Raw genomic sequence first — 58,557 nt, 5'->3', positions numbered from 1 at the left:
TGGACATTATTTCAGCACCACCAGACTTAAAAGCCAATGCCGAAAAATAATACCAATCCCTGACCTGAACCCAACTAAACACCTTTGGCATTACCTTGAGTTCCGATGAGAGCAAGAGACCCTCCAGTTTTAAACCTGCATGAACTAACCCAGGTACAGCACCAAAAATGGCAGCCGATCCCAATGTTGAAAATCAGACGTCTGATTAGCAGCATTTGGAGACTGCTCGTGAGTGAGTGAGTGAGTGAGCGAGCGAGTTTTTTTAGAACGCCGCTTTTAGCAATATTCCAGCAATATCACGGCGGGGGAAGGTCGGGTAGCCTAGTGGTTAAAAGCGTTCTCTCGTCACGCCGACGACCCGGGTTCGATTCCCGACATGGGTACAATGTGTGAAGCCCATTTCTGGTGTCCCCAGAATTTTAATTTAATACTTAATTTTGATGGCTGTACAATAGTAGGTTTGTGATTAGATGACATCAGACAAACAAAGATTCCAGTGACGGATTTACAAAGTATTTAGGATCAATGTATCGATATCTTAAATCATTAAAAACAGGGCATACAAGTGCAAAGTTATATGCATTTTCCACTAGACTAATATTCAATCGAAGACAATATCTACACAAGCGTCATGCCCATTTCGATCATCAACTGGGACAGCCACATCTACATCTTGACAGAGCTTGTTTCAATAGTGTAGATTCGACTTGTGTAAGATACACTTCGATCTGAAAAACTCATTTATAGGTTGAATTTGCCATTAGCTTTGGATTTGATGATATTGATGAATGTCATAGTTGGATGTTGTAATCGGATACACGTTGCTTAAACTGAGATATAAAAAAGATAAACATTTCCAACAACTTGCATAATCCAGGCCATCTTCCCGAGGCAAGAGAGTTAACTGACTTTAAAAGTCCAGTTTCCACCCTTGCCAAACTAGGCTGATATTATGGGTTACATTTTGGCTGGACTAACGAGTATATGCATAGTCCAATCAAAATCGCGCACCGAAATCGAAATCCGGTTGGTAAACTGTCAAGCAGATTTCGGTCGACTGCAGGATTTTCAAAACATGTGCACCGCTAACTCGTTGTCAACAGATATTTTCTAAATCTTTTCATGTTTTTAATCAAGGTGCTCACTTGATTTGATGCATTTCGCGATGTAAGACACGTTTTATTACACTATAGATCTTGATTATCGATCAGATCGTCTTGACTGGGCGCCGCCGTTTTGTTTGAAACAAATGCAAGTGATACGAGAGGTGGAATCTGATTGGTCCATAGGAGAGGCATAGAAGCCACATAACTCGTAATAGCCAGTGGTGGCGCTCCGATCGTGCCCAGGAATTCCAGCCTAGTTCAGGAAGGGTGGAAACTGAACTTTTATCGTTAGTTAACTCTCTTGCCTCGGGAAGATGAGTCCAGGCGTAACCAAAGCCAAACTGGAATAAGATATGTTCTATTCTAGTTGCCCATGAAGTTCTGTTTACGCAATCCAATCTATACAGCATCAGATACGTTTGCTTCGGTAGTCGGTAATTATTCATAGTGACTAGTTTAGCCCAATATGTTACACATTTTGTTACAAAGGTGAGAAATGATAGAGGTCGACCACTCTCTCCAGGAACAGCATCACTACAAGCATTCAGAGGCAGAGGCAGAAATCTTTTTATATACTCAGTCTGAACTCTCTCAATTTGATTCACGACTTCGAATTCGTATCCCTTAGTCTGAACTCTCTCAATTTGATCCACGACTTCGTATCCCTCAGTCTGAACTCTCTCAATTTGATCCACGACTTCGTATCCCTTAGTCTGAACTCTCTCAATTTGTAAGGATGGACAGAACCATGCTATCGAAAATCTTTAGTGCATTCGTAATTGGTAAGCCACCACACATAGAGTGCAATCTGTATATGAGTAATCATACTTCAACACCTGTTTCGATCTCGTCCAAACCAGTTTCGGGGAAAAATAAAGACCAAGATATTTATAAAAGGAGACGGTTTCGACCTGAGAGCCCCTGTAATACCATTCTTCATACTGCCGTAGATATCCACCATTTCGGAATACAACAATCTTCGACTTTTGTGTATGTATATTCATATCCCATTTTTCACAGAAGTTGCTGACGCAGATTATTTGTTCTTGGAGTTTGCCTGCGGAATCTGCAGAGTTAGCGGCATCATCAGCATAAAGAAGGGAATACATATTAGGATAATCTTCGGATATAAAAATTCCTTTACAGTTTGAAGAAGTCATCTTAGTAACCAATTCGTTGATGTGAAATGAAAGTAACAGAGGAATGGCCATACATCCTTGGCGAGTTCCAACCCAGCACTGAAACCTGCATGATCTGTCCGTACACAAGTTTGTAGTTTTGAATACATATTTCTTAAAACAGTTACAATATTTCCATTTATTCCATAACTAAGAAGTCGATGCCAAAGTAAAGTGTGATTTACGCAATTAAAGGCTTTTGAGAAGTCTATAAAGAAAACCTACAATCTGCCACCTGTTGATTTAGAGGGGTATTTTCTAATCATCCCATAAAGAGAAAACATGCTATCCGCCGTCGAATTACCTTTCATGAATCCAGCTTCATTTTCATAAACAACATCATTTTCATGAGACAAATGCTGGAGTCTCTGGTTTAATATTTTGGTGAAAACCTTTCCAATCACTGGTAACAGAGAGATTCATCTGTACCTGTTTGGATCAGATAAAGTCCCTTTTTATGAAGAGGGCATATGATATCCTTGCACCAATCAATCGGGAAATTCCCAGTTTTCATGATTTCATTGAACAAATTCTTTAGTATCGGATATATCTAAATTGTAGAATGTGTAAGTAATTCCGATGGAATTCCATCACAACCTGCAGGTTTATGACATTTAAGATAACGGGTTGTCTCTGGAACCTCCAGAAGGGTTATGTCTCTATTAAGTTGATCAGGTAGTCCTTCATTGCAATTGTTACAATGTGAACCATGCTCGAATAAATGTTGATTAACTTTTTCTATATTTTTTAACATAGTTTGACCTGTAATCAGTAACTGTTTAAAGTAGGTATGCCATTCAGTGCCACTTACTTTGCTACCTGTAGAAGACGATTTGGTCTTTTTTAATAATTTAATAGATTTCCACAGTTCATCAGGGTTGTGACGAATACTATAAAGTTGGTCTCTGATTCCTTGCCGAAAAGACGATTTACTTTCATGACCCACTGATTTAAATATTCGCTTCTTTTGTTTTTTTGTTGTAAATTTGCAAATCAAGTGAAGCGTCAGTCAATCTAAATTTGTCCAAGGCCCGATACTTCTCACGCTTGGTTGTCTCACACTGCATGTTCCAACACGCGGGCTGTCGGGCGTGACAGTTATTGTCAACATCATCATAACGAAAACTGCAGCCGCACAAAGTGTCACACTCAAAGTCGGGATTCAAAATTTCACCTCCAGTTTTCTGGGCGAAATAGTTCCAATTTTCACTCTCCATGTGACAATGTCCACTCCAGTACCGCTTTTAGTGAGTTAAAATGTCTTCTTTCATGTCTTTACAAAACAACTATTGATGAGCTCGTTGTTGCACGTAACAATCAGGGGAGGTCACTCTATCAATTTCAGGTGACTGCAAGTGGTATATATATTTAGCAGTGAACTTTGTCGTGCTGGTAATGAACGTTAGCTGTGCATAGCCGCTTGTTATAAACATCACTGGAGTAGGCCGCCTCCGTGGTCTTGTGGTAAAGCGTCCGCCCGGAGAGCGGAAGGCCCGGGATTCAATCCCCGGCCGCGTCATACCAACAGACGTTAAAAGATGGTACTTTTTGTTAACCTGTCTGGCGCTCGGCATTAAAGGGCTAAAATAAGGACTGGTCGGCGCGGAGTCAGTATACTGTGTCTGAGTGGGATATTCATGTTAAACTGCGGCATGGTATCTCAGTGAGCTAGCACTATAAATCGGCATCAGACCGGGCTAGTACAAGCAGCAAGAAACACACACACACACACACACACACGTGCATGCGCGTCGCTATATAAGTGCAATAATCTTGGACGCGACGTTAAACGCAATTTCACCCCACCTCACCTCATTTGAGTAGACACTAGAACCTGGATAATCGCGGTGTCTAATGTATAATATAATATAATATAACATAACAAAGTCTTATCTAATAACGGAATGGTATTGTACTGTTTATGTGCATCGAAACAATTTACTAACATTATCAATTTACTCGTACTACTGATATTTTCGTTAGACAATGCGGACCATAGTCACGCATGTGGGAATATCGTTTTATAGCGCATATTCACTGAAGCCTGGTACGTCCTTGATGTGGTGCTGTATTGGTTGTTGTTCAGCAATAAAGCGGGTCACGAAACCTACACGATAAAGTAGATCGTATTCAAGGGGAACAATAGAAATGAGGATTTCCTGGAGCGGCTAATGACAATCAGCTCTCTTCATAGTAGTCACTAGTATTAATTCTATGTCATTATTCAAGCCACTATGGTAACATGCCAGAGTATATATAGAGCATAACATGATTTTATTTCTCTGCTATGAACACTCACTGCATGTTGTCAACGCTCTAGGTATGTATAATAATACTTATATTTTTCATGTAATGTGAAGGCCTCTCTGTAGAATAAGGCTAACGGTTAAAAACGGAAAATGGCCGTTGGGGACATCTACGTGTTAATTTGAAAATATATAAGATGAGATACTTTCAGAGTCTACAAACAAACATGGCGTCACCCTTGTCCATAGTCGAGTGACAATTGACCTATCGCGGTTCTGAAGAAATTACTGGAATCAAAATTACAGTCTAAAAAGGTCAGCATCTAACAAGAACGTCACTGGTGCTTTTTGCAAGTGTAGACAGCTTTGGAAACGGAAATTACGAGTTTAGCTAAAACGTTTGCGGGATCCGTAGCCGTTTTCCATACATGTGGTTGTAAGCCTCGACTACTTGGCGTCTTTTCTTGAATTTAAAACAGTTGCATTTGGACGAAATGGGTTACCTAGCTTGTTTCATTTGGTCGCTGGGAGAGACACCTGACCTTTTTTCGTAACGTTATGACAGGCCAGGCAGCCACGAAACATACGGGTCGTTTCACAGGCTAGCGTAACTTCCCTGTGGCAAAGGGCAATTGTCGTTAAGCCTGTATGTGGTTACGTCACTGTCTTAACAACAAGGTACAGTTGGAACTATATTTGTTGATCGACTGACTAATCACTGACCTTGTGACGTAATATATTTATGCGCACACTCCAGGAAACTTTTGCAGTGTTTAGGTATCGTTTGGAAGAGACGAGGATACCCTTTTCGATGATAGAATTTAACAATGAACATTATATCATTGCGACGTTGTCAGGACTGTGCTTTTTTGGATGGTAAACATCTTGTATTAGTCATTAGCACTTAATTAGGTCGCCAAGGCTCGGTATACACACCGTTTACCAACCCCAAACACATTAGCCTGATAGGCTACACTCACACTTTCTAGCCGTCTAAGGGCCCGCAATTCGCTGTGTATAGCTGCATCCCTTTGAGAAAAAAACAGAAAGCTGTAATTGTGGGTTCGAATCCCGGTTCGACATAATTATGTTTCTAGGTTTGTCAGCACAAAGTGGTAAACGTCTGAGACCTGGCTCACTTCGGATTTCCTCCCACATTAAGCTGTCATGATCAGCCTGTGATCTTACTCAAATACTGTTAAAAGCGGCGTTCAACCCACCACACTTACTCCCAATCACGACGGAAAACAAACTGAAATCGATTTCATTCGGAAAATATCGTAAATGTCCGGAGAATGGCGTCTGACAAGATTAATTCGAGATTAATTGGAAATAATACAATGGGTCTCAATCAATACATATTATTATATTTATCATGTACACACATACAAATCGCGTTAGACTATTCGCGCTAGAAATATATTCATATTTAGGAAGGTTCTATACAGGCAGCCAGATGCAGAAACGTTTGTGGGACAACATGTTACATGACCGCAATACAAAAACATATTCAAGTATACTGTATCAACTATTTTTACATGAATTACTGCTTTGATCTCGCGATGACCTTGATGATGTAACTGACAACCCCAACATCATATGAAGTAATGCGTTCTGCACATAAAATCATAAGTCGTTGACAAAACCAAGTTACATGCTTTGGTGTCGATCTGACGCAGATATTTTCTAAATTGAATGCACTCCACAGTCACTGCACATTTTACTCCAGACTGAATGAAAAATAGATTCACTGATGCTATTATTTAACTGTAAAACTGTTTCGCTAGCCTTGTTGGCGCATATATTCCTCATACAACAGTAAACGCTCTTAGGCCTATTTTTGTACCGTATAGTCAGCGTTCACATGCAAAACAATGTGCTGGAGCAATAGCATGCACGACCTCTGTCCTACATTCAGGTGAAAGCGGGTCAAAGATTTGGAGCATTCATATGTGTGGCAGGGGAAGAGAACTGATTGACGGACGAATCTCCGTGAAGCTACATTGATGCCTCTGCGTCCGCCTGTCAGAACGGAATAACATGTCTTGCTGTGAGGGAGGCCGACGACGGTGCGAGGGAGGGTGGCTGGTTGTGTTGGGTGAGTCATACGTTCTTTATCAACATACGTGAAGTACACGGATAACATGTAAACCTGATGAACGTTTGGAGAACCGTTTGCTATTCGATAGTTAGACTGTTGAAAGAAAAGGAAATTGTCTGCTACAAAAATGACATTGATGCAAGGTTAATTTCTTCAAAACAATATTCAGGCGCACAGGTTTAATTAAAAAAAAATTATCTGTAGCTGCAAATATATCGCCAAACAAAACTCTGGGGGACAAAATATCAACTGGGAGAAGGGATGGGGTGGGTGGGGGTGCTATTCTGTTATGTTACGATTTTGAAACCTAACTGCGCACACACACATTCAAGTCATTAATTCTGCCATCAGCACTATTCCAGTTGTAAGTCAGCAGCCTGCCTGTCGACTTAGGTTTCAGGAGGGGAGGCGAGGAGAAATTGAGATGGGTTATAGTTGGGAGGAAAAAGGTAAGAGTTCGAGGAGATCGGCTGAGAAAAGGGAAGGAGGAGGTTGGATGGAGATCGGCTGAGAAAAGGGAAGGAGGAGGTTGGATGGAGATCGTTTATAGCGGGAAAAGAAAGCGAGGAAGTGATATGATTATCGGTTGAGGTGTGCAAAGTAACATGTATATGGGTAGACTAACATATAGTCTCTGAAATGAAAATATTTAAAGAAAAAAAACCTGTTGTTAAATTCTAGCTATAAAATATAATATAAAGGAGCCAAGAGACTTTCTCCATTTCAGAGGCTAAACAAATCCGCAGAGCTATTAATGTTATCACCGATCATAGACATGCTACTGAAAATGTGTGTGACAGGAATATTATTACTGCTTCTAATACCTCTCCCCAAACACACCAACCCACGAACCCACTGCCAGGGGTGACAGTTTAGAGGGCTGTAAGTGTCGAATGTCCAGAAATCTAGCTATTTTGAGGGCCAGTTTGGGGATACCAGCTAAAGGGCTGCATTTAGTGTGATTCTAGTATTTCATACAGACCCTGAAACAAATAGATCCAATACAGCCCATGCAAGTCTATAATATTTGGCAAGTCTATATTACTGGCAAACTAGCCTTATGGTATACTAGCCCAAGGTCCCTTAGACTGAGAAAGAAAATTTCAAACTTCGAAAAAATACAAGGTACTTGACCTAAGGAGTATCTCGACTCACAATCATCAAAAAAGAAATTGAGCAAAACGGTGACTTGACTCCTGATCGTAAATAGGTCTTTGACCTAAACTATCAATCACGGGAAAGTTAGTTATGCATGGATTACTCGAAAAGGAGAATGTGAAAAACCTTAGCTAATTACGTTAAGCTCAATACAACCAGAGAAGGTCAGTACCAGATTAATACCGCAGCGTAATTAGTTATGAACGAAACCCAGCAGCCATACCACCCGTAAGCGGCCTGGCGATCTCTGACAGTAAAGACACATGGTTTTGCCAAAGGGCTTAGCAAGACCGTGATTAGACTGGTTGTACGACCCGGTGACAAGGTTAAGGTGGGGAGAGTAGGGGAGGAGCTGATATGGACCTAGGTTGAGTTGAGGAAAGTAAGGGAGGCGATGTGGAGTAGATCGTTTGAAGTGGGAAAGTAAGTGAGGAAGTGGTATGAATATAGGTTGAGTTTGGGAATGTAACAGAGGAGATGGGAAGGAGATCGGTTGAGGTGGGAAAAGGAAGGGAGGATTTGGGAAGGAGGAGGAGATGGAGACAGTGGAGAAAGAGGTGGGTGGGTGATAGATTGAGATGGGGAAATTAAGAGGAGAGGTGGGTGGGTGATAGTTTGAGATGGGTAAATTAAGAGGAGAGGCGGGTGGTGATAGGTTGAGATGGGTAAATTAAGAGGAGAGGCGGGTGGTGATAGGTTGAGATGGGTAAATTAAGAGGAGAGGTGGGTGGGTGATAGTTTGAGATGGGTAAATTAAGAGGAGAGGCGGGTGGTGATAGGTTGAGATGGGTAAATTAAGAAGAGAGGTGGGTGGGTGATAGGTTGAGATGGGTAAATTAAGACGAGTGGGGAAGGAGAGGATATGGGCGGAGGAGTAGATATTGTCAGAGGAGCAGTGAAGATGGGCGGGGAGGAGTGGAGATTGGTGGAAGATTGGAGATGGAGTGGATATAGTGGACGATTGAGCAGAGATGAATGAAGAATGATTGCGATTTGAAAAGGTGTATTGGAAATGCACTAAAAGACATTGGGTGTGTGGTGAAATGATGTAGAGCTGGTTTTCGACAACTGAGTGGGTAGTATGAATGAGTTGAGTGAAACAGCATTTCAGTAATATCACAATTTTTCATGAGGAGGAGCTGAGATGGGGGGAGGAGGGGTGGAGATGGGCGGAGGAGGGGTGGAGATGGGCGGAAGAGAAGTGGAGATGGAGCGGAGGAGGAATGGAGATGGGCGGAGGAGGAGTGGAGATGGGCGGAGGAGGAGTGGAGATAGGCGGAGGGCGGAGGAGGAGTGGAGATGGAGCGGAGGAGGAGTGGAGATGGGCGGAGGAGGAGAGGAAATTGGCGGAGGAGGAGAGGAGACGGGGGAGGAGGAGTGGAGATGGAGCGGAGGAGGAGTGGAGATTGGCGGAGGAGGAGAGGAGATGGGCGGAGGAGGAGTGGAGATGGAGCGGAGGAGGAGTGGAGATGGAGCGGAGGAGGAGTGGAGATGGGCGGAGGAGGAGGGGAGATGGAGCGGAGGAGGAGTGGAGATGGGCGGAGGAGGAGTGGAGATGGAGCGGAGGAGGAGGGGAGATGGGCGGGGGAGGAGTGGAGATGGAGCGGAGGAGGAGAGGAGATGGGCGGAGGAGGAGTGGAGATGGAGCAGAGGAGGAGTGGAGATGGGCGGAGGAGGAGTGGAGATGGGCGGAGGAGGAGTGGAAATGGGCGGAGGAGGAGTGGGAGCGGAAATGTATTGGAGATGGGTGGAAGAGTGGAGATGGAGTGGATATGGGCGGAAGAGTGGATATTGGCAGAGGAGCAGTGCAGATTGGCGGAGGAGTGGAGATGGGTGGAGGAGGAGTGGAGATGGGCGGAGGAGGAGTGGAGATGGGCGGAGGAAGAATGGAGGTGGGCGAAGGAGGAGTGGAGATGGGCCGAGGAGGAGTTGGGATGGGCGGAGATGGAGTGGAGATGGGTGGAAGAGTGGAGATGGAGAAAAGGAGATGGGAAGATGTTGATGGGGGAAAACAGATTTGTAAATGGATGCATATGTGGTTGGGTTCACATAACAATGTAAGCTATCAAGTAGACATTCGTTTTCTTTCAGCTTGTTTCGGAGTGAACACGTTAATGATGGGATACATCAAATGCTTTGGAATCCTCTTCGTGGAATTTATACACGAGTACAATGCATCTGCATCCATGACATCACTGGTCATGGGCCTGACGTCAGCATCAACCAGTATAATGTGTAAGTATGGGCGAGGAGCTGCTCGTGCAGCCGGCTAATGCAGTAACGATGGATACACAATGCCATTTAGAAAGTGGTCAAATGTAACAAATGTTATATTTGGGATAACACTTTCTTAGTAAAGTACAGATTCTCGTATATTGTTTTCTTTACATACCATGTACCGTGACACTATAAAGTGGTATATAGGTAGATATAACACTAATCTATAGATGTAAACACATTTGAAGATACATCTGTGTGTTTAAGGTTGATTTTGAGAGCCCGGGCCAAGTCGGACCCAACAAAAGCCAAACACTTCTGATAGAGACTATGTTGAGAATGTAAAGGGAAAAGGGCTTCACTTTGAGCACTTGTTTTCTTTAATTACAGCGATCTGAGACACTATAAAGTGGTATTTAGGTGGATATAATACTAATGTGAATCCATTTGATGATACATCTGTGAGGTTTAAGTTGATTTTGAGAGCCCGGGCCAAGTCGGACCGAACACTTCTGACATACATTTTCTTAAGAAAATACAGTAGAAATGCTTGACTTTGAGCACCTTGTTTTCTTTAAATACGATGTACTGTGACATTATAAAGTTGTATGTAGGTAGATATAACACTAATCTATAGAAGTAAACACATTTGAAGATACGTCTGTGTGTTTAAGGTTGATTTTGAGAGCCCGGGCCAAGTCGGACCCAACACAAGCCAAACACTTCTGATAGAGACTATGTTGAGAATGTAAAGAGAAAAGGGCTTTATTCGGAGCCCCTTGTTTTCTTTTAATACGATGTACCGTGACATCATAAAGTGGTATATAGGTAGATATAACTCTAATCTATAGATGTGAATCCATTTGATGATACATCTGTGAGGTTTAAGTTGATTTTGTGAGCCCGGGTCAAGTCGGACCGAACACTTCTGACATACATTTTCTTAAGAAAATACAGTAGAAATGCTTGACTTTGACTTACTTACTTACTTTGGAGATTTAACGTGCGCTTTCCGACTGATGCGTATTTCGCACACGGGCCCGGCCAGGCCATTTAATGTGTTTCCGAAAGGGGCGAAAGTGGTGTGTGCAACCCAAGAGGGGGCTTTAGGGGTTGCTTATATAGAATTTGGGAATTTTGAGATTTGGAATAGATGCCGATGGGGTAAGGGAGGAGAACTAAGGGAGCTGGGTATGGTGGATTTTTGTGTGTTTATGTAATTTTGATTTGGTGGATTATAGTGTTTTTAGATGCGTTTTATTAGTTCCGTTTTGATTAAGAATACGCCTAAGGCCTTGAAGTTTTCTAGTTTATTTTGTGGGTTTAGTATTGCTTCTAGAGTGAGAGCCTGGTTTAGATTGAGGGTGGTTTGTAATGCGGTTCGATGTGTTAGGTAGTGTGTGCAGTAGATGAGTGCGTGTTCTGGGGTTTCTAGTTGTTTGCAGTGTGGGCAGTTACCTGTAGTATGTTTTTTTTATTTTTTTTAGGTGGTTATTTAGGTTGGTGTGTCCTGTTTGGAGTTTAGTGATTACTCTGTCGATTTTTTTTGATGGATGGTGAATTTTTGGTTTGGTTAGTGGTTTGCTGAGTACTTTTTTGATTTGGCTATTTGAGTTTAGATATAGGTTATGCCATTTTTTGGTGATTTTTTGCTTATTTACACTTTTAATTTCTGATTTTGAGATGGGTAAGTTTAAGCTTATTTCTGGGATTTTGAGGGATAGTTTAGCTGCCTTATCGGCGTTTTCATTACCGTATATTCCTACGTGGGCGGGTATCCACAAGAAAGTTATTTGTTTGCCTGCGTTAGTTAGGTCGTTGGAGCTTTTAAGTATTAGATTTATTAATTTAGGTCGGTTTTTGGTATTTTTGTTTTTGAGGGCTTGCAGTCCACTTAGGGAGTCGGTAAGTATTAGGATTTTATTGTGGTTTTTGGATTCTTGACTATGGAGGGCTGAGGCCATGCCCATTAGTTCTGCCGTGAATATTGATTGGTTGTTTGGGAGTCGGAAGGATTGTGTAGTTTTAGTTGGTTGTGTGGTATGGACTCCGAAACCTGTGTGTTTGGAGGTCGGATCTGAAGATCCGTCCGTGTAAATGTGACACCAATTTGGCCAATTTTCGTGTATGTATGCTAGTGTGGTGGTTTTAGCTATGTTTGGGTCGGTTTGTTTATTTATTTGGCTAGCTAGTGTTGTGTCTATTTTGGGTATTTTAAGTTTAGGGGTGAAGATATTTGATTGTTTGCAGTTTTGTTTAAGATTTTTAATTTGGTGTTCATTTAGGTAGTTTGTTATTCTTTGAGATATTGGGGTAAGTAAGGGGTGTTTACGAGCTAGAGCTTGGTTTTTGGGGCTGATATTTTGGTTTATTAGGTTTTGGATGAGAGGGTTTGATTGGGATGCGGCCCAGAAATTTAAGCTTAGCTGTTCCCTGCGTAGACTTAGTGGCATTTCTCCTGTTAAGGCCTGGAGTGAAGTGTAGGAGGTGCCATGTTGGGTGCGTGTAATTAGTTTGAGAGCCTGATATTGTATTGAGTCAAGTTTTTTAGATAGAGAGTTGTTTAGGGTGTTGTATATGGCGCAGCCGTAGTCTAGTTTTGATCTAATTAGTGATATGTAGAGTGAGAGGAGGGTATCTTTGGAGGCTCCCCAGTTTGAGCCAGTGAGGCATCTTAGGGTGTTTAGGTCTTTACTGCATTTAGTTGTTAGGTTTTGGATGTGAGCATCCCAGGTGAGATGTTGATCGAAGATAAGTCCTAAGAATTTGGTTTGTTTTTGAAATTTGATTGTTTGGTTGTTTAGCTGGAGAATTGGGGAGGCGGGTTTCATGTTTTTATGTTTGAATACTATTCCTGTTGTTTTTTCTGAGTTAAGGGAGAAGCCCCATTTGTCAGCCCATTGTTGTATTTTATTAAGAGATTTTTGGAGTAAATTTTGGGCCATATTAATACTTTTTGTGCGGATCCAGAGGGCTCCATCATCCGCGAATTTGGATGTGTTTACTTTAGGGGATAGGCCCTCGAAGAGATCGTTTATCATTATATTAAAGAGTGTGGGGCTGAGGATACTGCCCTGGGGAGTGCCATTTTCTAGGGGACACTGGTCCGATAGAGTATGGTCTATCCCCACTGTTATTTTACGTTCGTTTAGAAAGTCCTGAATGTAGTTTATTATTTGTCCTTTTAGTCCTATTTTTTTAAGTTTTTGTATTAGCCCGTTGTGCCAAACCATGTCGAATGCTTTGGAGAAATCCAGAAAGATGCCTGTTGTGTATTGTTTGTTGAGTTGTCCCGTCTTTATGTCCTGTTCTAGTCGGGCGAGATTATCTAAGGTTGAGCGGCCAGGAGTGAAACCGCTTTGATCTGTGTTTATGATGTTATTTTGAGTTAAGTAGTGTTGTAGTCTATTTTTGGCCATAGATTCCATTACTTTACATAGGTTTGAGGTTAGGGATATTGGTCTATAAGAATTTGCCTGGTTAGTTGGTTTATCGGGTTTAGGGATAGGGATGACTAGTGCCTGTTTCCAGGGAGTTGGTACCTGTCCGTTTTGATAGATTAGGTTATATAGTTTAAGTAGTGCCTGGAGTAGGTTGGGGGGGAGTTTTTTGATTATTTGGTAGGATGTTAGGTCTAGTCCTGGGGCAGTTCCCTTTTTCCTATTTTGGAGTACGTACTGGAGTTCTTCCATTGAGTAAGGTTGGTTTATTTCGAGGTTATCATTATTTGGTACTTTAGTAGGTTTGGCTTCTGCTTTTTTTCGCTGAAGTTATTGTTGCTGCTTATGGCCGAGAAGTGGTTTGCTAGGTTATTTGCCTTTTCGGTAGGGTTGGTTGAATTGTTTATGTTGGGTGTTTTTTTGTGACGTTTTAAGCCTCTAATGGCGTGGATTTTTCGCCAGACTGTTCTGGCATCTGTGCGATTATTTACTCCTTCACAAAATAATTTCCAATCTTTGGTTTTAGCTATTTTGACTAGTTTTTGGACCTTGTGGTTTAGTTCGTGAGCTACCGTTATATGGTTATGGTCGCGTTTGGCTCTATTGAAGGCTGTTTTACGTTTGCGTCTAGTTTGTTCTATTTCCTCGTTCCACCATGGTACCGAGGGTTTGCCTACGTTATTTGTTTTATAAGGTATTGATGCTTTGGCTGCGTTAATTATGTAGTCTGTTAGGTTTTTGCAGTAGATTTCTGGGTCCTTATTTTCTAGTTTGGTTAGGTTGGCTTGGTTGCAGATATCCTGAAATTTGTCCCAGTTAGCTTGGTTATAGTTGAATTTTGACTTTTGAGCACCTTGTTTTCTTTAAATACAATGTACCGTGTCGGACCGAACACTTCTGACATACATCCTGTGTTGGTTTAACGTGAATTAGTAAAGGTTAATTAGGTATGCCAAACACGTTAATGAATGAAAGAAGAGTAGTCAAAACACTGTCATTTCGAATTCCTGCCCAGGACATCACACCCCTGCACGCTAAGGTCGGTGAGAAACCTTCTCATCAATGTAAAGACACAGTCAAGACACTGACTTTTCGGTATGAACTCTCGGTATGTAGCTATAATTATCAGTTTATTACATTGCTGAAGATACATTTTGATTCAAACTCAATTAAATGAGCAAAACCATCCGTTTCTGGACATTTGAGATCTGCCTAGATATGCACGTTTCGTTTTATTATTCTGCAATCCATTTTTAGTATTACCCGCTGGCCCGGCCCGGCACGACTTTTCTTGGCCCGACTTTTAGGCAATCCCGTAAATTGGCACGGCTCCCATGGCCGAAAGCTATGAATACACAATGCCATTTAGAAAGTGGTCAAATGTAACAATGTAAGAACTACATCGTCGGTATGTATATATAGCCTCAGGTGAGGTGAAATAAGGCTTAAGGTCGTGTTCAAGATCATTGCACTTGTATAGCGCACACATGTGCGTGTGTGTTCGAGCGTACGTGCGTGTGCGTGTGTGCGTGCGTGCGTGTCTGCTTCTACTAGTCCGGGTTAATACCGATATTCTATAGCCCATGACGCGGTCTTAACAATGATACTCGCCCAGACACAATATACTGACTCCGAGCCGAACAGTCCGTGCCCAACACCAGGCAGGTTACGATCGACATTCCTTTCACGAGGTAGATGCTTTTGCGACGAGACCACGACGCGGTATACGTGATCATGCTGGTCTGACTGGATCGTACTGGTTTTACTGGACCATACCGGATCATACTGGTCTTGATTGAACCTACTTCAAGCCTTGTTTTTCCCATGCGAACTTGTCGGAAATGCGAGCAGTGTCACACGAATTTAGTAAAACCAGTGTGACATATACGCGAATATACTATCCCCTTAATAAATACGGTCTATCTAAATGCTTGGATAATTTGTTGCGAATATGACCAAGGAAGGTATCTTTTCCTGTGATATACTGCAGGACACGTGATATCAATACTACCTTTGTGAACCCGGGGATTCCGGGTTAGAATAGGTCTTCAGCAACCCATGCTTGCCGTAAAGGGCGACTATGCTTGTCGTAAAAGGCGACTAACGGCATCGGGTGGTAGGCTCGCTGACTTAGTTGATGCATGTCATCGATCCCAATTGCGTGGATCGATGCTCATGATATTAATCACTGGATTGTCTGCTCCCGACTCGATTATTTACAGACCGCCGTCATATAGCTGGAATATTGCTGAGTGCGGCGTTAAACAACAAACCAAACCAAACCAAAACTACCTCAAGTTTTATTGTTTTTACTCTCTTTGTGTAGACGGGCAATAAACGTTTTAACCACCGTGTTATAGTTTGACCTCTATCTATTCTCATAGAAGGTTAAGTTGATCACGATGTACACAGTAGTTGGCACGTTGCCATGTCCTTGTTTAATATGACCTTAACAAGTGTACATCCACCGTGACGCTGGTTACTGGTGATATACACTGTGTATATAGCTCGTTTCTATAATGTATGGTTATGTGTAGTCGTTTTATCGTTATATACTGGTTATAAATTATTATTATATTAATATGTGATACTCTAATTATTTTACTGTCCACTGTCGACAGGTTTTATATATACTTAATGTATTGTTATTAATGGATAACTATTCCAAGTCACATGTGATGTGTGTGTGTGTGTGTTTGTGTGTGGCTGTGTGTGTGTTTGTGTGTGGCTGTGTGTGTGGCTGTGTGTGTGGCTGTGTGTGTGGCTGTTTGTGGACTGATACCGATTTATAGTGCTGGCCCACTGAGATACCACGCCGCAGTGTAACATGAATACCCCACTCAGGCAGAGTATACTGACTACTAAGCGGACCAGTCCTTGTTTAAGACCCTTAATGACGAGCGCCAGACAGGGTAACAACAAATACCATCTTTCAATGTCTTTTGGAATGACGCGGCCGGGGATTGAACCCCGGACATTCCGTTCCTCGGGCAAACGCTCTACCACTAGACCTCGGAGGCGGTCTCAGACACAGTAATACGCACTTGTGTTTCCTGAAAAACATGCTGAGTATAGCCAAACTGCAAGTCAAAACGTTCCCGTAGATCTAGCCCGCTGAGTCAGATGTTATTAGAAAATCCTGTCTAATGAAGTCATCTTTTTCTCTTGAGTAAACATTTACACTAAATATATACTGAACCGCAAACGAAACGTCACCATGGGTAGATATATGAGACCTTATTTGTCCAAACACTGTAAACATACTTTGAGACATATTAAAAAGATGAAACTTGGCAAAACTGATCATCAAGGTTGAAATTAAAGTGTTAAATGTTCTTAAAATGAAACACAACACTAGTCTCTGAGAAAATGGCATCACAAGTCATTATTTTGTGTCTCCGCCATGTTCATTGATGACTGCCGTGCAACGTCGATACATGGAATGGATAAGGCGGTTGATGAAGGCCATAGGCACTTCAGCCCACACTCTGAGGAACGCCTGACGCAGTTCAGCTGTAGTTGTCGGCCTTGGTTGGGCGTCATTCAGCCGTCACTGAATCTCACAGGTGCTCAATTGAATTTAAATCGGGACTGAGGGCAGGCCACTGTTTGGTTCTGATGCCATTCTGCTGGAGGAAGTCTCTTGATGTTCTCGCAGTGTGGGCACGGGCGTTATCATGCTGAAACTCTTGGACGTGACAAATGAGGTATGGCCTGTGGTCTCAAGACGTGATCAATTGCATCTCCCTGGACCGATCTTCTGGAAGACCACAGGGCCGACCCTCTGTGCAAGACCAATTCCACCTCACACCATGATGCTCGGACCACCCAAAGAGTCTCTCCCAACAACACAAATATTTGAATAACGTTCCCCACGGCGTCGCCAGACTCTCTCTCTCTCTCTCTATCTGCCATTTGCTGTTGAGACACAGTAACGGCTCTCGTCTGAGAAGAAGACTCTTCTCCACTGCTGGTGGTGCCAATGCTGGTGCTGTGTTGCCCACCGAAGACGGTCCTGGCGATGACGTGGTATCAGAATGGGTCCTCGGTGTGGCCTGTGACAGTGGAGGTGTATGCTCGTCAATTGTCGACGCACGATGTCCGCACTAATGTGTCGCTGGTGTATCCCTATGGTCTGTCGAGCAGACTGTCCGCAGCAGTAACAAAGCGATCTTGAAGATGCTGTCGCACAATTTGACCATCCTGACGTCAGGTGGTGACCCTTGGTCTTCCACTACGTGGTCGGTCATCTGTAATGTTGGTGGTCTTGTACCGTTGCTGGAGCCTGTATATGGTCCTTACGTAGAACAAAAATGCATTTCATACTTGCCAGGCGGTTTGCCCAGCTTGCAATCGTCCAAGGGCTTGGTGTCGCTGATTTCTTGTCAATCTTGGCATGTGGTAGCAATTCAATAACGTATGAATGTTATCCGATCTGGGTGGATTTTTATTGGGCCAGAACTGGGGGAACGCATGTGCATTTCAATTTGCACGGAACTCGCGTGCATCGGGTTACCATGGCCGTTGCTGTGATGGGTTTGGGCGATCGGTTCTATTGTCATCTGCTTTGTGTTTTATCATCAAATTTCCTTGTTCCGGACAAGATAATGTTAAATTTTAGAAACTTTGATAAACAATTACCCAGAAATTTCAATGACAACTGTTCATGCAATGTTACTTAGGGTGACGTTTCTTTTGCGGTTCAGTATATATATATAACAGATGTAAACTGCCGGACAAGAGAAAGTATATACTGGAACACTGGATTTGACCACTATACCCGTGCTCGTGGATTTCACCAAAGTGGTAAACGCCTAAGACCTGCATCACTTCGGGTTATCCTCCCACCTCGAGCTGACATGCCGTGATATAACTGGAATACTTTAAAAAGCGGCGTTAAACCCAAATCACTCACTCAGTCATGTCATTTGGTTATGTAATTGTGACATTGTGTTAAACTTATATATGAGAGGGAATTGCATTGGATATTATTTTGGTCACTGATTCGTGAAATATGGCAATGTCCTCCACATGTCCATTTCAAAACATTATTGTTTCCTATGTCATCGAGTGTCATCAACTTATGAGCAAGGTACGTATGGCGCTTTTGTATTTTCCGAAGAAAGTGTTTGCTCTATTGTACCTCAAAATTGAAGAAATGTAGACATCAAATGAGTTGTTGGAATATTGTTGGAAACTGTTGGATAGTTGATGTCAACCCTCTTGTCATTCATTTATCCCTTTGAATATTTATACATATATCTATATATAAAAGAGATGAGTTTGGTGTCGCTGGTCGCTTATATTTATAATTCAGATGGGCACATCACGGGCGTTTTAGTGATCTTGGTACAACTTGTTCAAATAAATTCAATAACACTAAAATTTAATAATTTCAACAAAGAAAAATTGTATTACGATTACAATGGTATATATGATGTGGAAATCCTCTTTGCAATCTGATGGTATTCTTGTCCTGTTTCATTACAAGCTCTTGTGGTTCTAAACATCCTCATGGGCCGACTGAGCATCAGAAAACTGGCACTGGCTGGGGCCATCCTTGCCTCCCTTGGAGTCGTCCTCACTTCTGTATCTGCTAGCATCGAATTTCTCCTGTTTTCCCAAAGTGTACTCGTAGGTAAGGGTCATTGCATGCATAATATCATATAATGCATGTATTTAACACGCGGAAATGCGTCAAAGTTCATTATGATTGATTGATTGATTGATTGATTGTTGTTAAACGCCGTACTCAGCAATAATATTCCAGTTATATGACGGCAGTCTGTAAATAATTGAGTCTGGATCAGACGATCCAAAGATTGACATCATGAGCATCGATCAACCCAACCAGAATACGATGACATGCATCAACCAAGTCAGCGAGCCTGACCACAGACTCCGTTAGTCGCCTCTTACGACAAGCATAGTCACCTTTTACGGCAAAAAAGAAGACCTATAATTCTAAGATCATTGATCATTAAGAAAGGAAGCAACATAACCTTACTACTGTCATGAATATATGGTTTAATTTTTGAGCAACATTTCGCTTTTCTAGGTTCTTCGCAAGGGTTGTTGTATGGTCCTGGTATCGTGTTGATAGGAGAACACTTTGACCAGAGGCGAACCATAGCCATAGCTACAGCCACGTCTGGGATTAGTGTTGGTGCCATGCTTATGCCACTGCTACTGAGGTACCTCCTCGACAATTATAACCTAAGAGGTGCTCTTCTTATACTTGGAGGATTAATGCTGGAAATGGTTGTATTTGCGACCTTCTACAGAACAGCTCCTGTCGAAAGGGAAAGCCATGATGGTACCACGTGTCGTCTCGATGACAGACGCATAAACGATGAAGAACAGCATACTGGAAATTCGGAAGACACGACAAACAGTGAATATGTACTTAAACATCAGAGTCAAGGATTAAATGATTGCCTCCTGCACGAACTAGAATCCGGTGATATTCTAGAAGATGATGCACCCTGCGATTGTCAGAGACAAAATACCTATACTCGCACTTATAAATCCGTCGGCGGAGATAGCAAGATCGATGATAATTTTGAATCTATTGGTAACGGCGTTGATGCCAATTTTAATCGATATTTAGCTTCAAATACATCATGCCATTGTAGCACCGTCAAGTTTTCCAGTCATTCAGACTCAATATGTTTGTCTACATTTAGTTTGCACGGCAAGGCTACAGCACTAAGCGAAAGTTCATTGAACAGGGAATCAAAATGCTATCACAGGAATTGCGATACGGCTCTGTTTTCAAATCCAAAGTTTTGGATAATATTTGGCTTTACCTTCTTTGGAATCATAGGAACCAACATGTTCCCAGTACTTCTGCCGCCGTTAGCCACCGAAAAAGGCCTGAGTGAAATGGAAGTTGCTTTATTTGTAAGTTTATTTGCTGGATTAGACTTCATTAGCCGCGTGTGTTCAGGCATTGTGGCAGAACTGCCCTGGGTCAATAGGCGTTATATGCTGATCTCTATGTTTATCGTTCTTGGGATCATCTATCAGTTTACTTCTTTCTATTCCAACTTCAGACTCATGCTTTTGTTTGTTGTGTTGTTTGGACTTATCAATGGAGTATATGCTACTCTACATCCGCCGCTCATCATAGATTTCCTCGGATTCGACTATTTCTCAAAAGTGTTTGGATTTGTTCAAGTGTTCCACGGGGCTGCTATGTCTACTTCATTTCCACTGCTTGGTGAGTTCAACATGGTCACAAAGATGTATCCTCCGCAACTGATAAACTACCGATCAACAGAAAGTACACACCCATGTTTAATAGTGACTTAGCGTTAATCAAAGAAGAAATGCTAATTCGATGGTGATGTATTGGATATGGGTAATTTTTGGTCAAATCCAATTTATACGTGATACTTTCTTTTGCCCGGCAGTTTATATGAAAGGTGTCTTATCATCATAATAAACGTTTATCCTAAGATGAGCATTGGTAAGTATATGTACATATTAGCATAACGATTGACTGATTGACAAAACAGTGTGACTTATGATCAGATAATCCAATGATTGATGAAATATGCATGTATCAAACGAAGTATGCCGTTCGACTTCAGAAACCAACTGCTTCTGAAACTGGAAGTATTAAACTTGTTAATAAGCTGGTTAGTCACATGGAACTGTAGAGTTGAAATTCATAGCTTCACCTTGACAATAGCAGATCTTTGTACTTAATCCTCAATTAGCATACAAAGAACTCTAAGGTTCCCAACATGACGCTGTTTTATCTATGGATACTTTAGTTATTAGAGTTGTTTGTTTTTATGATTGTATCACCTTTGTTAGTATAATACACTTCTGTGTAAATATTATGAATGCTAATGTTTTTATCATTTTGCTTTCAGTATTTATCATATTTATCTTTTATCTTTTTTGCAGGTTTTCTACGTGACGTCACGGGAACATATACAACGGCGTTCTATGTCCTTGGGGCGACTCAGTTCATTGGAGCCGTGTTCCTACTGGTGGAACCACTCTCACGAAGGGCAGGTTGAGCCTAAACAAGGGGACCTACCAAAATATATAAGACCACGTTGAAATGTGTAATCCCACGCAAAGGGACCGACCATTCATTTTTCTGTGGATGGTGGTGTGGAGTAACATGTAAATTGTCAGGCATAATTGCATGAATGGAACTCAAGGTTACATTCGTTTTGTTCTAAACGTTTATTCTATTTCAGCTAGAATAACATCTAATGCTTGTGAGTATTATAGAATTAAAAGTCCAAACCTCAGTTGCTCAACTGACATATGGATACTATGACTGTGTTAAATAGTTTGTCTATATACTACATGTGAATGTGTTGGTACAAAATGGTACGTATACCCTGTGCAAAGCGGATTTGCTAGTGAAGCTAAATGGCAGTGTATTTTGTCCTATGTAAATTACCATAAACCTCTTCACGAAACTGAATTGCGTACTGTGGGCCATTTGCACTTCACCCACAAAACCAATAAAATGTGTTCTGTTTTGTTTTGCTTTGTTTGTTATCTCTAACTCATGAATGGATGGCGTGGTGTTCCTCTGAGTGGATAATAGAATTCATCACCTGCACCTTAAGACAGGTCCATTCTTCCCAAGGTAATGAAAGTCTTAAGAGGCATTGTCAAACAGGAATTGCAGTGTCCTAACATATTGTCATCATTGAAAATGCGAACAATACTACATAACTTGGAGATGCTTTATTCTTCTTTCCGAGGAACAAAAGTTGTTGAATTGACTTAAAAGATGTCATCAGAGTCCTTTAACGAAGTGACACTACCACTGCTCACCACTGGCGTCTTAGTTTTTGAGTTTCCTAATGCAAAAGTACCACGTTAGACATGAAGTTTGGTGAATCAATCTTAACAATAATTCTACATGCACACATGGCCCATTTACGTTTCTCTATGGAATCTGTTTTTTTAATTCTTTTACAGAGGTATTTCCCAAATAATAGTCTGACAACAGTTTTAATAAGACCAGTTGGTATGGGATGTGAACACTCTGCAACAACAAGAATATTTAATTGAAGTGCATGATGATGTGTGGAAGGATGTACACTCTATCTGAACCCAGAATCATCAAACGTCGAGTCTTGTGACAGACATACATCATCCTTCAAAAGATATCAAGCATTGCGAAGAATCTCTTGGAGTTGTACATGTAAGTCTCAATAAGTCGCCATATGATAGTGCAACATGTAACAATAATAACAAGGCATTGGTTGGAAGTGACGAAATACCTCAACAACTCAGCAACCCCAGAATTCTTCACTGAAGTATGGTGCTGTCCTTACGTGTTTCCAGGAAATGCATTTTATATCTCACAGAAGAGCACAATTAGTTAAAAAAAGAAAGCGAGGCATTTTCCCAAAAGCCATCTTTGGACAAAACGTTGTGGATTTTAAAGGTGATGAACATCTATATTTCACGAAAGTGAAACTTCCCTCAAAAACCAAAGAATGTTGATGGGAGTTCAATGGTTAAGTTGGTATGATTACAAGCCAGGAAGAGATCGAAGTCGCATTACTGATATATATCATCACATCTTGCTAGGTGAACAACATTGGGTCGACTTTATGGCCCTTCAAGAAGTATGGCAAGTAGAATATAACAATGACCCATAGATCAGTGTGTAAATTGACTGTGTTATGAGATGGTAAAGAAAGTGGTAAAAGTGGTGACGAATCTACTGAAAGTTCAGAGAGTATTCGGTAGATTAAATACACCGTTTCACTATGTAGGTCCTGCTGTGCTGAACATAATCACAAATATTCTGCCGTGATATTTGGGCTACGTATGCAGCAGGTCGTAAGCTGGCGACAACACCAGAATCCATAAACAAACTAAACAACACCCAGTCAAGATCATGTTGAGGGGGAGTTGTGATGAATCATATATTCTACCATGAATTTGAATATTACGCGATTCCGATTGGCTAATGAGAAGTTACAATAACCCCCCCCCCCCCCCCCCCCCCCCGATTGAAACAGCCGATTTGACCGTCATATCACCGCGAAAGCTAATATTTAAAGAAAAGTACTTCTTTTTCAGTCATTGTCGGTAAGCTATATAAAACAAGATAACATTGATACAGAGCATCACAGTTCCCCGCCATATGAGATGCTTCACAAAAGCATAATTATGATGTTACTGAAAGGCATGACAAAGTCATAAAAATTGTGTTGGGCCTAAATTTCGGAACCGAGCTAATAAGTCATACAAAACATTTTTTGAAGTATGCGACAGTTCCTTTTATTTTTTTCATGAACATATATGAATATGAATTTTCCAAAATCCGAGGATGTTGTGATACGGTGCGAACATCACCACCTGTAACCATGGAGGAGATGCTTGCAGAATGAAGACCATGCTGATGTTTCATTTTCAGATGGATGCTTATTTGTTTACCAAGCATCATTTTATCATATGAAACGGCCGTATGTTGTAAATATGTCAAAACTTAACGTAACTTTGGGGTTTTTGTCATATAAACGATATTTGAAATACATTGACGGCTGGATTTATTTTAACCGTTGTTGTTTGAAAGCATTGTTTCCTTTCGGGAATAGCCATGGAAATGCCATTTCTTCGCCATATTGAATTGCATAAATATCAACAGGACTGTTCCTCTCATTTACTTGTGAATGTTCACTTTACATTTGCTGAAAGGTTGATTTTAGCAGCAGATGCTGGTTTACAACGGAATTCAACGGGGTTACTGTTGCACTGCCCAATGACTCAACCTCTTTAATACTGACTGTATTGTCAACATTAGCATCACGTAAATGATCTATTATTTCTTCAGATTTGCCAATGTCAGTGTCTTTGTACAAATGGATATTGTACTTCAGCTAGTGAATGACCTCATATAATCTGTTTGATGAAACTTGAAATGACTGTGAAATTTGTAGACTTTTGTGTAGAAAATGGACGGCAACCAAATTGGAATCTTCCAAAGGATGTGGTATCTGTTCTGCTATTCTTTGAATTGATGGTGGTTGGTTGGTGTGTTGTTTAATAACGCCCCTCTCAGAAATATTCCAGCTATTTGACGACGGTCTGAAATAATCGAGTCTGGACCAGACCATCCGATCCCGTTAGTCGCCACTTAGATTAAGTACTAAGCCCTTTTCAGAATATTGGCCACCTTGGAGAATTGTTACAGTCATAAACACAGATATCATAAAAATTAGTTTCTTTTCAGTTTGTGTTAATACATTTAGCGTGGGAGGTGTTTCTGGAACTGCCAGGTTATTCGGTTGATGTGCAATATTTGGCATCTCAGTTTTGGCAAGATAATGTTGACAAGTACGACACAAGATAGATCCTTCAATCAGTCCAAGGTTTTGAGATTGTGTATTTTCCTTTGTTAAATGTGTTGTCTGATCACAATATATGAAGCGCTCACAAGATTCACATGAAGAAGGTTTTTGTCGAATAGACCTTTCATAATCTGCACAATGTGAAGATAATATACAAAAAATCTCTTGATGACATGTTTTCTTCAGTATTCACCTCACAAACACCCGCAACAGGAATATCAGCACGGCAAGGACCAATATATTTTCTGACAAACTTATGACATAACTTGTTCCTCGTGAAAGTATGCCATTTGAAGTGGAGAACATTTCAATACCAGAACTAATTCATAACGGAGATTCCTCGTCTCTTATTTTACGTGTTTTGTTCAGTTTTATTATTGTATGTCTTTCCTTCAAAGAATAGTAATTATGATCATGATGAGTTGAGTTACTTGGTCTTTTTCTGTGTGAGTGAGTGAGTGAGTATGGTTTTACGCCGCTTTTAGCAATATTCCAGCAATTTCACGGTGGGCGACACCAGAAATGGGCTTCACACATTGCACCCATGTCGGGAATCGAACCGGGTCTTCGGCGTGACGAGCGAACGCTTTAACCACTAGGCTACCCGACCGCCCCGCTTTTTCTATGTACTACTTTTTGTCCAGTGTCAGTTGCGGAATGTGGTTTACTTGTAACAGTGACTGGTGTGAGTTCATATGATGATGATTGATATACTGTTAAGATGTAACATAACAATTCATCCATACTACTAAACAGAAGTAAAACTGCTTGTCCATTCGGATCAATCTGACCCAAACCATTCTGCTGATGCGAGTCAAATAATGCATACGAAACAAAATCCGTAAAATTCAGTAGACATCATTAAAAGTTACCAAAAGTGACTGGGATATCAATATCGCTTGGGAGCTGATTATGACCTAAATACTCCTCATAACCTTCGGTGTTAACTATGTGACCGTAGAGAGTTGTGCCTTCATGCAACAGATTATCGAGGTCAGTGGAACACGGTACAGACGCAACTAGATTTGAGCCCTGGGACACAAAATATATGAGAGCGACCAGAGCTACTGCTGTACAATAAATTCCATTAAACGGTTGAAAAATACTACAGCCTTCATGCAAGTTCGCCGACACACTACTGACCATTTTGCTTTGACTTTGCTACCACACGTTTCACATGTGGCTATGTGCCATGCACCGATTAAAAAAACACGGGGACTGGGTTAATTCAAAATACGGAATATAACAATTCCAAACATTTCCAGTGAACACGTTCGGTTTCAAATTCAATTAGCGGGTGTTCCGGGTATATTGACCACTGAAATATTAATAGATAGTATTGCAATTTCACAAAGAGTATGGTGTAGTTGTATAAACTCCCCAACGTGAAGCTTTGTTGATGTCAAGGTCTGTTACGTTCCCATCATGCTATACCTTGTTGGGAGAAGTGCAAGACATTCATGGAGAAGCTTTGATGTTTCCTACACACCCGTGAAACACCTTGAGATAACTGGTATGATCGAATACCAGGTCCATGGTCCATGGCGTAGGGAAACTTATGACGGACTACTGTGCTGATTGTACACGTTCCCCCTGCTTCAATCCAGCGTTAAATGTTTCACTGACCAGAACTAGATTCCCATGAGCAACATGTATGTCGAGATTTAATCGTTTTAGAGTGTTTGATAAAGGTTCTGTGATCTTATCTAGATTGCATTATCGTCATCGTCATCCTTATCGTTATCGTCACCGCCACAGATGTGACCTAATCATTTTTGTGTACATTCGGTTTAAAGTAGTGAGCAGTAAGCCGAATGACGACCCGTGACCTTTGTGTTATGTATTAATGCGCCACTGCGATCATGAGAATAGACAAAATGTGCTTCATTTCGATAGGGGGGGGGGGTTCAGCCCGTTATATACCACCTGTCTTACAACTCGTTGTTCAAAAGATACGTTTTCAAACAAGTAGTTGTAAGTTGTAATGATATCTGCGAACACTCGTGTTGTTTTTTGTTTAACGTCTAGCTAAAGGACCGCTGTCGGTAAATAATCGAGTCTGACCCAAATAATCCAGTGATTGACCATATGAGCATCGATCTACGCAATTGGGATACGATGACGTGCATCAACCAAGCCACCAAATCTGACCACCGGATGCCACGGTGTGTCAGCCTCATGTGGGAGGAAAGCCCGATGCAGGTCTCAGACATTCACCGCTTTGGTGAAACCCACGAGCACGGGAATTGTGCTGACAAACCTAGAAACATAATCGGGTCGAACATGGATTCTTACCAACGATCCTGGCTTTCTGGTGTGCCCAAGGGACGCAACTCTTCACAGCGCATTGCGGCTCCTTAGACGACTCGGTCAACGTGAGTGAGTTGGCCGCGTTGAGTTAACATGGCGAGTAACAGTATGCCAATTATATCACATCATGTCAGCTTGATATTACGGAAACCATATAGTGATGCAGGACATTTTCTTTTGATGGTTATGGTGCTGATAAACCAAACAACGTGATCAGGGTGAACCTGACAAGAGAAACCCGGGTCATAGGATTCCGACACATATTGGGGATGTAGCCACATGGACACTTCGAACTATATTGACACCATCCCCTTAATTCCAGTCAACAGGCAGATAACAACAAGTACCATCTTTTATCGTATGTTGGTACGACGCGACCAGGGTATCGAACCACAGACCCACCGATCACCGAGCAGACGCTGCTCAAGACAAGAGAAAATCAAGTAAATTGTGTCAAACTTTGAGATTCACACATATTGTGTCGATCTGTGTGTGCCGATGTGTGTGTGTAGCGACAAGGTATATGTAGTGCATTGTGCTTTCGAATACTGGCGATTCCGGGGCGGTCGGGTAGTCAAGTAGTTAAAGCGTTCGCTCGTCACGCCGAAGACACGGGTTCGATTCCCGACATGGGTACAATGTGTGAAGCCCATTTCTGGTGTTCCCCGACGTAATATTGGAATATTGCTAAAAGCGACTTAAAATCAAGCTCACGAACAAACGAACGAACAACTCCATTTGAATGACCAGAGGATGTCAGCTGTACTAATATAGTACTGATCACACAAACCAGTAATTAATATGATCAAACAAGTCCATAACCTGCCCATCCAATGTATTTCAGTCTCCCCTTACGACAAGGCTGGGGAACCTGAGACCGATTCTACCATAGGGTTTGTTTTGGAAACCATGTCGATCGGATAAATTGCATGTACAAGCTAGTGGGGCCGAGCCAGGGCATGGAGAGTTGCCGTAACTACTTCATACAGCATGTGCTGAATATATGTTGTTATTGTATTCAACTTGCGTCCCGAATTTACAATGCGTGATCAAATTAGTGTCACATTTATGAATGCTTTCCCATTGCAATGAAACCGTATTTGTTGTGTAGCATATATTTACATGGTAGATTCACGAGATTTATTTTCGTGGGTTAGGACCAAAAGGTAAGAATAATGTTTATACATGGGTGATAAACACAGTGTATAAACAAGTGGTATAAAATAGATGAAACATAAACAGTTTTTGCAGCATAACACGGCGAATATCATTATCTAGTTAACACTAGAAAAGGGTGTACCCACTCATATTTATATTATGGTTATGCAAACAAACATAAATGTCAAATAAATTCATCACAGGTCAGTTTTCTTAGGAGACAATGCGGGTCGAGTGATAATGTTATCTAGCCTTCTTATGCCCATTGGGATATTCGTATCAACAGACCCGTGAAGATCCGGGGTAGAACACATCTCCATTAACCCATGTTTGCCGTAAAAGGCGACTATGCTTGTCATAAGAGGCGACTAACGGGATCGGGTGGTCAGGCTGGCTGACTTGTCTGATGCATGTCATCGATCCCAATTGCGTGGATCGATGATCAATGAAGCAACCACTGGATTGTTTGGTCCAGACTCGATAGTTTTACAGACAGCCGTCATAAAGGTGGAATATTGTAAAGTTAATGTAAAGTGGAGTCGGATTCCAAGAGAGTGAAGGCGATTTAAGGCCAATTCAGTACGGGACCCAAAACCAAGATAAAAAAGTGGTACATAGATACACCAAGATAGGAAATGGGATCCAAGGTTATGAATCAAATATGACCCAAGGACAACTGAGCAATATAAGACATCTATATTGATCCAAGACTACGACAGTGAGGTAAGTCCCCGGACAAGACATCTATATTGATCCAAGACCACGACTTTAAGGTAAGTCCACGGACAAGACATCTATATTGATCCAAGACCACGACAGTAAGGTAAGTCCCCGGACAAGACATCTATATTGATCCAAGACCACGACTTTAAGGTAAGTCCCCGGACAAGACATCTATATTGATCCAAGACCACGACAGTAACGTAAGTCCACGGACAAGACATCTATATTGATCCAAGACCACGACAGTAAGGTAAGTCCCCGGACAAGACATCTATATTGATCCAAGACCACGACAGTAAGGTAAGTCCACATCTAAATGGATCTAAGACCAAGACAGTAAAGAGATTACATGTCCACGAAAGTTAAGAGGTTCTAAAGACAGTAAAGGGTAAACTCACATTTCCATAAATGAAACCTTGTTCGAAAAGCAGTTACATCGTACACCAGATTGTAACGCAAGTGCACATTGATTACAAAACTAGTTTATGTATAATTAGTTCAGCTTGTTGAGACATAATTATGTCTCATTCAAAGGTTTTTTGGTGGAATGTGTGACCATATTAGAGGATTTTACGTGCGATTCAAATTGATGCCACCTAGCTGTCTCAACGGGATAAGAAAGGTTAAAGTAAGGTCATGTATACATTATTAAAAGTATGACGATAAAAGGGTAACTATCGGCTTATTGGATTTGTACAACACAGGACGTGCGTGCGTGAGCTACGCTCTATAAGCGACGTTTCACCTCACCTCACCTCTGTTACATCATATATATTATACCATTGATCAAGTGCTGACAAAAACTTAATCTGGGAAAATCTGAAACTCGATAAACAGATTCTTACAAGCCTGCACAGCGACAAGAGGCGCCTTGGATGACGGGGCAGCACAAACTCCCTCGAACCACAGGAGTTAATTATGAGTTTACTCATCAATATGTAAATTGGATTACCTGGACAGACATGTCCGATGATTGACACATTAATATTCCCAACAAGAAAGCAACTCAGTATTCGTAGTTCCAGGGAAACCTTTTTGTCGGGTTGCTGGGAACGTATTCAATCATTCATTGGTAATGCTTCGTTTATTTGTCAACCTGGTCGAATTTCACTGGGAATGATAACATTCGGATTAACGGAGATGTATTGTATTTCATTATATAATATTAATAAGACGTTCATAACATTCCCTATGGGACTACATTCAAATTATGTAATACATAGAAACTCTGTTACTACTGGCATGCAAACATTTGTGACAGCACATGCACATGAATGCGACTCTATGTATAATGTATCAGTGTGATAAGAATAGCTTGGCTGAGTCTAATTATAAACGATTTAAAACGACACTTGTCACTTGGATAATCACTTTCTTTGATAATCACAATTTGAACAGGGTCACAATCAAACATGTTGCAGTGGAAACAGGAACGACATCCCAAAACTCCCGAAAAAGCAAAAGACATTGATTGACAGTCTGGTCTTTGTGTATGCAAAGTTTCAGGAAGGAATACCAATCTGTTTTTGAGATATGGTCCGGACAGACAAAAGGACAGACGGATAGACAAGCTGATTACTATATACAACCGTCAGTTCTACACATCAAAGGTCGACACCATAGTGTTTACCCTTAGCTGTAAGTTTGGTTCCTGTGCAATCAGCAAGTGTGCAAACCACAGGAAACACCCCCACTTAAATCACTTATCCCGATCTACTACACGATGTCACGAGTGAAAGTTGACGGACGGAAAAACCGTTTTACACGTAAATGTCACGAGCTCACCAGTACGCTAGTGACAGCATCCATTCAGTGGAATTAGTGTCAATTTCATAATGAAACTAATTCCACTGAATGGATGCTATCATTAGAAGAGATAGGCGTTGGTGTTCTGAGATGACATAATATTTACATGTTCCTGGTTTAGATGACACAATATTCAATAATAGGTTAAAGTTTGACAAAATAGATGCCGAAGTGGTGCAGGTCCGGGAGGTCTACTAGTTTTGTGAACGTCACATGTATACGCTGCAAAAATACCCGCAAAAGTAGTAACATCGTAAATATCTGACAAGGTTTTGCAGGTATCAATACAAAATTAATACCAAAAATGAATTCGTCATTTCTGCATGGAGTGGGACGGATTTGTTTGGAAAAAATGAGGTACTGCAGATATTTGGTAAAATGATGGAAAAACCGCAAAAACACAACCACGTGAGATCCTGGAGCCGAAACACACCAACATGACATGCATGTGCAAAATCACTTGTTGGGCTATTAAAATGTGGATTTTCATAACAGCGTATACATGCCGCGACTGGCAGAAGCCCAACGCAGCAACGACATCGGCCGACTGCACACAGGAGAATCATTTCAGTCGTAGCCTGGTTGTCCACGTAGCACCAAGCCTCATTACAAGAGCTACAGTACTGAATCGTTATCAGACACGACCGCCTCCGTGGTCAAGTGGTCGAGCGTCCGCCCGGAGAGCGGAAGGTCCGGGGATCGATCCCCGGCCGCGTCATACCAAAAGACGTTAAAAGATGGTACTTGGTGTTACCCTGTCTGGCGCTCGGCATTAAGGGGCTAAAACAAGGACTGGTCGGCTCGGAGTCAGTATACTGTGTCTGAGTGGGGTATTCATGTTAAACTGCGGCATGGTATCTCAGCGGGCTAGCACTATAAATCGGCATCAGTCTGGACTAGTACAAGCAGCCACACACACACACACACACACACACGTGCATGCACGTCGCTATATAAGTTCAATAATCTTTGCCGCGACGTAAAACCCAATTTCACCTCACCGTTATCAGACACAGGAGACAACAGGTGATCTTCCCAGTACCGGTCGACCAGGTATCACTACTAGAGCACATGACAGAGTAATACGGATACGTCACTTACCTGATCGCCATGGCCATCCCTACAACTACGGCAATATATACCAAGTTGGCGTTGGATATTAACCAAGACAATGAGGAACCTTGTACGCGCTGATTTCATTCGCGCCAGACCACCAGTTCGAGGTGTCGGTTTGACAGTAAGACTGACAACACCCTTTTACAGGAATCAGGTCCTGCCACGGCCCTCAAGGTCTCCAGAATTATAACATTTATGGGATGCATTGGATCAACGACTGCGAGTACGTCAGCAACAATCACAGAACCTCCGACAGCTGGCATAAGTACTGCAGGGAGAACGGGTGAACATTCCCCAGGCCACAAATCTGATTGAGACCCATGAAGATCCGGGGTAGAAAAGGTATTCTGCAACCCATGATTGCCGTAAAAGGCGATTATGCTTGTCATAAGAGGGGACTGACGGGATCTGGTGGTCAGGCTCACTGACTTTGCGGATGCATGTCATCCTATCCCAATTAGGCGGATCGATGCTCATGATGTCAATCACTGGATTGTCTGGTCCAGACTCGATTACATACAGACCGCAGTCATATAGCTGAAATTTTGCTGAGTGCTGCGTTAAACAACAAACAAACAAACAAACAAATCTGATTGATGCCAGTCAGTTTTGGACTCTAATGGTGGCAATACAAGGTATTGAGAACAGATGACCTTCACCTTTAAAATCTACTGTTCCATGTGTGCCATTGTGAACAATTGTCGTATGCTCTTTTGAAGAGGATGGTCTTGACTTTTGATCTAAAGGTGTTGACATCTTCAGATCCCCTGACATCAATGGGCAGTGCATTCCATAATGTTGATTATTTATAGGATACATAACATATACATCTGAACCCAATTTTGCGCTTACTACTTTGCAGAGTATATATACAAGGAAATAGCTGGGTATGAAAGCTTAATTACCTATACCCTACATACTATGCTCGTTGATGTTTGAAACGCACATTTCTCCGGAACTAACGCTTGGTAATAAGGAACTATATTGTGTCCTTCGTCTGTTTCCGTGTGATGAATCAATACGACCCCAACCCTCTTCCTGCTTTATGGATAAATTCATTGAATTAATTTCATGTTGTTAAAGATACAGCTTTCGTGTGGGGATGTCATGTCTCAGTGTATTACCTATTATAGTCATGTCCCTTCTAATGAACTTCTATTGTTGAGGTCAGTCACTATTGTATGAGTGGTCTGATCTTTGAGTTCAAACCCTAGACGAGTTCCGATTATGATTATGACTATTAACAAACACAGACATCCCCCCCTCCCCCGCCCCCGCCCCTTCCCTCCCCCTTCCCATCAGTGAAGTCCAACTTTCCTTGAGTCAGTACGTTTTTAAGGATTTGGACAGGACTCTAACTGAATTGGATTATGAGATTTACATGATTATAAAGTTCTTAACGGATATTGTGTTATGTATAGGTATCTTCGTGTCCTCTCAGATCAGATAAGCTTTCAGTTCGAATCAATTATCAAGTATGTTTTTTTTTTGTTTAACGCCGCAATATTCCAGCTATATGACGGTCTGTAAATAATCCAGTCGGGACCAGATAATCCATTGATCGATATCATGAGCATCGATACACGCAATTGAGATACAATTACATGCATAAAGCAAGTCAGCGAGTCTGACCACCCGGTCCTGTTAGTCGCCTCTTACGACAAGTACAGTCGCCATTTACGGCAAGCATGGGTTGCTGGAAGACCTATTCTACTGGCATACTGATCTAAACGGCATCGAACCCCACTCCCTCACGTTTCATCTACTGAAATATCATAAGCCAACACGTATACACTACAGGTCCGTTGTCCTGGTGGATATTCCTGATCACCTAATACAATAGAAATATATATTCTGTCAAACATCGGATAAGGGACAAAGGTCAGTTACGTAGAGTACTCATTCTCGGTGTAAACACGTGCTGGTCTCCGACATATTTCTGACGGAAAGGGACGTATTTTTGCCAGTAAGTATTATCCTGTTTCAATAGTTGTGTTCAACCCTGAGATAAGGGACCTTATGAGTAAAAAATAACATTTTGACCTTTCATTATATTTTAAAACTCTTCGAAGCGCAAAAATACAATTCACAAGCATCAATTCAATTACAGAGATACATGACATCAAACATGTTTACTCTTTTTCCGACGTGTAACTGTTGATGTAATAATTGCAGTTTTCAGACAGTATGTCTGATGAATTGAAAATAGACATGTATTCTGAAATATTCTGTAATAATGTTTTCATTACATTACTAACGAAGGAAGAATAAGATATATTTGGACAGTCCAAAACACGGGCGTTCTTCGCTGAAGTAGTTGACGTCAAACGTCTTTATGAAGTCATGGCGTCATATCCTTGCATCCATCAGGTCCATTTTCTCCTGGTGGGTCACATTTCTTAATTAGATATGTTGCCCTGTTCAATGAAAACAGCTTACTAGACGTTCATCATAACTGTGCTGGGCGACACGCAATTAAAGTTTGACCCGTGAAGATCCGGGGTAGAATATAGGTCTTCAGCACCCCACGCTTGCCGTAAAAGGCGCCTATGCTTGTCGTAAGAGACGACTAACGTGATCGGGTGGTCAGGCTCGCTGACTTGGTTGATGCATGTCATCGATCCCAATTGGGTGGATCGATGCTCATGATATCGATCACTGGATTGTCTGGTCCCGACTCGATTAATTACAGACTGCCGTCAAATAGCTGGACAACAAACAAAACAAAACAAAACCAAAACCAATTAAAGTATATTTTTGTATGTAGCGTTAAGCATAGATATGGGACTTATGCAGTACTTGCTGAGAATGGGTTTTTTTATATGGAAGCGGGCAATTACTTTACCATAGATACATATTTTAATGTTTGAAGGATCACTGTTATGTATAGTTGTCGATTTCATGATCACTCCAAAGCGTTGAAGCAGTTTAGTTTCACTCAGTATGGCCGGCTGTATTTGTCTTCTTGTGCTAATAACATCATGTAATAATACTGAACTGGTTGCCTGCATAATTGTCCCTACATCTAGTGTGTGCATATATTTTTATCATATATCATAATGTCAGTTCAATTCTGAGAAAGTACATATTCCTGTAACGCCTGCTTACATGGCTGTAATTTGTGAAATAGGGGACGTGACGACATCCTGACTGTTTAGTTCCTTGTTTCAGCCGGAAAGTACACTTTCGCCTAATATTTCCCTAAACCACATAAACTGACGTTTAAATGAAACTGTACCAATACTCCAAACCTACTGACGAAAAACAAAAACATGTTAAAGATATGTTTTAAAGGGAGTGGTGTTTTGGCATGTTGTGAAAAAGATTACACGCCAAAAAAAAGTAGAAAACGTTCGAATGGCAGTGGATCCACATGGATCCACATGGATCCACAATGTTCCTGTAAAGACAACAATCCAACAACAGAGTGAGTGAGTGAGTTGTGTGGTTTTACGCTTTTAGCAATATTCCAGCAAAATCACGGTGGGGACACCAGAAATAGGCTTCACACATTGTACCCATATGGCGAATCGAACCTGGGTCTTCGACGTGACGAGCGAACGGTTTAACCACTAGGCTACCCCAACGCCCCTAACAACAGTATTTGTAAAATCTCTGCAAAGTCAGTAAGCACTGGAATAATAACGAATATGTCCACCTCGCGCACCAGTGCACGTCACATGTCGACGCATCAATTGAACGATGGCGTAAGCGGGAACCCGTTGCCATTCATAAAGAATATATCCTTCATGATCTGACGGTTGCCTGCTGGTTCTGATACGTCAAGATAACCCCATAGATGATCGATAGGGTCATGTCAGGTAAAGGCCATGGAAAAACAGGAATGTTCGTTCTGTTGAGGAAGTCTTGCGTCAGCCTGGCAGTATGGAGTGAGTGAGTGAGTGGGTGAGTGGGTGGGTGGGTGGGTGGGTGACAAGCATAGTCACCTTTACGGCAAGCATGGGTTGCTGAAGACCTATTCTACCCCGGAATCTTCACGGGTCTTAAAAGGGACTATGCTTGTCGTAAGAGGCAACTAATGGGATCGGGTGGTCAGGCTCGCTGACTTGGTTGGGTGCATGTCATCGATCCCAATTGCGTGGGTGGATGCTCATGACATCAATCACTGGATTGTCTGGTTCAGACCCGATTATTTACGGACCGACGTCATATAGCTAGGATATTACTGAGTGCGGCGTTAACCAACAAACAAATCTTTCCATGAACTTTAAATCACACATTTCATTATGATACGCTAGTCTGCAGCTACTGAACGTCATATGAAAACATCGTTTTACCTACTACCTTAGTGCAAGTGTAGTTTATACGTTTGGAGAGTAGAGTTGAATGATCTGTTTGTTTCGGCTAAATACAACCTCGAGTTGAATTTGTTTTCAACTTCGAAAAAAAACAATCACAATATTGATTGCCAAAAGATTCATTGTGTCGCGTGAGTTTACTTTTGGTGGACCTTTCCACCAATATACTATAGTATACTTTAGGTTCGCCACACATTGATGACACACCACATTAAGTATTTGACAATCCGATAAATGGGTGTTTCCGACACTATTTGCAGACATTGTTTCAAATATTGCAAGTTGGTGTAGTGACTCAAGCTCACGGGGAAGTCCTTTTGAGAAAATAGTTCCCACTGCACTTCCGTTCTGCAGTTTTCGAAAATAACATCCACATCAATCAATAATGGGAATCACACAATTTTAATTTTATCATTATAACAACCTGAAAAACCTCAATACAGATAAAACAATACGCTATAACAAATCGTGTACTTCAGGTACTATTCATAATAGCATGACTACTACGATAGTGTTATCCTTTTAAAAATACATAACATTGTACAATTATTCCGTAGTAGGTACCGTCTGAATATATAACAATCAAAGACTTTCAACAGTGTAGACACTAGTAAAGCTAATTATCATCATCTTCCCAGTCAACAGAAATGGGTTCTTCAACAGAAACATGACAATGGATTGTAAACGACCAAGCGGAAGTGATTACACTTTCGCTGCGGAAACAACAGCGTAGATGTTACATGTATTGACAGCCCCATCATTCGTGGCAAAACGGAACCTGCCCTGCCAGTCTTCAATATGACGCGACTAGGACTTGTCTGTCTGCTCCTTCTCCATACGAAATACGGTGAGTGTATTTGAGCTGTACGCCTGTATAAGTAAGCGGTGCAAGAGGTAGATAGGCTGATCCAAATTGAACAAAGGAAGTCTCTGAACATCTGAATTAATGGACATTGTTTCTCAACGATTACGTATGTTGCTATGGCAGTGCTTGTATAACGGTATTTCATGAAGAGTTGGTGTGAGCGTATGTCGGTATGAACGGTCTTAGAGTGAAGGTCAAACCGCATGAACGTCTTTCACTGAATCATATGAACGTATGCTGCTATGAAATCACTTCAATGTGACCTGTCTCTGGCCATGGCGAGTATAGTATTTTAAATTAACATTTAAAAGAATCGTGCAACTGTATTTCTCCAACAGAAATGGACATGTGTTTACACACTGCAATTGAAAGATCACAAATCTAATGGCTAAAAGGAAAGGCAATAGAAATAGATCACTATTTTCCTATCACCTTTTTCAATCCTTATTTAAAATATGAAAACTATTTGATCATAATAAATATAGTGTCGGCAAAGGAAAAGTGTTCGGCAATGTTGAACACAATTTTATATTATTCTCTTCCTGTATTTGGTTAAATAGCATTCCTTGTCGCATGTCAAACATAATATGTCAGGTGTATGCATGGTAAAATATAATATGTACTCCACTTACCTAGAACTACGGGTAACACACAACGTATCAATGTCTAGCTGTGACAGTGTGACATATGACAGTCAACGCTTATGAGGTGGTGAGGTTGAATGCGATGGAATGTCGCGTTCAAGAGTATTGCACTTGTTAAGAGCATGTACATGTGTACGTGGCTTGTTGTACCAGCCCGGACTGATGCCGGTTTATAGTGCTAGACCACTGAGATATCATGCCGCAGTTTAACATGAATACCCCACTCAGAGCTGACCAGTGCTTGTTTTATTCCCGAGCGCCAGGCAAGATTTTGCCTGTTGACTTTCGCAACACTCACCAATATTCCAGCTATATGACCGCGGTTCGTAAATAATCGAGTCTATAACCTTGTCTGATCACCAGATCATTTTGTGAATTACTCGCCTTTTATATACGACCAGCATTACTTGCTGGGCATCTATTCTAACCCGGAATCACCACGGGGTGTCAGGTAGGGTAACAACAAGTACCATCCTTTAACGTCTTTTGGTATGACGCGGCCTGCAGGGATCGTACATGTACCACCGACCTAATGCTTTGCACTTCACCGCGGAAGCGGTAGTGAACGCTTGTCCACGCTTTTGCCACTTATGAACGCTTATAATGCTTATAATACGTTTATGAACGCTTATCAACGACTCAACGCCTAGGCGGTAATGACGGGATGATCGCCAATAAATGCTCATGCCACTTATGAACGCCTATGACGCTTATTACACACGTATGAACGCTTATGAACACGTACGATTATGACTCTTACGAACGCTTATGACGCTTACGAACGGGTATGACACTTTGAACGCTTATGGCGATTTTAAGCGCGTATGCCATTTATGATCTCGTATAGCACTCATCAAAGCTTTGAGTGGGTGGGGTAGCCTAGTGGATAAAGCGTTCGCTTGTCACAGCGAAGGCCCGGGTTCGATTCCCTACATGGGTACAATGTATGAGGCCCATTTCTGGTGTCCCCCGCCGTGATATTGCTGGAATATTGCTAAAAGCGGAGTACATTCATACTCACTCACTCCTGAACGCTTGTGACGCGTATGAACACTTATGACGCTTTTGACATTTACGATCGCTTTTACTCTAATGAACGCTAATGAGTGAGTGAGTGAGTGAGTGAGTGAGTGAGTGAGCATGACTTACGCCGCTTTTAGCAATATTACAGCAATATCATGGCGGAGGACACCAGAAATGGGCTCCATAGATTGTAAAAATGTGGGGAATCGACGTGACAATGCTACTTTTACCACAAGACTTCCCCACCGCCCCGAACGCTTATGACTCTTATGAACACTAATGAATGTCCATAAAGCATATTAACGCTTATGATACTTAAGAATGAGCTTAATATGCTTATGACGTTTATGACTGCTTATGCACGCTAATGAAAGTTAGCTGGAATTCAATATTTTCAATGGTTCTCGGAAACCCGATTATATGACGTGGGTTTACTGTATGCGGCAAATTCACGTTTGTTTACTCTATCCAGATATAGTCAATTTCGTGCGATTCTTATTTTATTTTTTCTGTTTCAGCTTCAGGAGATTGCCCCGACACTGAAACAAATGGTATAGTAACAAACTGCGTGTACCTCCGTACCCACCTTTCAATTTAGTGAGTGAGTGAGTTTGGTTTTACGCCGCTTTTAGCAATATTCCAGCAATATCACGGCGGGGGGGACACCAGAAATGGGCTTCACACATTGTACCCATGTTGGAATCGAACACGGGGATTCGGCGTGACGAGCGAACGCTTTAACCACTAGGCTACCTGACCGCCCCACCTGGCAGTATGGGGTATGGCGTTGTCTTGTTGGAAGAGTATACCATGTGGTTGTTATTGCAGAAATGGCAGTAGAACGGGTGGCGAACTTCATGTAGATAGATATCTTCGGTCATTGAGGTTGCCCCACTAATGAATAAACACGAGTTTATATTTTAGGGCATATCTTCGGGGAGCGGCTATTGTTCCACTAGCAGTGGTGTTTCAATTTCTTATCCCCACTTTTGTGGGTTGTTCCAAATGCACCATTACACATTCCACTTACTCACATAGAAGTAGGGGCACGGGTGGCCCAGTCATGATTCGCTGTGCAGAGTTGCGTCCCTTGATCACGCCAGAAACCTTGTGGGTCTGAATCCCGGATACTCCCAATTATGTTTCTAGGTTTGTCAGCACCAAATCCATGATCGTGGGTTTCACCGAACTGGTAAACGCCTAAGACCTGCATCACGTCGGGCTTTCCTCTCACATTAAGCTGACACGCCGCGATATCACTGGAATACTGTAAAAACGGGGTTACTCAACTCACTCACGCACTCACTAATGTAGACGTAATCATCTTTAATAACCTTATATATTGCAACTGACCGATGTTTCACCAAACGTGACCCCACGGGATATTAGATATTTCAAAGGAAGTTTAATCATCTAAGGACACAAACAATGTCGAAACGCATCAATGGATAAATGATGTCAAATTGATGTTTTATGTTCTTGCAGTATTCAGGATCTGCCAAAACCATTCATCCCACTTCACGGGCAAGTCAGGAGGCTTGTATGTGAGTCCAGACGATGTCGTCCAGCTCCTGTCCTGCAAGTGCAGCATTGAGGGAAATACGACAAACATCTTCAATCTAATGCGGAACAAGTTCGACAATGCCAACCCGTTTAATTACACCATACATAACGGCACTCAGTTTCTTAGATATGACGAACACACAAAAATACTTGACTTTCCCTCGTTCAACAAGAAGAAGGTCACCCTCGCGCTGGAACGTAAAAGGAACAGTTCAGAAAGGAATGAAAATCATCGGATCTGTTTCGATTTCCAAGGTAGGTCATTCTGAAACATCCCAAGCGTGTTTACGCACCGTAACTCGGGTAGTCCTGATCGTGTGAACCTCGACTAACTGTTGACATGTATTCGTATCTACGAGCTAGAATTGACATTACAACGCACTGACAACACGGAAATGTTTGAACTGATGTAACTGTAATTTTTAACGATATTTGACAGTTGGAAAAATAAAATGAATTTGGTAATTGTTGGGTGTTCACCTAAACACTGAATGGATCCTAATTTCAAACTGATTAACCCCTTTGGTGTTCTTATGTTTTAAATCACATTTGTTTCAGTGAATAAGAAAGAATCTGTGACGATTAACTGTAAAGCATCTCTAAAAGAAGAGGACCCCGCGCCCAAAGATAAGCCTGGTAATAGAGTGTTTTGTTTGTCTGTTTGTTGTTTAACGCCGAACTCAGCAATATCTCAGCTATATGACGGCGGTCTGTAAATAATCGAATCGGGACCAGACAATTCAGTGATTGACATCATGAGCATCGAGCCACGCAATTGGGATACGACGACACGCATTAACCAAGTCAGCGAGCCTGACCACCCGATCCCGTTAGTCGCCTCTTATGACAATCACAGTCGCCTTTTACGGCAAGCATGGGTTGCTGAAGACCTATTCTACCCCGGATCTTCACGGGTCGGTAATAGAGTGAGTGAGCTGGGTCTCACATCTTTTGATATATATTTTCTATAATTTGGACGTCAGCTTAAGCTTCATGTAGTTTGAGAGGCCAAACATGAAGCAGGCCTTAGTAACCTTCTTGCATATTTTGATAAGTGCTTTGTTTTCCATCGAGAAGACTTGATGTTACACCATGTTTTCTTGTTTCAGCGTCTCTTGGGGTCATCCTGGGTTCTGCGTTCACCGTCTTCATCCTCCTAGACGTTGCCATATTTGGAGGCATCTATTATCTGTGAGTTTGTGTTTCTGTGTCATCGCGAACCTTTTTTTCTTAAAATGTATGAAAGTAGAAAACACAAGTCAAGTTAAGTGAGGATAAGATATATGGATGAACAACTTCTTTATTACAATTAGGAGCAACGTTTCGGTGTAGGTTCTAACACCGTTATCAAAACAATTGATGAACAGATCATAACACTTGCTTGAACCTACACCTAAACGTCGCTGCTATTTGTAATAAAGAAGTTGTTCATCCATATGTCATATCCTTACTTAGTACTCCAACTTCTTAATGCCTCTCAAAGAAGTTACTATGCATGTTGAATGAATTAATGTAGGTTCAACATTATTAATACTATAACAGGACATGTTGTAAGAGCTAGACTATGTATCAGACAAACCAGTGGTTGATAGCATGAACCAATATCCGCTCCGGGATGCGATCTGTTGAGGTAACTTTATGGTACCGGGGCTCACTTTCTGTGGACTACCTGCGGGTCTCACCTAATGCCGATTATAAAAGTTGCACTTAACTAGTGATTTAATGGATTGTATTGAATATCCACTTTCATTTCGTTATTACTTGTAGATTACGTTGTCATGTGAAATGCAATTTGGGGTACTCATAATACGATGACGTCTTTCTCAATCCCGCTTTAGGAATGAATTACACATGTATTTACAGAATTTGTTGTAAACGTGTTTCTAACCTCATTTCTCTATATGTCACTTAGCCTTCATGTTTCAATTCAAGACACATTTGTTGCATCCTTCAAGACATATATGACACCCACAATGTTAGGGAAATACGCCAAGTATAACTATTAATAGTGTTTTACTATCTATATTATAATTAATTTCGTGAAAGGTTTACAAATGTATGTGTAGAAAATACATGTATACCTAAACCATATAAAATCTGATTATTTCCAAAAATACTTCTACCGCGTGGAATTTCAAATGTGTTTTTGTGTTGTTGTTTGTTTGTTTGGTTTTTTTTTTTTGGGGGGGGGGGGGGCGGGGGTGCTGGGATATGAGTTGTGTTGAGGTGTTTTGGCAAATGGGTTTGTTGGTGATGTCCTTGTCTTGCAATCACATTACGCCAGGTTTGATGCCAACATTAATATCTGTGTTAATTTCACAGTGTGAAACGACGCATCCTCAATACGTCACGACTCCAATCTCGAGTCTCCATCACCAGCGACAAGAAAGATAGACCTTGCAGACGTGGCACCACCAGTAATAGTTATGTTGGCATAACTCCATCCAATGAATATGAACCTGCTGAAGTCACGGGTGAGTACGAGACGCAGCAGCCGAACACTCTACGTCCGCCGAGACCATTGCTCCCCGAAAAGAAAACGAAGACTTGGTTACAGTTTAACAGATCTCCAAAAGTAAAGTTCTCTGTGACACAACGCCAGCAGCCCGACAACGAATACGAAGATTATTCACAAGACACAAAAGACAAAGTTAAGACACAAAAACCAACATCATCTGTGGAATCATTTCAACAAGATTCCTACGAAAATTTAAGTCAGCTCCACGATCAGCCCCAAAAGACCCGAAAGAATCAATCTGGTGCCCAAAATGCAAGTCCGAGGCAGGTGCCAAAGGTTGCACTCAAATCGGGAGCTAAGAAGGTGTTAAAGCCTGTGACTAAGGATGATTGGGTTCCTGCAGATGAATACGAAGAGGTTGAAGTGCCACGAGTACCGAGAGAGCAATATACCAAGAATCCTAAAGGTTATGCGAAGATGCACAACCCCGTAAAGCCAGTCCAAGGTCCGACTGACAGCCCAGGAACTAGACCCACTGAGAATTATGAGAAGATGGAGTCCGCAGTAGCATCGCCCATCAATAGGTTGAACAAGCAAACTCAGCCAGGTTCAAATGTCAAAACAGGATCACCAAACCAGAAAAGATCTGCGAAAGTGAATATGTCGACCGGTCCGAGTCCAACCACAGGCAAACCCGACCAAGGGAGTGTCGTACCTTCAGCTAAACCTACTGAGATGTATGACAACATGGCGATGCACCAAACCCCAAAGGCAAGGGTACCCAGTGACAGAACTGCTAATCGACAAGCTCCTCCTAAACGGCAACGAACCATGACAGAGGTGAATTGTCCTACCCAGACATACGACAACTATGACCCCATTGCCGAGATGCGGAGAGTAGCTCGAGCCGAGAGTGTTCGGAAGGAGAAATCCCCGACGGACTGGAGGTGTCAATAGTCAGGAGGTGTCTGAAGCTGCAGGTGTACATGGGGTGAATACGTCCGAAGACTGAAGGTGTCAGTAGTTTGGATGTGTCAGTAGTTGGAATGTGTCAGTAAGCTGCAAGGATCCTCGTAAAGCCTACCGGCAGACTTTATCCACATAGTTTTAACTTGACTGTGCGTTTTGCTATATAGTGACGTTAGTAGTGACGTTTTGTGTAAACTGGTTCCACGGTCGGTTTGCGTGGCAACCTCAGCACGTTTAACAGCAACAGACGATGGTAAAAAATAAGATTTTCTACATCGAAAAGTTTGTTTTTAAAAGAGATACACGTTACAACATACTACCATGTTAATGTTTCTCTTGGCGAGAGCAATTGTACTTCTCAAACAAATTGCTCGTAGTCCGCTAGTAGTATTTATCCGATACTAAGCGCCAATGAATTATTTCGTGTCTACCAACCAAACGCATCCAACAAGAAACCGACCTGTTTGCACTTTAAGGCAGAGAGCAGGTCAGTTTCTGTGACCAAACTATTACACTGTAAAGACGATTTGCTCATGTTGACGTTCACAACGAGAGTAAATTTAGCGAGGGATGTTAATCAACCTGTGACCTTCGCAACTGAAGCCGAAACTGATGCAGTGCAAGAGCATGTCCAGCAGTCGATATTTATATAATATTGTACATAGTTACTTTAAATAGCTTTCATGGAAGCTTCTGTATAACACTGATTCTTTAAACCCTAGTATGCTAGTGATGACACGCTGTGCCTTGTTTGGTGTTAACACGTATCATATGTGTCATGTTTATCACGTACTATCCTGAAACAAGGAACATAGTTTCAGTTTAAGTGTATATGTATGTACTCCTGTATATATGTACAGATCAATGTGTTTATTTAAGCATATAATGTACAGTTAACAGTAACAATAATCTGTAAGTGATCATGGCTATTAATTAGAAAGCTACGCCTATGGTTGAGGCGGTATCAACATTAATATGTCTTCGGTATTGACAAAAAAATCTTTTAAATCTCTTCTTGTAAATTATTTTAAATAATAAACAATGGTCCCTTCTTGTCTTCGTTATCATGACATACCTTTCTGAAAGGATTGGGATCGATGAATAGGAAGTTCAAATAATATAATAATAACAAATCATGTTAATAATCATAATTACTTTTGGATATTTGATTACCCGCTGCATGATGATATTGACATGTTTTACCGCTGTATCAATGCATGTCATTAAAAACCGCTGGAAGAGACAAATGTACAGGAATGTCAAGCAGGGTTATTACAACATCAAATATAACATCCACTACATTAATGTGAGTGAGTGAGTGCGTGATCGTGAGTGAGTGAGTGAGTTTGGTTTCACGCTTTGAACAGTATTTCAGTTCTTTAAGGAGGTAAAAAGGGGTTATAAGGTCGCGTTCAAGATGCAGTTATATAGCGATTCACATGCGCGCGTGTGTGTTTGGCTGCTTGTATCGCTATTTTAGTTCTAGCTCCCTAGATCAGAGACCTTGTCGCAGTTTAACAGTGATACCCTAGGCAGGCAGAGTTTCAACAAGTTCCATCTTGTGACGTACGTATTTGGGTATGACGCGGCCAGGTAATCGAACTACCGACTTTCCGCTTCCCGCAGGCTGTTCAGTTCTATTACGATGTGAGAAAAGCACGAAGTGTCAAATGTTTACCACTTTGAAAAAAAACACGAGCACGGGTATGGTGATGACCAACCTTGAAAACTCTGGGCGTACCGGAATTCGAAACCACGACCAAAGGTCTCTGGCACGGTACTTTAGACGACAGGACAACCCGCGTCCTTACCAGAGACATGTTGTACGGTGACATATACGGGAAATGATAGGAGTTTAAATGTCCGCATAGTGTCTATGCAGGACAGCACACACATCAACAACCCTCCGGCAGGAAGCGATACCATGTTATCACTACATGGTTGGAGTTCCCAGGCTTTGAATGTTCATGCAGAATACTGTAAAACGTGAAATTAATGCGTCTCCAAATTCATGGTGATGTTCATGTTGAATTCATTTGTTTATTGTACTCGACCACCATTTGATTGATGGTCGTATGTATATCTGCCAACATAACATCTGTTTTCCTTCCAATATAAATATATGAGGTGTGCAATTACAAACATATATAAGTTGTGGCAGGGTCACTCGGGGTACATGGGGTTAGGTTTTATACCACAAGCCTCCGGCCTCCGGCTCGTGCTATAAAACCTATCGTGGGATGCACAAAACCCCATGTACCCCGAGAAATCCTGCTACAACGAATGTATCATACAGACATTGTAAAAAAATCAAGCAAATTCAAAAACAGATAGGAAACAGCTGTAGATAACCGAGGTAAGCTTGCGTTATGTCATGTGACTTCCATTGACCAGTAATGGGGTGTAAGGGATTTATCCTCTAAGAAATCCACGTACCACCTGACTTGCTCGTGGCGGGGTATGAGATTTATTCCCTTCATTGACAAATTTATTCCCCTCCAAGACGGGATACACAGTACATTGTATCTTATCAAGGTCACGTGGATAAATCAGATCTCATCATTCTGACATGGAGATATGATAAGTAGGTTTGTGGTTGGCAGTTACGCAGTCAGGATGAACGCCAGTAACCCGCAATGTAACTGATCGTCAATAGATTTAAATTCCTGAACAATATTTGAAGTATACTGGTGTTGTTTTGCACGAGTCTATAAAGACTGGATGCCCATACGCAACACCCCAGTCGTTGAATGAGATGTATTTTACTCTGTTTTAACTTCAAGTAAATTAAGAGTGTTGGCTGCATGTTTGAGATCTGAGGTCTACAATGCTTCAGCAACCCATGCTTGCCTAAAAGGCGACTATATATGCTTGTCGTAAGAGACGACTAACAGGATCGGGTGGTCAGGCTCGCTGACTTGGTTCATGCATGTCATCGTATCCCAACTGCGTGGATATATGCTCATGATATCAATCACTGGATTTCCTGGTCCCGACTCGATTATCCGTCCCGCCGTCATATAGCTGGAATATTGCTGAGTGTGTCGTTAAACAACAACAACAACTCATGTTTGAAAAACGCCAAATGACAACGTCCTCGACATTTGCCACGAAAACCACGAAAACCTGCATCATATTGATGATAATCGTCTTGTCGTGGACCAGGGCATCTTGTTCTGGCGACGTGGCGTTAGGTAATAGTGAAGTGTGGCATGTTCTACCACTACTTTGTCACCCGAACCCCATATATTCCAAGAGTTATGCTTATTGGAATAGTCAAGAGTCTTATTTATTGATATAAGGGAGGTAACTCTAAACCCGGAAGTATTTCTATACATAACACGCAATGTTAACGTACAAATGTAGTTTGGAATGGTTGTGTGAGTGTTGTGATGATGTCATCAGAGTAATATCGTTGTGTTGTCAGTTATTTTTGATCCGAACAAGTAAACATCGTTTGAGTTTACCGGCGTCTTGAGTCTTCTTTTATTATTATCACTGATGTGGACCCACTTATGTAAACACGGCTTCGATATATCCTACTGTAAACATATACCTGCTGAGAAATAACCTGCACTATATTTGCGGAAATCCAGTAAATTATGTATGACAACAAATGTTGAGAAGCATGCATATTGTGTCGATGTGTAGATTGTGTTTCTTGAAATCTAGAAGGATCGGGAAAGATCCGTATGTGTAAACAAGGTATACCTTCGTATTTTGTTTGTTTGTTGTTTAACGCCGCACTGAGCAATAGTGCAGCTATAATACGGCGAGCTGTAAATAATCGAGTCGGAACCAGACAATCCACTGATTGACGCCATGAGCACAGTAATTAATACCGAAAACCGACAACCACATTCGAATGATCCGATAAAGTGAGTGAGTGAATATGGTTTTACGCCGCTTTTAGCAATATTCCAGCAATATCACTGCGGGGGACACCAGAAATGGGCTTCACACATTGTACCCATGTCGGGAATTGAATCCGGGTCTTCGGCGTGACGAGCGAACGCTTTAACCACTAGGCTACCGACCGCCCCTGATCCGATAAAGAGTGACATGTCAGCTATGATACGGATGCCTGTTAATACTTTAGAAACAGTATTCTGACTCCTGTTGTATCCCCCTAATGCCGATCGCTTGACAACAAGTGCCATATTGTAGCCTCGGGCTACCGACTTTCGCTGACTGGCTATCAGCTCTTTCCAATACACTGTACACCACAGAGGCCGTTCAATAAAGCCACAAGCAGGCCATACTATTTCCAAAGTGGCATATATCATTTTTTTGCTTTTATTTATTACAACATCTTGTTCTATTCTCTTAGAAGGCTGTGGAAATTCATCTAAATATGGCTTTTGACATATACATTTTACACATGCATGTTCTCTGTGTGCGCGTGTTTGAGCCTTGAACTGATTAAAACCTGTTATCGCAAGCGAAACACGCATAGCGTATTGAGAAGGCATTCCACGTTGGCCACAAGACACTGAAACCTCAGGGCTGCACGTAGTCGGGATTTACAGGTAGTGCTAGCTTCGACACCATCTACGAGTCAGGTACATGTACCTCGTGCTTACAGCATGGCCTGGTGGGCTGTCTCAGTTTATACTTAGCAACAGATACTCTCGGCAGCACATTCATCTTAGTAGGCATAATCATGAAGCATTTAGGAAATTACACATGTGCTACAAGAGAGCAGGCGCTAGTAGCTGTCCTGAAATCATTGAGACCACCAAAGCAATGAACTGGCGTATTTTTACTACTTTCGGAAACTATATTTCTTGAGTAAACTTCAACATGTCTTTATATGAGAACTGAAAACTTTGAAGTTATTAAGACAATAGTAATCCTCCTACAGGTATATTGTTCCATTGTTCAACAGACATTCTTGTATTATGTTCCGCATACATTATTACCTTGATATCAAGGTTTAATTGTCCCACATACTTTATTACCTCAGTATTAAAGTAGTATTGTCCATATACATTATTGCCTTGATATTAAGGTATTATTGTCCCATATACATTATTGCCTTGAGTTTAAGGTATTATTGTACCGTATACTTTATTGCCTTGATATCAAGAGATAATTGTCCGACATACTTTATTACCTTAATAATATGTTAGTATTGTTCCACATACATAATTACTTTGATATTGAGGTTTTATTGTCACACGCACATTATTACCCTGATAAGGTATCATTGTCCCACATACATGTATATTCTTGTCTTAACATCAAGTGGGATTGTCCAATACCCAATATTGCCTTGATATTAAGGTATTACTGTCCCACATACATTATTGCCTTGATATTACGCTATTATTGTCCCACGTGCATTATTGCCTTGATATTAAGGTATTATTGTTACATGTACATTATTGCCTTGATTTTCAGGTATCAGTTGAATCACCTTCGCATTACTGCTGAATACAGACTGATTAATATCAGGCCTAAAACATGGGGATTGGATATCTGCTGGACACGATTGTTGGAAGCTTGTGAGTTTTATTAACATCCTAAAAGAGTCTGTTAATAATATTGATATCCCATATGAGAAATAAACGATTCATGGACGTTGTTTATCGTACATAAAGCACTACAGGGAGAATATACTAACTGCAGTGTTTTATTGTTCGACAAACTACCACCGCTCGTCTGTTATTTCTTAAATAGTACAATAATAATTAAATTCAAAATTAACAAGTGAAACATTTTTTTGGCGTTTTTGAGAGCAGGCCCACGATATACCATAAGTTATTTTAAACATTTTATAGGCAGACAGATTAAGAGTAAATTAAAATGAGCCAACAATAGTGTAAACACACTGATATATTTTAATGTGAAGTTTACAAGACATTAGGCTTATCGATTGGACGACAGGTAAGTCACATGACCGCGAAACTGACGTTCATATCCATATGGACGACACATTTTGACGCTTACGTTTTTCACAAGACTGCATCCTTGAAATGACGTAACCATTGTCGGACTAGTTCCATATTCCTGGGGAAGCACCTGGGAATTGACAAGCACGAAATAAATAAAGTCGATGAAGAATTGTTTCTGATCGTGTCGACCCTTCAATCTTGAACGTTTCAACATATATTAGTATTGTGAGAAGTGAGCGAGTTTGACTTCGTGCCCGTTCACTTATATACTCGATACGACCCATCGCAATAAAAAAATACACATCCAACTATAAAATCAATTCATGTCTGGACTAAAAGTGACAGCCTACAGCAAGGAAGTTCCCCCAGTACCTATTTGAATCTCAGTACTTATACACATCTTTGTAATCACCTTTAAATGATCGGCCAATTAATGACTAATGATGACTGACACTTGTAATCGACACAGGTTTATAATAACTACGGATATCGCTCCCGTCACGTTTATCATGTCGGTCATTTTGAAGTCCTGTATTTGTAAAATTAATGATTACGACGCGCTGTCACTGTGAAGGACTAATTGAGGTAGTTCTCAACAGACCTATCTCATCTAATGATGATATTATTTTATTACAACCAAACTGAGCATACATGTTCAAACGGTCATATCACCTCTCTTTTGAGGAAATATTTTTTTCCGCGATACAGCTGGTTGTCGTAAACATGAACTCAGTGTAAACATGACGTCGAAGTTAATAGTGATATAAAATTATTCCCAAAAGTTCCTACGGTATTTCAGTTTGGCCCTACCACTATGAAGGTTCATACTCCAATGACCTCACGCAAAGTAAAAGTAATTTCTTTAAAAAGAACCAAGACATGCCCGTATACTGTGTAACGATAGAAAGCCCATGGTAACAATTCGTATAGGTTGTACTGTAACACATAAGGCCGCATGTTTACCAATTGCCTAGACACGCACTGAAACAATCACGTAAAGATTACCATGCCAGGACACTCACAAATGACTCAAAAGGGCCTGTTGCAATACTTGTGTGCGTGGCAGGGAAGCACTGGTGGATCGTGAAGGACGCAGGGTCCTTTTACGATCACCTTACATGTCAACTTCGCACTTGACCAAGTCTGGGTCATTTGTCAACTCCAACCCCTTTCCAACATACTGGATCCACGTCTGGGAAGGGGAGTAGACAGGGGTTCGTACTTTGATCCGATAACGCCTAAACCAACCCAACACATACCCTACCTCCATAGCAACCACGAATCAATAACTTCTAAAGAGAGGGGTACACATCGCGTCACCAAGCGCTAACATTCGTTTAGGGTGGTGAACTTATTTCTATAGAGCATTTGACGCAGATACTTAACGGACGTAGTACCAACCATGATGTCAAAGGCTTTGTTCATTCTCCTGATCGTTTGTGGTAAGATTTTATACAATACGCCAGTAAGAGTTAATGAGTGAATAGGTTTGGGGCTGGGACAGGGTCGAACAAGGATACGCACATCTCCCGAACCCAGTACACATCAATGAGTGGTAGTAATGAGAACCAATCTTAACAGTTTCTTATAATTAGTGGGGTGGTCGGGTAGCCTGGTGGTTAAAGCGTTCGCTCGCTACGTCGAATATCCGGGTTTTATTCCCGACATGGGTACAACGTGTGAAGTCCATTTCTGGTGTCCCCTCCGTGATATTGCTGGAATATTGCTAAAAGCGGCATAAAACCTCACTCACTCACTCTTACAATTAGTAGCGGTAGTAGTTCTGTAGTAGTAGTAGTAGTAGTAGTAGTAGTAGTAGTAGTAGTAGTAGTAGTAGTAGTGGTAGTGGTAGTCGGGATCAATTTGTTTTAACCCAAAGTCTCCATCTCCAAAGCGTACGATGTCCCTTATCCCTAGTAACCTATGCATGCTACACAAATGGATCACTTGGTGACTTGGCTTATTGCTTGTCATCATGTCCAAATGACCCAATGCTCATTTTTGTCGTTTGTCCACGCTTAATTATTTGCAGGCAGCCATGATAGCGCCGGGCTACTGCTGACTGCGGCGTTAACCACAGCTCACTCGTAAACGATGATGATGTGTACCAATGAATGTACAGTAATGTTACACTAACATGTCTCCGCCAGGTGCAATGGTTGCTGCACAAGCCACGTGTGACCCGCATGCATGTCACGCGAAACTGCAAAGTCTGAACAAAACCGGATACTGCACGTGAGTAGAGTCATTACCCGTAACTCCATAACCAAGAAGTTAACACTCATGTATAAATGAAGAATCGGGCTACATGCGTCTCCCTGTCTCCTTAAGGAACATTGTAAACAGAATGTAGACAATCCGACAACAATAAATGATGATTAATTTAAATACTTTCTTGTCTCACTCATTGATGACATGGTCATGGAGATATGAGTGAGTGAGTGAGTGAGTATGGTTTTACGCCGCTTTTAGCAATATTCCAGCACGGCGGGGGAAACCATAAATGGGATTCACACATTGTACCCATGTCGGGAATCGAACCCTGGTCTTCGGCCTGACGAGCGAACGGTTAAACCACAAGGCTACCCGATCGCCCCCATGGAGATATGAATGTAGATAAATCATATATGATTATGACATGTGACTGTAACAAAACAATAGCAAATGTGTGAGAATAATGATGCACGTATCCCGTACATGGATATGAATGACGTGCACCTATGTTGCATCTATTTCAAGATGCATGACGACCGAGATAGGGAAATGTGAAGACAACCCTACAGGACACAAATCAGAGTTAGTTCTGCAGCTTGCAAAAGATTCGTATTGTGGTAAGTGGATAGTTTGTTTTTTAACACATACATGTTACAGTAACACAAAATATTATACCAGGTCAATGTCTCGTTGGTTATCAGCTGATAGGGAAAACGTCACATACACAGTGTAATCAGATCAACTCCTTGGTAACTTGACAATTTCAAGATAACGGCGTGAAGTGTTCTGTTTTAATTTGGTAGACTGTGTAGCAATAGACATCGCAAGCGTAATGTTGTGAAGAAATACTCGAACTCTTCTGGTTGTTGTTCTAAGATTAGATGGACTTCGCGGTTTATTTCCATATTAAACGTTGATCCGTCAAACAAATCTCCTATAAATTGCTGCACAAGTGTGTATGCGATGTTTATAAACTCGTTTATTTCTAACCCTATTTGTAATAAATCTAGTCATGACACATTTCAAAATTTAACTATCATTGGAAGTAGAACTATATTTCGGGATTATTTCGTATATAGAGTTTTCTCGTTATCGAACTGACTGAAACGTCTTATGATGTACTTCAAAGTAGCGTACCAAATCGTAACAAATGACGTACACTAAATGTATTAAACAGTCAATAAACATGATAATATTGTTACCGAAAATGAGCAGTAAGCATGATAGTTAACGTCGCGAGCATACTTTCATATTATTGAGGATAAGTCCTTTATTCTCTACAGAACATGTAAGGTTGCCCCTATTTTGCAGATGGATGCAGTGTTATGATGTCGCTACCAGTGGTCGCTGCCGCAGCCATCATCTCCGTCCTCTTGAACAGGGAATAATGTTCCAGTTTCCACTGACCTACAAAACCAATACGACATAATGCCCTGGAGATAAGAATGGAGTCAGTAGAGACAATAAAGCAACATGCAGGGACATTATCGTCCTTGCGGGAATAATAATGTAACCTGTTCTCAAAGACCTCAAACACATGCAACCTTATATCACATATAACACTCGCAGAACAAGCATCTAAAGCAATAATGAACATTTATTAACTATCAAGGAAAACTGAAGCTTCCAAAAGCCTGTACTTATGTTTTGTATGGTTCTGAAATTTGGGGATTGAAGTATCACTGCAAACACGAAAACGTCGTTTTTTTCCGTATATGGTCATTGGACGGAAAAACGACTAAAAATTCATTAAAATTGATTAATTGGTCAGCGTCTAGAAAGTGTCCAGAAAAGGGTCGAGTTTTTCAAGCGTAAAATGGACGGAAAAACGATGCTTTTTGCTCCGCCTTGTACAACTGTTAACGGCCAATCAGATGGCGCTGGTCCCCCGACGCACGTGATGTCCAAGGCTTCCTTTCGGAAGCTTTAGGTTTCGTATTTTTGGCATGCCTTGCTCTAGTATCTGTCGCGCGCAGTGCAGCGAGATTTGCTGATAAGCTAGTTTTAGGATATGTTACATGTTAATGGAATTCAGACACGCGCCAAGAAGTCAAACCAAACAATGTTACTAAGTTTATTGTGGTAACGGCTATGTACAGTTACCCCTATCGGATAATGGGTTGTGTTTCATTTGGTTATAACAATAACTAATTTTTTAATGTGAAGTTTACAAGATATACGACTTGGACGCGAGGTCGGTCACATGACGTTCTTCACGTGACTGTATTCTTGAAAAGGCGTAAACACTGACTACTTCCACATTCCTGGGGAAAACCCTTGGAATTCCCTGGTACGAATTCATAAAGAAGCGTGGTTGCAAGCCCATTTAAGGATACCCTCGCTACAACCCATCCCAGAGAGAAAAAATACGAAAAAAATCCAAACTGTCGCAGTGACAATTTACAGAAATCTATGAATTTACCTTAGTATCTATTTGACACATCTTCACAATCACCTTTCAATGATCGGCCAATTGATCAGTGATGCCAAAGGCTTGAAATAGCCACAGGTTAATTAACAACTTCGAAAATATCTCCCGTTACGTTTATCGTGTCGGCCATTTTGACGTATTGTACTTGATGTAAATGTATTACGACGCTCTGTCATTGTAATTGACTTACTGAGGTAATTCTGTAAACGATCTTCTCATCTAATGAGGATATTGTTTGGAATATATGTCTTGTAAACATACTAAAACATATGTTCCTCGCTTTGGGGGGAACTATTTTATTCCGGGGTGGCCCATTAAATCTAGTAGTAAGTCAAGGCACCATGCGTGATCTGTTATTTTATGTGTTTAAATTACGATTTGGGGCGTTAATAAAATACACTGACGCAAGTATATTCTATTCAAATCAATTGGATAATTGAATATGCTTTCTTTTACATATTACATAACATCACTGCACAAAATATGAACAGTTGCAGTAACACACTACGGTAATCGCATTAAACATCATTTTCAACTGTACAGTATTTCAGTATTTCAGTTATATCATGGTGTATCAGACTGATGTGGGATAAAAATCCGAAGTGGTTCAGGTCATCCAATGGGTGTTCGGGAAAAGGTGAGCGTATCCTGCCACACAAGTGGCACCCGTCACAAACACATGCAAGGACAAGTCAATTGTTCACCTGAACAAAGCACGGAAACACATAATGATGCCCGTCCTCAGTTTTACCGAGCATGTAAATTATTTTGTCCGTCAAAAACATGGACGAGTATAAACAATATGTTCATTCACGTAATACATGTCATACATTTGACAAAATGTATTGACTCGGAGCATTATTGTTAATAACAGCGTATGCAGTTGAACTCATCACCCATCCCATTATTGATAACCCTTCTTGAAGATCTATGAAATCAGAAGCTGCAACACTCTATCTTTTAACTGGCATGTCAGACTTCTATTTCATTACTCAGTTTTATTTGCACGGATTACTATGGAAGGGACATTGTCTCGTTGTCGCATTGACGCCTTTACAAAAACAAGCAAAACGTGTCAAAATTAACAAAAGCGCGACAATTGGCCATTTGTCGCATTGTCGCGTGTTCGCATTGTCGCTCTTTGATAATCCTTTTCTTTATTTTACAAAAGGGCGACGATGACGTAACGCCACATTTTCAAGGTCAAAATATGTCTCGTTGTCGCATTGTCGCCCCATCACAAATGTGTATAAAAGGCGTAAAGTTCAGTTATTGTTATAACGTTTTATTGTGAGCTCTTCTCTAAAAGTGCTTAGTGTTCAACTCCCAGTTCCAAACACGTAGTACCTCCTCAATAATCCACATACCTCCAGTGCAGTGGTCTTCCGGGAGATCTTACTCTTTACCGTATTAGACAACTGACGAGTGCACGCCTGACCTGTGACCTCGTTGCAACCCTCGTGATGTGTTTGCCGAAGGGAGAGGTGTAGGAAATGTGTGCTCCAGCCCCGCGCAGAGCTCGCGACAGTTGATATACTGTATACTGCATGTGATACTTATTTGCAACTTTCAAGATTCAAGATTCAATTTGCATATATTTCATATACAACAGACCGCCGTCATATATCACTGGAATACTGCTGAGAGCGGCGTTAAAACAAATTGTTTTCATAATGGAGCGCTGCAGTCATTTAAAATAGAACCGTATACATATGTACATGTAGTACCAACTCACTCTATTTGTTTCGAATATTCAGCAGAAAATATATTATTAACCAGGTCTTTGGGAAAAGATATCAGATTTTTATAAGCAGCCACATAGGGATGATAAAGGACCCCTCGCTGATTAGGTTCTTGTTTACTTAAGAGCAGAGTTGGCCATGCTAGATGATATAACCAAAATCCGGGAGCTCCGGCGGGGGGCAAGCTGGTCTTGTTAGTGTATGGTATGAGCTGTGACGTTGACCCAAGAGAATAATGTAAAACATGAGACCAACTCAAGTCTATAATGATTGGGAAAGTCTAGATTTCCACAGCCCTAGCCTGAAACTAAGAATTGTCCTAGGCTCCATTTTAATTGTATTATGTTCATTTTGTAGACATGGATGGACCAACCAGGAAAGAAATTGATCGAATATTAATATCACATGTTACCACTGATCCAGTTAAATTCATCACACAATAATAAATTAGTATTTGACATTACGGCATTTGATTATTAGGGCATGATCATGTACATGTTCACTGTAGTAATGTACACACCGGTCAACTTGATTATAATTTTTATCGAAGTGTAGCGCGGCATCAACGATTACTTTATGATATCCTCACTTGTCATCGATGTATTGACATCGAACAATGGGCGGCAATTCGAAATTCTTGTGGATAGCTTCGATAGGGGACAGCGCCGGTGTCAGTACAATTTTCCTAGTTATATAAGTATCTACAAAATATAATCTGAAGCAGACAAGAACAATATTTTTTTATTAATGCTTACTTTCATGGATAGAATTAAGGCAATCTAGGCTTGCCAAATCGTTCTAGACTTGAGCTGGATTCCTTTTAAATGTATTATTCTGTATGGTCTGGGAGACGAACGGGCGTCGGTATCGCATGGAGAACTGGGACAGCCTTAATCAGTGTAATCGGATATGTTGTGGAGTTTCGGTTTTGGGCTGTTTGCTGAATATATAGAATTGCGAGTTATGTATACTCTGTATTCTTTCGTCATGGTAGCATATATATTTTCTATGTTGCTTTTTGAATTATCCACAAATAATGAGAACTACAATGTAAACCTCTCTCAGGAGATATGTAATAATACTACTGAAGGGCATATCTGAAAAATGGGACTTCTCGACAAATATTTCTTTCTTAAATACTACCCGTTACAGGCATTTTGATCATTATATCATACTTTGTACAGTTTAAAAGTCAAATAATGGCAAATTGTGTATCTTTCTACATTTTGAATTAATTATATTTTCTGAAATAAAACCTTAGCATCAGATAGTGATATACACGAATATGATCTATACTATTATAAATGAATTAACAATTTCGTATTATGAATTAGATAAAAATGATAGTAAAACAAATTATTTTAATCTATTCTTGTGAATAGGTAACGAGAGATCTAGGCAACGCACTAACGTACCCATTTATGAAAAATGAACATGCACATTGAATGACCGGGAAGAAAGCATCGCAATAATTAAATTATGAATCAAATTATGTTATAAATATAACAGAATATTTAGAAAATATAAGTTTAATTTCTCATTGTTGGAAGGTGTTTAATAATTATATAGATTTTGTTTGATTGTTTGTTGTTTAACGCCGCACTCAGCAATATACCAGCTATATGACGGTGGTTCGTAAATAATCCAGTCTGAACCAAACAATTTAGTCATTATCATCAAGAGCACCGATCTACGCATTTTTGGATACGATGACATGCATCAACCAAGTCAGCGAGCCAAGTCGCCTTCGTACAAGCATGGGTTGTTGAATTCCTATTCTAACCCGGATCTTCACGGGTATTTTTTTAAATAATAAGGTACAATGAAATTCTGTATATGTCCATAATAAGTGTGTATAAGTAGTTGGATAATATGTCCATACACGCCAAGTTAATGGTATATGCATTAATTTAAATGCAAATGATTCAATGATGAGTTCTTTCACAAGTCCATATTTCAAGGCATGTATTTGATATTCATAATAACTCCACAAAAGCTACACAATGGCAACAAAACGGTACCAGCATCACAGATACCAATAATACATGAGATACATATAATTACTTTAAAGTTAAAACATGTATCTAAATAGAAAATTAGAAGGATACACTTCCGACATTTTTCGTATTTTGTTTTCGTTTGGAGAGAGAAGTTGTGTTTGGTATCTGATGGGTGCAAACAGGTGTTCCCTTCCGCCCAGGCCTTGCGGCAATGCTATAGCCCAAAATGAAACAAGCCTTGTTCAACAGGTTCAGACTCAAATTTCTATCCCACTTGGGCTCCTTTTAAATTTAAATATAATTTCTCGGGTCGATATGTGTCAGAAGAAATGAAATATTACAGCACTGGTGAATAGGTTATATGCGCATGTCAGCGTCGATCCTATAATGTCCTTTTATGCAAAATACATATATACTGATGAATTAAGGTAGTAATACTACGCAAATATATGTCCAGATGCATACATCAGTATCATCTCGTGATCTTAATTCGTGCTTTGAGCCCTTTTTCTACCGGAGATTCTGGGG

At 41.0% G+C, this 58,557-nt stretch overlaps 2 protein-coding genes across 2 annotated transcripts; both read left to right on the top strand.

Moving 5' to 3' along the window:
* Positions 1-6,570: 6,570 nt before the first annotated feature.
* LOC139473608 (monocarboxylate transporter 12-like) lies at positions 6,571-21,592 on the top strand. Its single transcript, XM_071256280.1, has 5 exons — positions 6,571-6,628; positions 9,881-10,024; positions 18,938-19,084; positions 19,505-20,668; positions 21,364-21,592. Exons 1-5 carry the CDS (start codon positions 6,571-6,573, stop codon positions 21,477-21,479), a joined length of 1,629 nt encoding a protein of 542 aa, XP_071112381.1. The 3' UTR covers positions 21,480-21,592.
* A 15,361-nt stretch (positions 21,593-36,953) lies between these two features.
* LOC139474271 (uncharacterized) lies at positions 36,954-44,786 on the top strand. Its single transcript, XM_071257210.1, has 6 exons — positions 36,954-37,070; positions 39,274-39,306; positions 40,241-40,573; positions 40,877-40,954; positions 41,428-41,509; positions 42,641-44,786. The coding sequence occupies exons 1-6, from the start codon at positions 37,022-37,024 to the stop codon at positions 43,731-43,733; spliced, it is 1,668 nt and encodes a 555-aa protein (XP_071113311.1). The 5' UTR covers positions 36,954-37,021; the 3' UTR covers positions 43,734-44,786.
* The last annotated feature ends 13,771 nt before the right edge of the window (positions 44,787-58,557 follow it).

This window comes from Haliotis cracherodii, unplaced genomic scaffold (assembly GCF_022045235.1).
Source record: "Haliotis cracherodii isolate W230 unplaced genomic scaffold, xgHalCrac1.p SCAF_3, whole genome shotgun sequence".
NCBI classification, from domain to species: domain Eukaryota; kingdom Metazoa; phylum Mollusca; class Gastropoda; order Lepetellida; family Haliotidae; genus Haliotis; species Haliotis cracherodii.
The sequence above is the reverse complement of the archived record's forward strand: the minus strand, read 5'-3'. Positions and strand labels throughout refer to the sequence as shown.

What these genes read in the sequence shown, in the direction of transcription:
- LOC139473608 (XM_071256280.1), top strand. Translation starts at nt 6,571, where the DNA reads ATGTCTTGCTGTGAGGGAGGCCGACGACGGTGCGAGGGAGGGTGGCTG. An exon ending in AGCATCAACCAGTATAATGT is followed by an intron (nt 10,025 to 18,937) that starts GTAAGTATGGGC and finishes TTTCATTACAAG; the next exon opens with CTCTTGTGGTTCTAAACATC. An exon ending in TTCCCAAAGTGTACTCGTAG is followed by an intron (nt 19,085 to 19,504) that starts GTAAGGGTCATT and finishes TCGCTTTTCTAG; the next exon opens with GTTCTTCGCAAGGGTTGTTG.
- LOC139474271 (XM_071257210.1), top strand. Translation starts at nt 37,022, where the DNA reads ATGACGCGACTAGGACTTGTCTGTCTGCTCCTTCTCCATACGAAATAC. An exon ending in CCCCGACACTGAAACAAATG is followed by an intron (nt 39,307 to 40,240) that starts GTATAGTAACAA and finishes ATGTTCTTGCAG; the next exon opens with TATTCAGGATCTGCCAAAAC. An exon ending in TTTGGAGGCATCTATTATCT is followed by an intron (nt 41,510 to 42,640) that starts GTGAGTTTGTGT and finishes TTAATTTCACAG; the next exon opens with TGTGAAACGACGCATCCTCA.